At 36.7% G+C, this 70,917-nt stretch overlaps 10 protein-coding genes across 10 annotated transcripts; 8 read left to right on the top strand and 2 right to left on the bottom strand.

Moving 5' to 3' along the window:
- Positions 1-5,546: 5,546 nt before the first annotated feature.
- LOC126694864 (uncharacterized) lies at positions 5,547-6,240 on the top strand. Its single transcript, XM_050391382.1, has one exon. It carries the CDS (start codon positions 5,775-5,777, stop codon positions 6,042-6,044), a length of 270 nt encoding a protein of 89 aa, XP_050247339.1. The 5' UTR covers positions 5,547-5,774; the 3' UTR covers positions 6,045-6,240.
- A 10,831-nt stretch (positions 6,241-17,071) lies between these two features.
- Positions 17,072-17,635, top strand: LOC126694865 (uncharacterized). The gene has a single exon (XM_050391383.1). It carries the CDS (start codon positions 17,300-17,302, stop codon positions 17,567-17,569), a length of 270 nt encoding a protein of 89 aa, XP_050247340.1. The 5' UTR covers positions 17,072-17,299; the 3' UTR covers positions 17,570-17,635.
- A 17,039-nt stretch (positions 17,636-34,674) lies between these two features.
- On the top strand, positions 34,675-35,202 carry LOC126694861 (uncharacterized). The gene has a single exon (XM_050391380.1). It carries the CDS (start codon positions 34,867-34,869, stop codon positions 35,134-35,136), a length of 270 nt encoding a protein of 89 aa, XP_050247337.1. The 5' UTR covers positions 34,675-34,866; the 3' UTR covers positions 35,137-35,202.
- Positions 35,203-37,290: 2,088 nt separating this feature from the next.
- On the top strand, positions 37,291-40,597 carry LOC126694866 (uncharacterized). The gene is made up of 2 exons (XM_050391384.1): positions 37,291-37,852; positions 40,566-40,597. The coding sequence occupies exon 1, from the start codon at positions 37,550-37,552 to the stop codon at positions 37,817-37,819; it is 270 nt and encodes an 89-aa protein (XP_050247341.1). The 5' UTR covers positions 37,291-37,549; the 3' UTR covers positions 37,820-37,852; positions 40,566-40,597.
- On the top strand, positions 40,061-40,597 carry LOC126694867 (uncharacterized). Its single transcript, XM_050391386.1, has one exon. It carries the CDS (start codon positions 40,262-40,264, stop codon positions 40,529-40,531), a length of 270 nt encoding a protein of 89 aa, XP_050247343.1. The 5' UTR covers positions 40,061-40,261; the 3' UTR covers positions 40,532-40,597.
- Positions 40,598-40,915: 318 nt separating this feature from the next.
- Positions 40,916-41,734, bottom strand: LOC126695975 (uncharacterized). Its single transcript, XM_050392765.1, has 2 exons — positions 41,423-41,734; positions 40,916-41,317 (listed from the first exon to the last, which is right to left on the bottom strand). The coding sequence occupies exons 1-2, from the start codon at positions 41,732-41,734 to the stop codon at positions 40,916-40,918; spliced, it is 714 nt and encodes a 237-aa protein (XP_050248722.1).
- Positions 41,735-45,700: 3,966 nt separating this feature from the next.
- Positions 45,701-46,422, bottom strand: LOC126695976 (uncharacterized). The gene is made up of 2 exons (XM_050392766.1): positions 46,097-46,422; positions 45,701-45,977 (listed from the first exon to the last, which is right to left on the bottom strand). The coding sequence occupies exons 1-2, from the start codon at positions 46,420-46,422 to the stop codon at positions 45,701-45,703; spliced, it is 603 nt and encodes a 200-aa protein (XP_050248723.1).
- A 4,863-nt stretch (positions 46,423-51,285) lies between these two features.
- Positions 51,286-51,866, top strand: LOC126694862 (uncharacterized). Its single transcript, XM_050391381.1, has one exon. It carries the CDS (start codon positions 51,531-51,533, stop codon positions 51,798-51,800), a length of 270 nt encoding a protein of 89 aa, XP_050247338.1. The 5' UTR covers positions 51,286-51,530; the 3' UTR covers positions 51,801-51,866.
- Positions 51,867-59,853: 7,987 nt separating this feature from the next.
- Positions 59,854-61,273, top strand: LOC126694868 (uncharacterized). Its single transcript, XM_050391387.1, has one exon. It carries the CDS (start codon positions 60,939-60,941, stop codon positions 61,203-61,205), a length of 267 nt encoding a protein of 88 aa, XP_050247344.1. The 5' UTR covers positions 59,854-60,938; the 3' UTR covers positions 61,206-61,273.
- A 7,648-nt stretch (positions 61,274-68,921) lies between these two features.
- Positions 68,922-69,538, top strand: LOC126694869 (uncharacterized). Its single transcript, XM_050391388.1, has one exon. It carries the CDS (start codon positions 69,197-69,199, stop codon positions 69,464-69,466), a length of 270 nt encoding a protein of 89 aa, XP_050247345.1. The 5' UTR covers positions 68,922-69,196; the 3' UTR covers positions 69,467-69,538.
- The last annotated feature ends 1,379 nt before the right edge of the window (positions 69,539-70,917 follow it).

The raw sequence follows: 70,917 nt of genomic DNA on the forward strand, positions 1-70,917 counted from the left end.
TTTTTTATATAAAAAGAAATTTGAAAAATAAAAAAATACAAAAACAGTGTGTGTTCGTGTACATTGGTACTTGTGTACCTTGGATGGCCATTGAAACAAAGTTTTCAAAATTTTGTATCATTTGTAGTTTAGATGAGCATCTTTATGCATAACTAAGCAAGTGAGCTTTGTGGCTCATGTTTGTGATGAGTAAGATTAAGTAATTTCTTGTACTTAACACTCGTATCACTCTTTTTGACTGGAAGGACTAGAAAATCTTAAGAGAAAAGCAAAGATAACCATCTCACCACTGTTGCCCGCCAATCATGAAATGACATCTGTATGCTTCGGTATAGCAAAAGTGCAATGTCAAATGCTTAACATCATTGGGTATTTCTTTTCTATTTCTTATATGCCTATGCATAGATGGTTAAAAGAAAAAGATGCAATGAAAAATAAAAAGCAAAAAGAATGAAAATGCTTTATATATGATTGCAAGCGTATATTCAAGAAGATGTGGGAGTTATAGGATGTACCTCAAATGTGATAGTTTCCATCAAATAGTTATGATTGTGTGTGAGTTAAAGTGATTTTCTCATATCTCAAATCGTCATAACATATAGACACTGATGCAATCTTGTGATGTTTTTCACACATAACACTCAATATTCTTTGCTACCATTAATACATGTGCAGGTACAATGTGATTTGACCATCACAAGAAATACATGTGTTAATGTATGCTCACTAAACTGTCTTAACTTATTTTTGAAATATAAAATTGGTTAGACGTGTTTAGTGTGTGTGTGTGTGTGTTTTGGATCTATGTGCTTAACATTTTTGTTGTTGTTGAGAGATGATTTTGAGAGCTTAAAATGTGGTTTGGATCTTTGGTTGTGTAGCATACTTGATTGCATTCATGTTTGTGTTTTTCTCTTCTTGAAAAACTGTTTTTAAGAAATCTTGACAGTTGCTGGACACCTTTCGACAGCTGCTAGACACCTCTCGACAGTTGGGCTATCTATCAAGACCCTTCAGCTTTTTTTATCGCATTCTCGACAGCTTCTCGATAGCTACTTCGATCCATCAAGAAACTTTCTGGATGTTCGATAGCTCCTCGATAGCTACCTTCATTGAGATCCTTTAGCTGTGGACACCTTTCGACAGATTCTGGATAACTCTTCGACAGATAAAACACGCATTTTTAATTCTCGATACCTCTCAATCCATCAAGAAACTGAGATTTCCTATAAATAGGATCCATGCGATTTCTATCCCATTTCTCCTCGATCTCTCTCGATAGAAAAGTATCTCTCCTTCTCCCAAACACCCAAAACTCAATCTTTTCATCTTCCTCACTTCATTTTCGATCTCAAGATTCATGTTCTTCATCTGGTATGATGCTTTCTCCCTCTTTATCATGCATTTCATGATCTTTGACCTAACTTTTGGGTTTTTTGAAATTATTTGAGATTTTTTTTCAAAACTTTTGAGGTTTTGTTAAAGTTTTGGGATGGGTTTTTGTTTCAATGATTTAAAATCATCATGCATTGCATTTCATGAACATTTTAACTATATTTTCATCCATTATAGATGTGTGCTATATATGTTGAATTGTTGTGTGCTATTAGGTTTGGATTGGGCTGAGCCCACGATATTCTTTTTGGTTTGTATGTCACATGTTCATGCATACGTACCTTCATTTCTTCATATTCTTATATATTAATGTGTTTGGTGCTTTTCTGCGTGTCTCTCTTTCTTTCGGTTAGTTGTATCATGGCACCTAAATGGAAATCCACTCTGTCCCAGAACTCTCTTTGTTCTAGGGCATCTTCTTCTTCTGACCCTACACCTTCTCATGTACGGTTTCGTGATGATAAAGCCCGAAAGGACTTTTTGGAGAACTTTTGTCGACGAGGCATTCATTCGGAACGCCAAGTCATCTTATTGGATTTTTTCGATACTAAACTACCTACTGTCATTCACAGTAGGGGTTGGGGGTCACTATGTGACATCCTAGTCACTTGTCCCTCCGTAATCATATAGGAGTTTTACTTCAATATGCACGGAATCGATACTTTTGTACCTCATTTCTTCTCTCGCGTTTAAGGTACAAGTATAGTAGTTACTCCAGATATTGTATCTGAGATACTACACGTTCCTAGGGTAGCGCATCCTGACTACCTTAGTTGTGCTCGTCTACGAACTGTGTCCAAAGACAAATTGTTGCCTTTCTTTTGTGAGACACCTTCATCTTGGGGTGATCGTCAAAACACCCCTTGCTCGGGCTTTGCAAAAGGTTCGAGATTCCTAAACATGGTGATGACATTTATTCTTCATCCTTTGTCTCACTATAACTCCATTATAGAGCCTCGTGCTCGATTTTTGTTATCCTTCTTAGAGGATATCTCTATCGACTTCTCTTCTCACTTCATTCTATGTGGTAAGCTCATTTTTCCTTCGGCTATCACGCATATCCTCCGCCATTTTTTTGTCTCCTTTCCTGAGTCTTCTCATTTCATGGTGATGTGTGCATAAGTGTAGTTACAATTTAACGGAGCAAGGCACAACTCAGATTGAGGCGGCCTCGGACAGAAACGGTGACTCCTCTAGCTTCTACTGTTCCATCCATCTTTGCTCCTTCGTCTTCTACGGGTGTAGTGACACTTGAGGCCATCATGGCACAGCTTGTGCGCATGGATGCTTGCCTTGACACTCTTAGTGATGAGTTGTGTCAGGTAAACACCCATGTTAGTCGTATCGCACAATAACATGCTATCATGGGTGGTTTCACTGTTGCTTCTTCTTCATCTCCATTAGCTTTTGAGGATGAGAGTGACGATGGCTCCGGCAGTGATGATGCTGATGAGGACGATGGTGCTAGCTCGCCCAGTGATGATGAGATGTCTACTTGATGTACTTACCCTTTGTCACTCATGATAAAAAGGGGGAGTAGTTTTGATATGAGAGTAGTCATACATAGGGAGAGGGTTAGCATAGGAGAATTTTGTGATAGGGGGAGTGCTTATGAGGGATGTAGTGAGAATTTTTTGTATCTTTTCTTTTCTTTCTATTTTAGATACATTATCTCTTGTACATTAGTCTTATGACTATTTAGTGATAGCAAACATTGTACTTATCTTTGATATATATATTTGATGATGTTGTTATCTCATTTTGCCTATCTTTCCATGTGTTGTTTCTTTTATATCTTTATACACATGTTTCTTATTTAATGTATGCCATTTTATACTTCTGTTTCACACTAAGATGCTTTGATGAGTTTTGTTTAAAGTGTTTTAGAAATATAAGTTGTCAAAGTCTTCTTGCCATAAACTCTCTTTTTACAAAAATTTTCAAGAGTTTGTGTTAGGATAGATTTTATTGTATTCAACAAGTGAGTATGAGTTGAGTGATTTATGACTTCTCTCATATGTTCATTTGTTTGTTGTGGTTTTGTCACAAATTGCCAAAGGGGGAGATTGTTAGGACATGTGAATCATGTTAGGAACATATGTCAATATTTTATGTAATTAGCTAATCCTTTGACAAAACGTACTTTACTTGTAATTGAGTAGATTTAGGATGTGTTTAATAGTTCAAGAAACAAGGTTTCAAGTTCAAGTGTTAAAACCATGCAAGTCTGTTTAAGAAACAAGTGAAGATGTGCGGGATTTTAAATCTTGACAGCTATCTCGACGGCTAGTATTTATCGAGGTTCAAAAGCTGCTAAAGTCCGATGCTTGACAGCTAGCTTGATAGATAAGCTATCTATCGAGGTTTATGGAATTCAGTTTTTCAGAGCTGATTTTCAGCAAATCTGTATATATATGTTTGGGCTTTCTTTTCTCACAACCTTAAATATATATAAGGATTATTTTAAGGGCCGTCAAAGGTTACACGAGTGTGAAGTAAAGTTGTATTCATGCAAATTGTGACCGGAGACAAAATTTGCCCTAGTTCATCTTTCTCTTGAAGAAGCCGCTGTGTTTGTACGCCGTAGGATTTTGTAACCAAGGAACTTCATGATCTTTATCGTGTGATGAATTAAAGAACTTTGCAGCCAACATCTTTCTCAAGTTGGTAAGTAAGTTGCGTACTAAGATCTGTGCATCGAATTGGTTAGTCACGTACTAGGAGCCATGCATTGAAAAGGAGAGATTGTTACTATAGAACAAGTCCAATTGGATATTGGGATAAGGGTTCAACTATAGGTTGGTATAAGGTACTGAGATTCATTTACTTGTAACCGCTTGTTGTGATAATAATGAATTCTCGGGAGTGGTGACCTTAAAATCACTCGGTGGGGTTTTTGCCGTGTAAGTTTTCCCCATTCGTAAACAAATCACTGTGTCAATTTAATTTCCGCTGCATTTAGTTAATTTGTGATTTGTTTGTGCTACTACGCGTTTTGCATGTTAATTAACTTAATTAATTAACTTGACTAAATTAATTGATTAATTTATTATAAGGGGCCAATACATTCTTGGCCTCTCAAGTTTGTTTGGCCTGGATGTGTGGGTCGGTTTGGCAGATGGGTTGGACAGCCCTCCACCTAATAAGGGATAAAAACAGATATGGGTTGGATCAGGTTGATCCTTTTTTTTTTTTTTTTTTTTTTGGTCTAAGTTTGGTTTTTATTTTTTTTTAAATTTTCACACTTTCAAATCTTCCTTTTCTCTGATTTTCACTTTCTCATTTTTTTTCTCTTCACCCTCCTCAATTTTCCTCTTTCAATATATATAAAGTTATAAACATCAAGTTTTCAATTATTGGGGAAGCCTGATTCAATTTTTATTTATTATTTTAAAAATTTTAAAATCATTTTAATGATTTTTAAAAAAAAAATACTTATATATCTACAAAAGAAACTCTAAATCCTTTCTTTACCGTTGTGTGCCACTCTATAAAATGGAGCTCAAAATCCAAATCGGGCAAAGAAAATTAGTGGGCGTTGAGTGTAATTTTACGACATCTAAGTCTAACCTTCGTATTTGGTACACGATTCTATTATGAAATCTAAATAGAACTCTAGATTTTTTATTTTTATTTTTATTATTATTATCATTTTGAGATAATTCTAGAGACTAGAGGTCATATCTTGGCATGATAGTAAAGGTCATTCACCAAACATACAAGGATTTTGTGTACTGGGAACAACTTTTCTAAATTTTATACTTTAATACCTAGCTATTCTTTTCTCTATGTATTTTTATTTATTTATCAAAAGATTGAACTTTTTTTCTTTTTACTTGGGCTTAAAATTTTTCAATTACTCTAATCAAATAAAAATGCTTTTGAAAAGTATGCAGTTATGATTCTAATCCCCCATTAGCTCCTTTTATTACTTGACAAAAACAAAAGGCAAAACAAAGCTAGATGAAGCAGCCCCACCAACCTTTTCAGCGAAAAAAAAAGAAAAAAGCTTCAGAATAAAGCAAAGGCCTAGCAACACCACCAACCTTTTCTTTACACACATGTCTCTTTGATTGATTTCTTTATTAGTACTTCGGTATCTTTCTACAGTCCAAATTCAAATTCAAAGGCACAGCCTATGAGCTAAGCAAATGGTTTTGGGATCCAAATACCAGGGTTTTCTCCCAAACTGCTGGCAAAACTGCCTATAGTTTTGCACCCAATATCTTCTCATCTGCCACTATCTTCACACATTATATAATAAGATCCCTTTCCTTATATTGGGCACCATCAAAATTCCAAACCCAAAATCTATTTTCCATCTTCCGAACTCTCAAATTTCCATTTGTTTCATTTCCAATTTAGAGCAAGAAAGAAGTATGAGTGCAACAAGTAAAGCTTCTTGGATGGTGGCAGCAAGTATTGGTGCAGTTGAGGCTTTGAAAGACCAAGGTGTTTGCAGATGGAACTATCCTCTAAGGTCACTTCACCAGCATGCGAAGAACAATATCAGATCATACTATCAAGCCAAGAAACTCTCAGTTCAGTCTTCCTCGGCTATATCTAGTAAAGTGAACAACGAGAAGCTAAAGCAGAGTGAAGAGTCTTTGAGAAGAGTCATGTATTTGAGTTGTTGGGGTCCTAACTGATCCCCCCTACACTTCTTGTAAATATATGACCAAGTTTTGAATCAATATAAATTGCTTCATCCCAAATTTTTGTCTGTTATCCTTATCCCTACCAATTTCATTTTACTAATGGTCGATTTAGGACAGCAGTCGGAGCTTAGTATTCAACTTTTATAGTTATTTTTGCCAAGAATTGTTAATATTTGTATATTTGTGACATGTTCCTCTTTGTTTTTATTTTCGCTTTTTATGAGTATATTTGGGTCATAGAATGAATTGAATTTGGTCGGATGTGAGAGAGATTCAAAAGATTTTTATTTAGCCATTTTAAAGTATCTGTTAAAAGAAACGTGATAAAATCTTTCTTTGATTTCTACCGGTGAAAATAAATTGCAATCAAAAAATGTAAAGGGGGTTTTCTGTAGAGTTCTGGATGAGTTTTACAATGGCAAGAAGCAGATAATTATTTTATGAAAATAGCCACCTTGTCCGTCATCATTGTTTAGCAAAAAAGAAAGAAAGGACAAGGGTATCGCATTTGCTTTCTTGAAGGTTAGCACCTATTGAATGTTAGTAGACTTCAGAAAATTCACACATTTTCCGTTTTGAAAGAAAGGAGCTCATAAAAATTTGGGGCGAAAAGCAAGAATATAAAATTTTAATAATAAATTTTTGTATTACTTAAGGAAAAAAATTATTAAAAAAAAAATTTGGAGGGCCATCCTGTGGACGGAACCAGAATTTTGCCTTTGAGAAGGTCAAAACAAGAGCAACAAATTTTGATAATTCAATTAAGAAATAATTAAGATTCAAAAATAAATTAATTCATGAAATATAAATATAATATCTACTTAGTATTCACAAAATATAAACAAAAAAAATAAACAATTGTTTCTTAATACATTTCAACTCAATCATTTATAATATAATAAATTGGAATTGGAAGTTCTTTTAAATTCTCAAAATCATATTTGATTAACTTTGTATTAAAATTTTCAACAACTTCTCTTTTGATGTACTACAAAATCAACGAATCGTTAAAATATTATTGGAAAAGTTAGTTTTGATAATATTTATGAGTGAAAATGTTTGTTCCATATTTGCAATAGAAATTGTAAGAATAAATACTAACACAACCACTTTGAAAATATATTAATAGTTTATTGATTTTCAACTCCCAAGTAGCCATTGGCATGATTTAAAACGTATTTTAAAATTTTTTTTTGAAGTGCAAATGTACAACTACATATGCTTATAATGGTGAAGTTTCATTTTTAATACTAGTTTTTTTTTTTTTTTTTTTTCCATAATTTGTGAATTCTTGCAAATAAAACTTATTAACTGGTAAACAAATATTATCAATTCTTATAAGCTAAGATTCATGTACCTCTCGAAAATTCAAAGTTAAGAATAAGTCTATGTTTACTAAACAGGAGATTTAAATCTGGTAATTGAGAATTTACTACAACATAAAAATCTAATAAATAATAATACACAATTATAAAGTCATTTTACTCATTGGAGAAAAATAAGTGTTAAACAATCCTTTGAGTGGAGTTAGATAGCACATCAACACCCATACATCAAAATTCTAAACTTTTAATTTTTGGTCCTAAATAAGTAAATAACCAAATATCATATGAAATCATAGTTTTTATATATAAAGAAAAGTTTATATATATATAATATACACACACGCGCGCACACACATATAGTTCTATTAGTAAATATATATATATATATATTTTTTTTTTTTTTTGAAAGAGAGCAACGGATCATATATATGAGTTAGGTGGACACTTCAATTCTTTTGGTTTTTGAGGGACTAATTTCCAATTTGGGGGGGGGGGGGGGGGGAGTATGAATTTTCAATTGAAATCTCTATCAAACTACATTGTTGTACCAGTATTATTATCATTATAATTATTGTAGGGACAAGGGGCCCAAAAATATATATTGGGCCTTGGGCTTGGCCGAAGAGGCTCAATGGTCCTAGGACAGATCAACAGTAAGGAAGATGTAAGACTTTGAGCTTCACGAGCAAGCTATGATTGTGAAAGACGGGGGAAGTATGCCGAGGAGGAGCAACTCCTAAACTAACGAAGTGGAGGTTAGAAAGTGTGTTATGTCGTCCAAGGTGACATTCTAGGAAGTTTTATTGATGAGGATGCGCTTTGTGAACGTATAGGACAAATGGGAGCTGGGAAATATCTAAGGGAAAGCTCCTACCACCGCATTGAATGCTCTACATCTAACTCTTTGGTCGAATTAATGAAGAAGTGATACTTAGACAGTAGTTTTCAGCCTTACAGCTACTCCCTAGAGACTTTAGGAAGGGGTTGATGTGACAAGGATCAACACCAACAATCTAATCTACACGTGGATGGCAGAGATGAAGGCAAAGGGATAGTATAAAATAGGAAGAAGGCAATGAGAGTGGTGATCGAGAAATTGAGAGAAAAACACTGTAACAATCAAAAGTTGAACTTGTAATCAGACTTGAGAAGAAATATATAAGAACTGATATTCTCGGATTGTGTCGAGGATGATTTTCTTTAAGTTAAACCAACCTATCTTCATTTTCTAGTCATCTGGATCCACCTTGCTTGTTGTTTGACTCGTTAAAGCCTAGTCTTCCAACCCATTCTCTACAAATTCATTGTATTGGGCTTTTTGAGCCTAAGTTCATACCTCATTTGGGCTTGGGATCTAAATTGTGTCCTTACAATTGGCGCCATTTGTGGGAAATTCTGGTATTGTAGTGAGTCTAACATTTAACTATGGTAGATTCAAGTCTGAGTCAGGCAAAATCTATGGGGTCTCAGCGTCAAGATCACTTCCGTAATCTTGAATAAAGAAGGGACCGAGAGGGGAGTGTACATACTACCCATACTAGTAGGAGCCGGTCACGAGGTGGGAATCACCTCTCTCATGAAGAAAATGCTAGAAACATGCAACAGGAGATTTATCACTTGCAGAGGAAGTTGAGCTGCGAACGACGGAGGAGAACTCCTTCAAGTTCTATTTCTTCTTCTGGTGGAGAAGAAGATGGTAGCTACAGGCCCAGATTGAGGACTCCTCCTAGTGAGTCTTTCTCATGTGATGAGGATCACCACCATAGGCATAGGGGTAAAAGCCCATCCCATAAAGGTCTGGGAAACGACGCTATGAGTAGGGCATTGAACCAAATTTCCTCCTCGGGAGAAGGAAGAGCTGTTAGCATTTCTAAGGAGGAATATCGATGTGTTCGCATCGAATGCTTATTAGCCTCTTGGGGTGGATCTAAACTTCATTTGCCATCATTTGAATGTCAACCCAGCTGTCCTCCCTAAGAAGCAACCACTTCAACGCTTATCTAATGAGCATTCTGATGCTATTAGGAAGGAGGTGAACAAGCTTAAGCAGGTTGGGGCTATTAAGGAAGTCTTCTACCTTGAGTGGTTGGTCAATACAATAGTAGTAAAGAAGAAGAATAGGAAGTGGCGGGTGTGTGTGGATTTCATAGATCTGAATAAAGTTTTCCCTAAGGACCCTTTTCCCATGCCTCGGATAGACTAATTGGTGGATGCCATTATAAGCCATCCCCGGATGAGTTTCTTGGACGTCTTTCAATGGTACCGTCAGATACCTTTAGCTTTGGATGATCAAGAGAAGACAGCTTTTGTCACCCCTATTGGGAATTACCACTACAAGGTAATGCCCTTTGGTCTAAAAAATGTAGAGTCTACTTATCAGAGGATGATAACCAGGATGTTTGAGCCACAACTAGGAAAAAACATTGAGATTTATATAGATGATATGGTGGTTAAGAGTAAGTTGGAATTAGAGCATATTAATGATCTCCGAAATAGCTTTGAGATCTTGAAGAGACACAAGCTACAACTTAATGCTTCTAAGTGCTTTTTTGGTGTCAGATCAGGGAAGTTCTTCGGGTACATGGTTACACACTGCGGAATTGAAGTCAACCCTGACCAAATTAAAGTAATTAACAATTTACAACCACTTTGGAATCCCAAAGAGATCCAGAAGTTGACAGGGATGATTGCTGCTCTAAACCAATTCATTTCTCGATCAGCAAACAAGTGTAGACCTTTCTTCTAGTTGTTGAACAAGTGGAAGGGGTTTGAATGGACCAAAGAGTGTGTCTTGGCCTTCTAATAGTTGAAGGAATACCTATCTCGGCCACCCATTATGTCCAGACTTGAAGTGGATGAGGTTTTGTTTGCTTACATTGTTGTGGCTTCCAATGTGGTGAGCTTGGTGCTAGTACGAGTTGATGTGGTGTACAGAGGCCAGTTTATTATGTGAGTAAGTCACTACGCGTAAGCTACCCCATTACTTCCAATCACACACAGTTGTTGTCCTAACCCAACTTCCACTTAGATCTCTACCTCGAAGTGCTAATTACATAGGGAGGATTGCCAAGTAAGGTACGATCCTAGGGCTTTTGATATCAAGTACATGCCTCGCACCTCTGTCAAGGGTTAGGTCCTCACTGATCTAGTGGCCGAGTTTACTGAAACCCCATTTAAAGAAAAAGCTGATAAACAAAACATGGATGAAAAATCAGTTGGCGTGGTCTCCCGGCAAGAACCTTTACCCTAGAGAGTACATGTTGATGGTGCAATGAATCAAAGAGGATCTAGAATGGGGATAGTTGTTATTTCTCCCGAGAAGATCATTATTGAAAAATCATTGAGGTTGGGCTTCTCGGCCACCAATAATGAGGTCGAGTATGAGGCTCTATTGGTAGGGATGGCTATGGTTCAGAGAATGGGAGGAAAGGTAGTGGAGATGTTTTCAGACTCGAGATTGGTTGTAGGCTAGGTAGGGGGAGAATTGGAAGCCAGAGATCTCAGAATACAGAAATATTTGAACCAGGTTAGACACTTACAGTCAGGATTTGAGTCTTTTAATTTATCGCAAATCCCTAGAAGTAGAAATACATATGCTGACTCTTTTGCCATGCTTGCAACCTCCTCGGTACAAAGTTTACCTCAGGTGATCCTTGTAGAAAACTTCTATAAACCTAATGAAGTAGGGAGAAACGAGGTTCATATTCATCATATTAGGATGGGTCCTAGCTGGATGGATTCTATTGTACTATTTCTTAAGGAAGACATCTTGCCCGAGAGTAAATCCGACGCCGACAAGGTACGGAGAAAGGCTCCTCGGTTTTGGCTGTCAGAGGACCAAAAGTTGAACAAGAGATCTTTTTTTGGACCATATTTGCTTTGCATAAACCTTGAGGTAGTGGAGCTACTCCTAGAAGAGTTGCATGAATGGATTTGTGGAAGTTATACTGGAGGCAAGTCCTTATCTCACAGGGCCCTCACTTAGGGATATTGGTGGCCAAATATGTAGAGGGAAGCACAAGAATATGTGAAAAAATGTGACCAATTCTAGAGATTTTCCCCAAACATTCACCAACCAGGAGGTGCCCTTAATCCTCTGTCCAGCCCTTGGCCTTTTGCTCAATGGGGCTTGGATATTGTGGAGCCCTTCCCTAAGGTAGTAGGGAATAAGAGATGGTTGCTAGTCAGCACGAATTACTTCACCAAATGGGTAAACGCTGAACCACTAGCGAATATCAGAGATATGAATGCCAAGAGATTTATCTAGCAAAATATTCTCACTCGGTTTGGAATCTCTCATACACTCATCTCGGAAAATGGTCTTCAGTTTGATAGCAAAGCCTTTAGGAGGTATTGCTGTGACCTAGGCATAACAAATAGATATTCCACCCTGGCATATCCACAAGGGAATGGACAGGCCAAGGCTGACAATAAGGTCATAGTGAGTGGACTCAAAAAGAGGCTGGATGACGCAAAGGGAAAATGGGTAGAAGAGTTGCCACACGTCCTTGGACATATCGGACTACACCTTGTAGGTCCACTAAGGAGACCCCTTTTTCAATGACTTATGGGGCCGAGGCTGTGATCCCTTTGGAGACAGGATTTCCAACATTGAGAGCAAGCTCTTTTACTCCAGGCAGCAATGATAGGCTATTGGAGAAGAGTTTAGATTTAATTGAAGAGCGAAGAGAAAATGTCATGGTTCAGCTAGCGTATTATCAACACAATCTTAAGCAGGGGTACGACTCAAATGTAAGATCAAGGCCATTAGTGCCTAGAGATTTGGTTTTAAAAAAGGTTTTGGGCACGGCAAGGAACCCAACATGGGGAAAGTTGGGGCCCAACTGGGAAGGGCCATATGCGAATCGCATCACAGCAGTGGCTAGAATAGGGGCATATTATCTTGAAGATTTGGATGAAAAGGTTGTACCCCGCCCTTGGAATGTAAACAACCTGAGAAGGTATTATTATTAATGAAAGATTTCTTTTCCATGTTTTGGTTTATTACATCATGCATCATGCATCCTATTATTTTCTTAAGTATCAAACAGAATCTCGATCATGTCTGGCTCCTCGGACCACATACCTTGGGTAAATTGATATTTTAATTTATTTTCCTAAGTGTTAAACAGAACCTTAGTTATGTCTAGTCTCTCAAACTACATGCTTTGGGTAAATTAATACTTTAGTTTATTTCACTAAGTGTTAAACAGAACCTTAGTTATGCCTGGTCTCTTGGACCACATGCTTTGGGTAAATTAATACTTCAATTTATTTCATTAAGTGTTAAACAGAACCTTAGTTATGCATGGTCTTTCGGACCACATGCTTTGGGTAAATTAATACTTTAGTTTATTTCACTAAGTGTTAAACAGAACCTTAGTTATGCCTGGTCTCTCAGACCACATGCTTTGGGTAAATTAATATTTCATTTTTTTTTTCTAAGTGTTAAACAGAACTCTGGACGTGTCGGATTCCTTGGTTCACAAGCCTGGGGGGAAATTAACACTTGGAAAGCTCACCCTGGGTCGTGATTAAAGGATTCCAAGGGTAATGTAGTAAGAAATTCTTAAAATGAGATACCTCAGGCACCCTTTTTCCTACTAAGTATTTCACTTGCATCTAAGGACTTAACCACTCTTCTTATCATGCATACGGGTATAATTTGTTTCAGTTAATGGCAAATTATTATTACTAGCTTTTGTTATAGTGTGGGTATCTGCACTTAAAAAAATCACACCAACCATAGAGAAACATTGCAAGGAAAATAAAGATTTATGAAGCCAAAGTTGATATCTTTCCATTAAATAAGGAAAAGGAGGATACATTACAAACAGTGGCAAACTGCCACAACAAAAGAAAAGAGAAGAAGTACAAAAAAGAAAGGAAAAATCCTAAAACTATGCCTTAGCACGGGGTGGGTCGTCCTTGAGATCAGCATCCTTGGCTGTGGAGTTAGCATCTTTGGCCTTGGCAGCCGCATCCTTGGCCTTGGAGTCAGCGTCTTTGATCTTAGGGGCAACCTCTTTATCTTTGGCTTCTAGCAGGGTTTTGGCCTCCTTGCCCTTGTCCTTATCCACAGGCTGAGGACCCCATTGGCCAGCCTCCTTGCCCTCGACCACCTTAGCCTCCTTGCTGGGCCTTTTAGAGACTTCGTAAGGGGGAAGGGAAGCTTGAGTGGTGGAGGGCTGCTCTGAGGGGGGAAGAGTAAGAACAGCGGGAGGAGGGAGCGCTGCTGGAACCTCTCGGATGTCCTCTAGGAAGAAGGTGTTCTCAGCAAGCCTCCACTCAGAAGTAGCAGGGACTCTTGCTCAGTTGAACGCTTCTACCCACACATCTTTGCAGTAGTCTCTACATACTTCCGCAAGCTCATCTATCAGCCTCATCTCAGTCTCTTGCACACCCCACTTGTAGGATGCTTGTTCTGAAGTCTTAGAAGCTTCCTTGGCCGTTTGAGCTGCTTCTTTAGCCTTTTGTAGGTCTGCCCTTAGCTCCAAGACCAGCTGTTTTTGAGTGGCTAGCTCTATCTCAATGTGATGGAGCTTTTTGCGTTGGTCTTCAACCTTGGCATTTTTCAGGCCAGCCTTAACGCTCCTACGTGCCCTCTCTTCGGCTGTCAACTGGGTTGTAAGCTCTTGGTTTTTCTGTTTGGCAGCACCCAAGGCCTTATCAGCCTCGTCACGGAGATTGGCTTTAACCCTGGCTTCGTTCCACGCGTTCTTGACCCATTCCTCGGCCACGGAGACCTCCTGGATAGCCTGCATATAGGTAACAAAATAGTACATTAGGAAAAAAAAAAAAAAAAAAAGGAGAAAGAGAAGCTCACTGTTGGGAAATTTAGACCCCGATTGATAGAATTAACAAGTTTTAAACCCAAGTTGTTAATTAGATTTATTATGAATAAAACTTGTTAAAACAAACAAACATCAATATCATGTCAAAATCATACAGTGGAAAAATAAATAAGACAATATATGATGACCTAGGAAAACCAATGAAACAAACTAGTTTCACAGTAAAAAACCTGGGGGGAAACCTTCCTGAAAAGCAATCCACTATAGTAAAGAGAAATTTCAGATTTAGTACAAAACCTTTGTCCTTAGACTCTACAATCCCCATAGGTGAACTCACAGCAGAAACCTTCTATCGCTTCAGAACCTCTGAACTCTTCAATATATAAATGCCACCCTTTGTTGCACGAATCCTAGTACGTGACTAGCCAATTACGCGGATCCCAGTATACGACTTAATCACCAACTTGAAGAAGATTGTTGGCTGCAAAGATCTCCATGTGTAACCTTTTTAATTTTAATTTTTTTAAAATTAAACACTTAGTCTTAGATTGGTTATGACCAAATATTGGTGTTGTAGTTTAGTCCTTTTAAGTAATTTGCACCTGAAACAATAGTTTTAGACAAGCATTCTCCAAATACTCATTTGACAAAAATACCACCTTTTTCACGAGTTTGAACAAACACTTATATGTAATTTTTTTAAAAAAATGTTCTTCTACAAATAGACCCAAATAATAGAGATGATTTGATACAACCTTTTACTATCTCGAAATTAAAATTGACTGCTAGATTTTATAGTTTATACTGGGTTATTCTTTTCTCTAATTTTTTTCTTAATGAAACGTTGAAAATTATTTTAATTAGGATTATAGATTTTCAATTACAGTGATGGAATCAATTTGTTTTTTTACAAGCAATGCATCTATACATTCCAAGACCTCCCTTTATTACTTACAAAAATCAAAATATGGGTTTAGTCAAAGGGTGGTCTCATGAGCCTCTCCTACATTTTTGGTGTGCAACCTAATCTAAACCCTTTGAGTTTTTAAATCCCCAACCCTACATAACATGAAGTGATTGGGTTAAGTTGTGTCATTTTTAGTTGTGACAATTTTCTTATGCCTCTGGGTTCTAGTTATCTCAGCTGGTAAAGTTTTTGATGGTTGTATAAATGATATGAGGTTCAATCCCTGCCTACACCAAAAACTAATTGGTGTCTTGGTCTGATAATAAAGAGCTATTATCAGGAGCAGATGCTATAGGTTGAAACTCTCTAAAAAAAAAAAAAAATTCTTCTGCCTAATAAAACAGAAGGGAATAACTTTAATGAACAAATTTAAAGAGCATATAATTTTTAAAATATTAATAGAATGGATTGGGTCCATCACTTGGGTTAAAAATCTCGCCAACCTAAACTTGAGCCGAAAAGCACCTTTTAGTCCCTACATTTTCAGGCAATTCCCATTTTAGTTTCTACATTTTATTTTTATCATTTTGAGTCCCTATCCTGAAAAACGCTTCCTATTTTGATCCCTATCGTTACATCAGAAATGAAAAAAGTTGATGTGGCAAACGGTAGGAATAAATAATACTAAATTAATGTCCACGTGGCCTAAATTAATAATAAAAAAAAGTTTTTTGGCATTAAAAAATGCCACGTCAGCATCTAAATTAAAAAAAAATTAATTTACTAAATAAAAAAAAAATTAAAAACAGAATTAAAAACTAAAAATCATATGAATTGAGATCTAAGTGTGTCTTGAACAAAAACAACAAGAACACAAACCCAGAAGAAAAAAAAAAAAAAAAAAAAAAAAAAAAAAAAAAAAAAAAAAAAAAAACCAGATCCAAGATCTGGGTCTCTCCGCTAAGGCTTGTAGTAACGCCTCGTAGCCCTCGGCGTTGACGGAATCTTCAAGATTGCCAACGTACCGGTCTGATTCAGGGACTTCGAGGCGGAATTCGATGGAGGTGTCCTCCAGGCCCATGAGAATCTCGGCCCAATCCAAGATCCGGTTACGTCCACTCCGTGCCCGAGGCATAACGTCCTAGATTCGAAACTTGGTGTTGTTTGAATCTTCATCCTCTTCATCGTTATACCATCCATCAAGCTCAATCTTGAGGAAATCGTCGTCAGGCGAATGGTTGCGAGGAGGAGGCGGAGGCGCGTCTTCGTCACGCGCTGCCTGCGCCATCAAGCAGAGAACTTGAATGAATTGAGAGCCGAAGGTTGGATTTGGGTTTTTTATTTTTATTTTTTATTTTGGATTTATGTTCTTGTTGTTCTTGTTCAAGACATACTTAGATCTCAATTCATATAATTTTTAGTTTTTAATTCTGTTTTTAATTTTTTTATTTAGTTAAAATTAATAAATTAATTTTTTTTTAATTTAGATGCTGATGTGACATTTTTTAATGCCAAAAAAATATTTTTTATTATTAATTTAGGCCACATGGATATTAATTTAATATTATTTATTCTTGTCGTTTGTCACGTCAGCTTTTTCCGTTTATGATGTAACGGTAGGGACCAAAACGGGAAGTATTTTTCAGGATAGGAACTAAACGCGATAAAAATAAAATGTAAGAACTAAAATGAGAATCGCCTGAAAATGTAAGAATTAAAAGGTGCTTTTCGTCAAAGATTTACTATCAATTCAATTCATCAACCCTTGAAAAATTAACCCGAGTGTCGGTAGGATTTGATTACATCGAAATTTATCGAATCGGCGGGTTAAAACTTTTAACTTGAAAGCAGGCCCCTTCAAAAGTCTGCTTCATGATAAAACGAATAATAGCAACCCCACCTATCATTTCTTTATCCATTTGTCATACCCACTAGTGTCCGAATTGGCTCCATTATTGTTTTTGTCTGTTCTGAGTGGCCGAATGAGCTAAGCAAATGGTTTTGGAGTCCAAATACCAGGGTTTTCCCCCAAACTGCTGGCAAAACTGCCTATAGTTTTGCTCCCAAAACCTTCTCACCTGCCACTATCTTCACACATTATATAAGATCCATTTCCTTACATTGGGCACCATCAAAATTCGAAACCCAAAATCTATTTTACATCTTCCGAACTTCCAAATTCCCATTTATTTTAGATCCAATTTAGAGCAAGAAAGCAGTATGAGTGCAGCAAGTAAAGCTTCTTGGATGGTGGCAGCTAGTATTGGTGCAGTTGAGGCCTTGAAAGACCAAGGTGTTTGTAGATGGAACTATCCTCTAAGGTCACTTCACCAGCATGCGAAGAACAATATCAGATCATACTATCAAGCCAAGAAACTCTCAGCTCAGTCTTCCTCGGCTATATCTAGTAAAGTGAACAACGAGAAGCTAAAGCAGAGTGAAGAGTCTTTGAGAAAAGTCATGTATTTGAGTTGTTGGGGTCCTAACTGATCCCCCCTACACTTCTTGTAAATATATGGCCAAGTTTTGAATCAATATAAATTGCTTCATCCCAAATTTTTGTCTGTTATACTTATCCCAACCAATTTCATTTCACTAATGGTCGATTTAGGACAGCAGTCGGAGCTTTTAAGTATTCAACTTTTATAGTCATTTTTGCCGAGAATTGCTAATACCTGTATATTTGTGACATGTTCCTCTTTGTTTTTATCTTCGTTTTTTATGGGTATATTTGGGTTATAGAATGAATTGAATTTGGTCGGATTTGAACTGGATAAAGCTGAACTGATAGAGATTCAAATGATTTTTGTTTAGCCATTTTAATGTACCTGATAAAAGAAACGTGATAAAATCTTTCTTTGATTTCTACCGGTGAAAATAAATTGCAATCGAAAAATGTAAAGGGGGTTTTCTGTAGAGTTCTGGATGAGTTTCACAATGGCAAGAAGCAGATAATTATTTTATGAAAATAGCCACCTTGTCCGTCATCATTGTTTAGCAAAAAAGAAAGAAAGGACAAGGGTATCGCATTTGCTTTCTTGAAGGATAGCACCTATTGAATGTTAGTAGACTTTAGAAAATTCAACACATTTTCCGTTTTGAAAGAAAGGAGCTCATAAAAATTTGGGGCGAAAAGCAAGAATATAAAATTTTAATTATAATTTTTTGTATTACTTAAGGAAAAAAATTGGAGGGCCATCCTGTGGATGGAACCAGAATTTTGCCTTTGAGAAGGTCAAAACAAGAACAACAAATTTTGATAATTCAATTAAGAAATAATTAAGATTCAAAAACAAATTAATTCATGAAATATAAATATAGTATCTATTTAGCATTCACAAAATATAAACAAAAAAAATAAAACAATGGTTTCTTAATACATTTCAACTCAATCATTTATAATATAATAAATTGGAATTGGAAGTTCTTTTAAATTCTCAAAATCATATTTGATTAACTTTGTATTAAAATTTTCAACAACTTCTCTTTTGATGTACTACAAAATCAACGAATCGTTAAAATATTATTGCAAAAGTTAGTTTTGATAATATTTATGAGTGAAAATGTTTGTTCCATATTTGCAATAGAAATTGTAAGAATAAATACTAATGCAACCACTTTGAAAATATATTAATAATTTATTGATTTTCAATTCCCAAGTAGCCATTGGCATGATTTAAAAAGTATTTTAAATTTTTTTTTGAAGTGCAAATGTACAACTACATATGCTTATAATGGTGAAGTTTCATTTTCAATACTAGTTTTTTTTTTTTTTTTTTTTTCATAATTTGTGAATTCTTGCAAATAAAACTTATTAACTGGTAAACAAATATTATCAATTCTTATAAGATTCATGTACCTCTCAGAAATTCAAAGTTAAGAATAAGCCTATGTTTACTATACAGGAGATTTAAATCTGGTAATTGAGAATTTACTACAACATAAAAATCTAATAAATAATAATACACAATTATAAAGTCATTTTACTCATTGGAGAAAAATAAGTGTTAAACAATCCTTTGAGTGGAGTTAGATAGCACATCAACACCCATACATCAAAATTCTAAACTTTTAATTTTTGGTCCTAAATAAGTAAATAACCAAATATCAAATGAAATCATAGTTTTTATATATAAAGAAAAGTTTATATATATATACACACGCGCACACAGATATAGTTCTATTAGTAAAAATAGATTTTTTTTTTTTTTTCAAAAGAGAGCAACGGATCATATATATGAGTTAGGTGGACACTTCAATTCTTTTGGTTTTTGAGGGACTAATTTCCAATTTTGGGGGGGGGGGGGGAGGGGGAGAGTATGAATTTTCAATCGAAATCTCTATCAAACTACATTGTTGTACCAGTATTATTATTATTGTAGGGACAAGAGGCCCAAAAATACATGTTGGGCCTTGGGCTTAGCCGAAGAGGCTCAGTGGTCTGAGGACAGATCAACAGTAAGGAAGATTTAAGACTTTGAAATTCACGAGCAAGCTATGACTGTGAAAGACAGGGGAAGTATGTCAAGGAGGAGCAACTCCTCAACTAACAAAGTGGAGGTCATAAAGTGTGTTATGTCGTCCAAGGTGACATTCTAGGAAGTTTTTATTGATGAGGATGCGCTTTGTGAACGTATAGGACAAATGGGAGATGGGAAATATCTAAGGGAAAGCTTTTACCACCGCATTGAATGCTCTGCATCTAACTCTCTGGTCACATTAATGAAGAAGTGATACCTGGACAGTAGTTTTCAGCCTTACAGCTACTCCCTAGAGACTTTAGGAATGGGCTGACGTGACAAGGATCAACACCAACAATCTAATCTACACGTGGATGGCAGAGATGAAGGCAAAGGGATAGTATAAAATAGGAAGAAGGCAATGAGAGTGGTGATCGAGAAATTGAGAGAAAAACATTGTAGCAATCAAAAGTTGAACTTGTAATCAGACTTGAGAAGAAATATATAAGAACTGATATCCTCGGATTGTGCCGAGGACGATTTTCTTTAAGTTAAACCAACCTATCTTCATTTTCTGGTCATCTGGATCCACCTTGCTTGTTGTCTAACTCGTTAAAGCCCAGTCTTCCAACCCATTCTCTACAAATTTATTGTATTGGGCTCTTTGGGCCTAAGTTCATACCTCATTTGGGCTTGGGATCTAAATTGTGTCCTTGCAATTGGCGCTATCTGTGGGAAATTCTGGTGTTGTAGTGAGTCTAACATTTAACTATGGTAGATTCAGGTCTGAATCAGGCAAAATCTATGGGGTCTCAGCGTCAAGATCACTTCCGTAATCTTGAACAAAGAAGGGACCGAGAAGGGAGTGTACATACTACCCATACTAGTATGAGCCAGTCACGGGGTGGGAGCCACCTATCTCATGAAGAAAATGCTAGAAACATGCAACAGGAGATTGATCACTTGTAGAGGAAGTTGAGCCGCGAACGATGGAGGAGAACTCCTTCAAGTTCTATTTCTTCTTCTGGTGGAGAAGAAGATGGTAGCTACAGGCCCAGATCGAGGACTCCTTCCAGTGAGTCTTTCTCGTGTGATGAGGATCACCACCGTAGGCATAGGGGTAAAAGCCCATCCCATAAAGGTCAGGGAAACGACGCTATGAGTAGGGCATTGAACCAAATTTCCAGATCACCTTTCACACGCAGGATTGAAGCAGGAAAACTTCCTCGACGCTTCACTTAGCCAACATTTACCACGTACAATGGGCGTACAAACCCTGTGGAACATGTAAGCCACTTCAACTAAAGGATGACAGTGCACTCCAAGAATGAGACCTTGATGTATAAGGTATTCTCATCTAGCTTAGGGCCTGTGGCCATGAGGTGGTTTGAGGGCCTGTGGCCATGAGGTGGTTTGATGGCCTGAGTGCAGGTTTTATTGATTCTTTTAAGGAGCTCACCCGGACATTTGAATCTCATTTTATTACTTGTAGTAGGGTTCCTCGGCCCTTAGATTCCGTGTTGTCTATGTCCATACGAGAAGAAGAGACCTTGAAAAAGTACTCGGATAGATACTAGGAGATGTTTAACTAGATTGATGGGGAGTTTGATGATATGGCTATAAGGACCTTTAAGGTCGGCCTGCTCACCGAGCATGATTTGAGAAAGTCCTTGACTAAGAAGCCGGTAAGGAGTGTGCGTCGGCTAATGGATCGTATCGACAAATACAAAGGGTTGAGAAAGACCAACAGCAAGGAAAGGGAAAGGCTAAGGTTATCCCTCAGGACATGAGGGATTTCAGGTTGGACAGATACAATAATAGTAGGCCTCGAATGGATTTTGCTGGCAATCTGGGTCTACGGCTCCTTAGGTGGTAAAAATGGTATTCCGCGAGCCAGTATATCAAGTCTTAGAGAAGATCAAGAATGAGTTATACTTCAAATGACCAAACAAGATGCGAAGAGACCCCATGAGGCGCAACCAAAATCTTCATTGCCAGTACCATCAGGAACGAGGGCATACCACCGAGAACTGTAGAACTCTATGGAATCATCTGGAGCAACTAGTTAGAGATGGAAGGTTACAATAGTTTTTGTATCGACCCAATGGACAAGGAGACCAAGTAAGGTCAGGGGCTCAGGGGAATACTTCTTTAAGGCCCCCTTTGGGCACAATTAATGTCATCTTTGTTGCGCTTGGAGTACTGGTTCTCATCCTTCCAGGGTGATGTCTATAGCTCAGCTACCTGCCGAGGACTCTAATTATGAGCTGAAGAGGGTTAGAGTGGAGGTCCGACTAGCATTAAGCTTTTAGGACGAAGATAAGATTGGAACCATACAGCTACACGATGATACTTTAGTGGTCATCCTTAGGATATGAGGATATGATGTGAAGAGGGTGCTGGTCGACCAAGGTAGTGGCGTAGAGATTATGGACCCTGACTTGTACAAAGGGCTGAACTTGAAGCTTGAGGATTTGACAACCTATGATTCACCTTTGGTAAGCATTGATGGGAAAGTTGTCATCCCAAGGGGTCAGATTAGATTGCCCGTGCAAGTAGGTCTAGAGGTAGTAGAAGTAGACTTCATTGTGGTGGATACTTATTCCCCCTACACTGCCATTGTGGCAAGGACTTGGCTCCATGCCTTAGGGGTTGTCTCTTTAACTCTGTACTTGAAGGTGAAATACCCCTCGGGGGATCAAATTGAAGAGCTTGTAGGGAGTCAATCCATGACTGGGTAGTGCCTTGTGGCTGTAATTATGCATCAACTTGAAGCTTAGTCCTTGGCCTCTGCTGAGTGGGGCTCATAGTAATCAAGGGTTCCGGTCCTATCTATAGATGCGGTGTCGGAAGAGGCAAAGTGTGAGAGGTTGGACGAAATTGCTATAGATGGTGATCTGGAGAAATTTTTTCAGGTCGGAGCTTAGTTGCCTCCTCGGGAGAAGGAAGAACTTTTAGCATTTCTAAGGAGGAATATCGATGTGTTCGTATGGAATGCTGATTAGCCTCTTGGGGTGGATCTAAACTTCATTTGCCATCATTTGAATGTCAACCCAGCTGTCCTCCTTAAGAAGCAACCACCTCGATGCTCATCTAAGGAGCATTCTGATGCTGTTAGGAAGGAGGTGAACAAGTTTAAGCAGGCTGGGCTATTAAGGAAGTCTTCTACCCTAAGTGGTTGGTCAATACAATAGTAGTAAAGAAGAAGAATGGGAAGTGGCGGGTGTGTGTGGACTTTACAGATCTGAATAAAGCTTGCCCTAAGGACCCTTTTCCCATGCCTCGGATAGACTAGTTGGTGGATGCCACTATAAGCCATCCCCGGATGAGCTTCCTGGATGCCTTTCAAGGGTACCATCAGATACCTCTAGCTTTGGATGATCAGGAGAAGACAGCTTTTGTCACCCCTATTGGGAATTACCACTACAAGGTGATGCCTTTTGGTCTAAAAAATGTAGAGTCTACTTATCAGAGGATGATAACCAGGATATTTGAACCACAACTAGGAAAAAACATTGAGATTTATATATATGACATGGTGGTTAAGAGTAAGTTGGAATCAGAGCATATTAACGATCTCCGGAATATCTTTGAGATCTTGAGGAGACACAAGCTGTAACTTAATGCTTCTAAGTGCTTTTTTGGTGTCGGATTAGTGAAGTTCTTGGGGTACATGATTACACACTGCGGAATTGAAGTCAACCCTGACCAAATTAAAGTAATTAACAATTTACAACCACCTTGGAATCCCAAAGAGATCCAGAAGTTGACAGGGATGATTGCTGCTCTAAACCAATTCATTTCTCGATCAACAAACAAGTGTAGACCTTTTTTCTAGTTGTTGAACAAGTGGAAGGGGTTTGAATGGACCAAAGAGTGTGTCTTGGCCTTCCAATAGTTGAAGGAATACCTATCTCGGCCACGTATTATGTCCAGATTCGAAGTGGATGAGGTTTTGTTTGTTTACATTGTTGTGGCTTCCAGTGTGGTGAGCCTGGTGCTAGTTCTAGTTTGATGTGGTGTACGGAGGCCAGTTTATTACGTGAGTAAGTCACTACATGAGGCCGAGGTCCGTTACCTACCACTGGAGAAGGCCATTTTTGCAGTGGTGCATGCTACGCGTAAGCTACCCCATTACTTCCAATCACACACAGTTGTTGTCCTAACCCAACTTCCACTTAGATCTCTACTTCGAAGTGCTGATTACATAAGGAGGATTGCTAAGTGAGGTACGATCCTGGGGCTTTTGATATCAAGTACATGCCTCGTACCTCTGTCAAGGGTCAGGTCCTCACTGATCTGATGGCCGAGTTTACTGAAACCCCATTTAAAGAAAAAGCTGAGAAACAAAACATGGATGAAAAATTAGGTTGCATGGTCTCCCGACAAGAACCTTTACCCTAGAGAGTACACGTTGATGGTGCAGTGAATCAAAGAGGATCTGGAGTGGGGATAGTTGTTATTTCTTCTGAGAAGATCATTATTGAAAAATCATTGAGGTTGGGCTTCTTGGCCACCAATAATGAGGCCGAGTATGAGGCTCTATTGGTAGGGATGGCTATGGTTCAAAGAATGGGAGGAAAGGTAGTGGAGATGTTTTCAGACTCGAGATTGGTTGTAGGCTAGGTAGAGGGAGAATTGGAAGCCAGAGATCTCAGAATGCAGAAATATTTGAACCAAGTTAGACACTTACAGTTAGTATTTGAGTCTTTTAATTTATCGCAAATCCCTAGAAGTAGAAATACACATGCTGACTCTTTTTCCATGCTCGCAACCTCCTCGGCAAATTGTACCTCAAGTGAACCTTGTAGAAGACTTGTGTAAACCTAATGAAGTAGGGAGAAACGAGGTTCATATTCATTAGATTAGGATGGGTCCTAGCTGGATAGACTCTATTGTACTATTCCTTAAGGAAGACATCTTGCCCGAGAGTAAATCCGAGGCCGACAAGGTACGGAGAAAGGCTCCTCGGTTTTGGCTGTCAGAGGACCAAAAGTTGAACAGGAGATCTTTTTTTGGACCATATTTGCTTTGCATAAACCTTGAAGCAGTGGAGCTACTCCTAGAAGAGTTGCATGAATGGATTTGTGGAAGTTATACTAGAGGCAGGTCCTTATCTCACAGGGCCCTCACTTAGGGATATTGATGGCCAAATATGTAGAGGGAAGCATAAGAATATGCGAAGAAATGTGACCAATTCCAGAGATTTTCCCCAAACATTCACCAACCAGGAGGTGCCCTTAATCCTCTGTCTAGCCCTTGGCTTTTTGCTCAATGGGGTTTAAATATTGTGGGGCCCTTCCTTAAGGCAGTAGGGAATAAGAAATGGTTGCTGGTCGGCATGAATTACTTCACCAAATGGGTAAACGCTAAACCACTAGCGAATATCAGGGATATGGATGCCAAGAGATTGATCTAGCAAAATATTGTCACTTGGTTTGGAATTCCTTGTACACTCATCTCAGACAATGGTCTTCAATTTGATAGCAAAACTTTTAGGAGGCATTGCTGTGACCTGGGCATAACAAATAGATATTCCACCCTGGCATATCCACAAGGGAGTGGACAGGCCAAGGTTGTCAATAAGGTCATAGTGAGTGGACTCAAAAAGTGGCTGGATGACGCAAAGGAAAAATGGGTGGAAGAGTTGCCACACGTCCTTTGGACATATCGGACTACACCTTGTAGGTCCACTAGGGAGACCCCCTTTTTAATGACTTATGGGGCCGAGGCTGTGATTCCTTTGGAGACAGGATTTCCAACACTAAGAGCAAGCTCTTTTACTCCAGACAGCAATGATAGGCTATTGGAGAAGAGTTTAGATTTAATTGAAGAGTGAAGAGAAAATGCCATGGTTCAGCTAGTGTACTATCAACACAAGCTTAAGCAGAGGTACGACTCAAATGTAAGATCAAGGCCACTAGCACCTGGAGACTTGGTTTTAAAAAAGGTTTTGGGCACGACAAGGAACCCAGCATGGGGAAAGTTAGGGCCCAACTGGGAAGGGCCATATGCGAATCGCATCACATCAATGGCTAGAATCAGGGCATATTATCTTGAAGATTTGGATGAAAAGGTTGTACCCCATACTTTGAATGTAAATAACCTGAGAAGGTATTATTATTAATGAAAGTTTTCTTTACCATATTTTGGTTTATTACATCATGCATCATGCGTCCTATTATTTTCCTAAGTATCAAACAGAACCTCGATCATGCCTGGCTCCTTGGACCACATACCTTGGGTAAATTGATATTTTAATTTATTTTCTTAAGTGTTAAACAGAACCTTAGTTATGTCTAGTCTCTCAAACTACATGCTTTGGGTAAATTAATACTTTAGTTTATTTCACTAAAGGTTAAACAGAACCTTAGTTATGCTTGGTCTCTCAACCCATATGCTTTGGGTAAATTAATACTTCAGTTTATTTCACTAAGTGTTAAACAGAACCTTAACTATGCATGGTCTCTTGGACCACATGCTTTGGGTAAATTAATACTTCAGTTTATTTCACTAAGTGTTAAACAAAACCTTAGTTATGCCTGGTCTCTCGGATCACATGCTTTGGGTAAATTAATACTTCATTTTTTTTTTCTAAGTGTTAAACAGAACTATGGATGTGTCGGATTCCTCGGTTCACAAGCCTGGGGGGAAATTAACACTTGGAAAGCTCACCCTAGGTCCAGATTAAAGGATTCCAAGGGTAATGTAGTAAGAAATTCTTAAAATGAGATACCTCAGGCACCCTTTTTTCCTACTAAGTATTTCATTTGCATCTAAGGACTTAACCACTCTTCTTACCATGCATATGGGTATAATTTGTTTCAGTTAATGGCAAATTATTACTACTAGCTTTTGTTATAGTGTGGGTATCCGCACTTAAAAAAATCACACCAACCATAGAGAAACATTGCAAGGAAAATAAAGATTTATGAAGCCAAAGTTGATATCTTTCCATTAAATAAGGAAAAAGGAGGATACATTACAAACAGCGGCAAACTGCCACAACAAAAGAAAAGAGAAGAAGTACAAAAAAGAAAGGAAAAATCCTAAAACTATGCCTTAGCACGGGGTGGGTCGTCCTTGAGATCAGCATCCTTGGCTGTGGAGTTAGCATTTTTAGCCTTGGCAGCAGCATCCTTGGCCTTGGAGTCAGCGTCCTTGATCTCAGGGGCAACCTCTTTACCTTTGGCTTCTGGCAGGACTTTGGCCTCCTCGCCCTTGCCCTTATCCTTAGGCTAAGGACCCCACTGGCCAGCCTCCTTGCCCTCGGCCACCTCAGCCTCCTTGTTAGGCTTTTTAGAGACTTCGGAAGGGGGAAGGGAAGCTTGAGTGGTGGAGGGCTGCTCCGAAGGGGGAAAAGTAAGAATAGCGGGAGGAAGGAGCGCTGCTGAAACCTCTCGGATGTCCTCTAGGAAGAAGGTGTTCTCAGCAAGCCTCCACTCAGAAGTAGCAGGGACTTTTGCTCGGTTGAGTGCTTTTACCCACACCTCCTTGCAGTAGTCTCTACATACTTCCGCCAGCTCATCTGTTAGCCTTATCTCAGTCTCTTGCAACCCACGCTTGTAGGATGGTTGTTTCGAAGTCTCAGAAGCTTCCTTGGCCGTTTGAGCTACTTCCTTAGCCTTTTGCAGGTCTGCCTTTAGCTCCAAGACTAACTGTTTCTGAGTGGCCAGCTCTATCTCAATGTGATGGAGCTTTTTGCACTGGTCTTCAGCCTGGTCCTGGGCATTTTTCAAGCCAGCCTTAATGCTCTTACGTGCCTTCTCTTCGGTTGTCAACTGGGTTGAAAGCTCTTGGTTTTTCTGTTTGGCAGCACCCAGGGCCTTATCAGCCTTGTCACGGAGATTGGCTTCAACCCTAGCTTCGTTCCACACGTTCTTGACCCATTCCTCAGCCACGGAGACCTCCTGGATAACCTGCATATAGGCAACAAAGGAGTACGTTAGGAAAAAAAAAAAAAAAGGAGAAAGTGAAGCTTACTGTTGGGAAATTTAGACCCCGGTTGATAGAATTAACAAATTTTAAACCCAAGTTGTTAATTAGATTTATTATGAATAAAACTTGTTAAAACAAACAAACATCAATATCATGTCAAAATCATGCAGTAGAAAAATAAATAAGACAAGATATGATGATCTAGGAAAACCAATGAAGCAAACTAGTTTCACAATAAAAAACCTAGGGGGAAACCTTCCCGAAAAACAATCCACTATAGTAAAGAGAAGTTTCAAATCTAGTACAAAACCTTTGTCCCTAGACTCTACTGTGGAGGACATTTTTTTATGTAATTGGCATATCCTTTGACAAAACACACTTTACTTGTATTTGGGTAAATCTGAGTAGGTTCAAGATGATCATTACAAGTTGTTAAATTGAAGACATGAAGATTACTCAAGAACTGCTTAAGAAAAGTGCAATCTGCAGGTCTTGATACCTCCTCGACAGAAGCTCGATCTGTCGAGATTCATTAAAGCTCGACAGATGTCTCGATCTATCGAGCTTACGGGTTTTCAGATTATAGCCAGAAACGTTTTATTCTAAAAGGCTATTTGTTTATGGGTTTGTATAATCCTTATTGGACTAGGAAAACCCAAGGTTTATGTAAACCTATTTGGAATAGGAGAGCCCATTAAGCTCCTATTTAAAGGAGGTGGGAAAAAGAAAAACCTAACCCTGGAGAGTTTCATAAGGTTTTCTTTTTGAAACCCTAGCCTCCTCTTACAGAAGAAAGAGTTCTTACTGCGTTTCTTGTACGCCTTTGGGTTCTGTAACCAAGCAAAGTCTTTTGCACCAACATTGAAGATCTTATTGGTGTTTCTATGTGAAACTACTGCAAATCAACTACAATAATCAAAGGGTTGCTGTGGAGTTAGTCACGTATTGGGGTTCGTGCAAAGGAGTAAGCCGCATACTGGGATCCGCGCATTAAATTGGTTAGTCACATACTTGGAAGTTGTGCATCTGAAAGGGGAACTGTCATTACAGAACAAATCCAATTGGGTATTGGGGTAAGGGTTTAACTGTAGGTTGGTAAGGTATTTGGATTCCTTTACTTGTAACCATTTGTTGTGATAATAGTGGAGTTTCGGGAGTGGTGACCTGAAAATCACCCGATGGGGTTTTTGCCGTTAGGTTTTCCCCATTCGTAAACAAATCACCGTGTTATTTATTTTCCGCTGCATTATTAGTTTATTGGTGATTTGTTTGTGCTACCACGCGTTTGCATGATAAATTGATTAATTAATAACTTGACTAATTAATCAATTAATTTCTATCACAAGGAGTCATTCAGTTTATGGCCTATCATCTACAATCCCCGTAGATGAACTCACAGCAGAAATATTCTATTGCTTTAGAACCTCTAAACTCTTCAATATATGAACGCCACCCTTTGTTGCACGAATCCCAGTACGTGACTAACCAATTGCGCGGATCCCAGTATGCGACTTAATCACCAACTAGAAGCAGATTGTTGGCTGCAAAGTTCTTCACTTCATCAACAATAAAGATCAAGAAGCACTTGGTTACAAAACCCTAAGGCGCAAAGACGCAGTAGCTTCTTTCAGAGAGAATAAGGCATCGATCACCTTTTGCATTCGTTCTCCTTGTATTCTCACATGTGACGGCCTCCAAAATAAGCCTTATATTGGTCTAGGGTTGTGAGAAAATAAACCCTACACAAATACAAAAACTTGGGCCGAAAATCAAATCTAGAAATCTTAATTCCCATAACCTTGATCGATAGGGAGGTGTCGAGGATGTGTTGAGCTTTAAACTTCGACAGATACAGCTATCGAGAAGCTATCGAGGAGCTGTTGAAGAGACAAGATTTTTCTCGATCGATCCACTAGCTATCGAGTGGTGTTGAGATTGTGATAACAATCAACTGAAGAGCTCGATAGATAGCCTAGTTGTCGAGAGGTGTCGAGCAGCTGTCGAGCTATCTGTCCGCAGGTGTCGAGCTATCTATCCAGCTTTAGTGAACAACTTTTCTTCACTTGTTTCTTGGTCTAATCTTCATGGCTTTAATACTATACTTAAACAACATGTTTCTTGAAGTATTAAACACATCCTAGATCTACCCAAATGCAAGTAAAGTGTGTTTTGTCAAAAGATTAGCCAATTACATAAAATAGTAACATATGTTCCTAATAGGTGAATCACATATGTCCTAACACTCACCATGGCTAGGTCCCTCTTTAAGGACAAGAAGAGCTCTAGTTGCCTTATGCATTTTAAAGCATTCATGTCCTTGGGGAGTAGGAGAGGATGCTCTAGAGTTTCGGCCACGTGGTAGGAGTGGGCTCTCTGGAACTCCCTGATGGAGGAGTTCCAGGGCAGCGCTGTGCCATCCAACTCCAACTAGGGATTCCAAGATGGATGGCGCACGTCAGCCGAGTGCTTGGCCTCCTTACTTTCCATCGAAGAGGTCCGTCATCTGTCTTTGGCTACCTTTTATTGCTTGGGGTCCTTTGGTGGAACTACCTCCCCCTCTTCGGTCTTTTTTCCTTCCTCTTCTTCTTCAGGTTGGGGATGGCGAGCAGGCTGGTTATGGGGATAAGAGGGGGAGGGAGAAGAGAAGGGAGGGGCTGAGACTTTGGGGTATCCTTAGATGTTGACCCCTTCTTCCTCCCCACGAGGAGGTCCCTTAAGCCTTTTCTCTAGTTCAAGGCCATTTCTTCCTCCTCGTCTTCTGAACTATCGTCTATATGTGCAACTACAAGGCCGAGGGGGCATACAGCAGTAACTCTGTCTAGCTTGTCCTCAGAGTCCAAAACTTGAACCACCTGTTCTCCTTGCTCCTCTTTCTCATCCTCGAAATGAAATTGATCTATCTTAGCCTCAAGTGGCAGGTGAGAGGAGGTTGTTTCTTCTCTCGGAGTCGCTACCTCACAGGGAGAATGGTGGAGGGGTAGCTCAACGGGTGGTAGGTCTTCTCGAGCTAAGAAACCGGGCACTGAAACATCTATTCGAGCTAGCCTGGGATCACTGGCTTTTATGACGCGACCCACCTCCTGGAATTGATTCGACAGAGGCTCAAAACTGAGTATAAGATGGATGGCTCTCAGTTGTCTGTCCTCGCTTACGAACACCTCGGACCTCAACACTTTGTTAAGGCCAGCGAAGTTCACAAGATTGTGGCTAGGAGCTACATATCTTTAATCTATAAATACGTCCGAAAAAAAGTGACATGGTTAGTACAGCGAATACCTCCATTAGAAGTAAACAGAATATTAAAAATCAAAAAATGGTGGTGAAATCACAAAGCTAATGCCCATATATAAAGAAAGAAGGGAAACCTAAACCTAAGGCACCTCACCTGGCTCTCCCTCTAGGACTGGGTAGTGAAGACCGTTGTGCCAATCCCCTGAGGCTATTAGGAAATCATCCTTCGTACCCTTGTTGGATTTAGGGAGGCACGAAACAATCCTAATCACCGAGGATCTAGACTTAAGGTAGTATCCGAGATCTCCAAGCAAGTGGCACTCGTACATCCAGACGACGTCGTGCCAAGTGAGGTTTAGCCCCATGTGCTCGTTGCGAGCATCTACACAACCCAGAATCCTAAAGAGGTTAGGCGTACACTGATGGGGACACAACCTATGAGCAATTAGGTAGTCTTGGGTTACCCAACCCATAGGAAGTGTCATTCCTCCTTCTATGAAAGCTATCATAGGAATGACAACCTCCCTTTCGTTTCTATCTGTAACCACTCGATTTGGAGCATAATACAACAAGGCTACTCCTTATGGAATGTGGTACTTAGCCCTGAAGCCCTCTATACCGGCGGAAGAGTCTACAAGATGCTTAAATCTACCCATCTAGGCATGCTAAAGGGGTATGAAAGAAATTTTCAAGGAAAGGAAACAGAATAGAAGGCTGAGGAGAAAAGAACCTAAAGAAGAAGGAACTTACGAGAATAAACACGTGTGTTGATTCCTGAACTTCTTGAAGATTAAAATTTTTTTTTTAGAAAAGGACTTGGAAGATTTAGAAACTTGGGAAACCTTGAAAGTTTTGAGAGTTTGGAACTTTTGGAGAGCTTGAGAATTTGTAAAATGAGGAGAAATAACTCCCTCTTAGGCGCCTTATATAAAAGGTGGAATAGAGTGAGAGTTATCCTACCCAAAATTCGAGGATAAACACCAGCCATAGGATCTACATCTCACCGTAGGATGCAGGGAACAAAACGCCGCCTGGAGCATTTAATGAGACATCACGGATTTCAAAGCGTCAGGAACAATTACGAGACAAGCGAAGTGATACTATCATGTGTGGAAAGCAGAGAAACAAATGGATTTCATTCTCCAAAGTCAAAACCCCATTTTTCTCCTCGAATAGGAGGAAAAAACCGGAATTTTGAGGGGCTATTGTGGGGACAAAGGGCCCAAAAATATATGTTGGGCCTTGGGTATGGCTGAAGAGGCTCAGTGGTCCAAGGACAGATCAACAGTAGGGAAGATATAAGACTTTGAACTTCACGAGTAAGTTATGACTATAAAAGATGGGGTAAGTATGCCGAGGAGGAGCATCTCCTCAGCTAATGAAGTGGAGGTCAAAAGGTGTGTTATGTTGTCCAAGGTGACGTTCTAGAAAGTTTTATTGATGAGGATACGCTTTGTGAACGTATAGGACAAATAGGAGCTGGGAAATATCTAAGGGAAAGTTACTACCATCGTATTGAATGCTCTGTAACTAACTTTCTGGCCGCATTAATGAGGAAGTGATACCTGAACAGTAGTTTTTAGCCTTACAACTACTACTCAGAGACTTCAGGATGGGGCTGACGTGATAGGGATCAACACCAACAATTTAATCTATACGTGGAGGGCAAAGATGAAGACAAATGGATAATATAAAATAGGAAGAAGGCAATGAGAGTTGCGATCGAGAAATTGAGAGAAAAACACTGTAGCAATCAAAAGTTGAACTTGTAATCAAACTTGAGAAGAAATAAATAAGAACTGATATCCTCGGATTGTGCTGAGGATGATGTTCTTTAAGTTAAACCAGCCTATCTTCATTTTCTGGTCATCTGGATCCACCTTGCTTGTTGTCTAACTCGTTAAAGCCCAGTCTTCCAACCCACTCTCTACAAATTCATTGTATTGGGCTCTTTGGACCTAATTGCATAGTTTCTTTGGGTTTGAGAGCCAAATTGTGTCATGAGTCCCCTTACCACAATATTATTCACTTTTTTAGCAATATATTAGGCCACATATTTTAGCTTCAACATTAAACTTTCATAAGCACAAAAAAAAAGAAAAAAAAAACTTAAAACTGGATCTGGGGACAAAAAAAGGCCAACATACTGGACAAAAGCCCATGTGCACTTGCACATGGGCATCTTGTTCAATAAACAAATCAGACTCCCCCTCCCCCTTAACAGTTTTCTCCCCATTTTGGGGGGAAAACTTTTTGGTGAGCTCGGTGAGTAAACACCCAAGCTCCACCCTTTCTTTTCCCTCTCTCCTTCCCAACCAAACACCCTCCAAAAAGGGTTTTTTTTTTTTTTTTCATCCTCCCTAAAATCCCTCTACCAAACACACCCTTAGTGTTCTTGTTGTACCTTTGCCTCTATTTCACCTCTACTTCTCCTTATATTTATATTACATCATTGTCGTCATGCACTTGTTCTTTGATCTCTCTTTGCCTTACTCAACCAAGAACTTGCTCATGCCTGAATGGCTCAAGCTCAGTTACTAATTGATGCCTTTAACCACAACTTCTTCATCTTTTATCTTTTCTCCAATCTCCACCATCCAACCAAATGAAGCATTGACTATTCTTTCTTTTAGGCCGTGTTTGGTTTGACAGAAAATATTTTCCAACTATAAAATAATTGTCAAATACTTACTTCTCAAGGCGTGGTGTCTTCACTCTCCATGTGTAACCTTTTTAATTTTAATTTTTTAAAAATTAAACACTTAGTCTTAGATTGGTTATGACCAAATATTGGTGTTGTAGTTTAGTCCTTTTAAGTAATTTGCACCTGAAACAATAGTTTTAGACAAGCATTCTCCAAATACTCATTTGACAAAAATACCACATTTCTCATGAGTTTGAACAAACACTTATATGTAATTAAAAAAAAAAAATGTTCTTCTACAAATAGACCCAATGAATAGAGATGATTTGATACAACCTTTTACTATCTCAAAATTAAAATTGACTGCTAGATTTTATAGTTTATACTGGGTTATTCTTTTCACTATTTTTTTTCTTAATGAAACGTTGAAAATTATTTTAATTAGGATTTTAGATTTTCAATTACAGTGATGGAATCAATTTATTTTTTACAAGCAATGCATCTATACATTCCAAGACCTCCCTTTATTACTTACAAAAATCAAAATATGGGTTTAATCAAAGGGTGGTCTCATAAGCCTCTCCTACATTATTGGCGTGCATTGATCATATGGGGATTGGGTTTAAGGTACTTTTCAACCTAATCTAAACCCTTTGAGTTTTTAAATCCCCAACCCTACATAACATGAAGTGATTGGGTTAAGTTGTGTCATTTTTAGTTGTGACAATTTTCTTATGTCTCTGGGTTCTAGTTAGCTCAACTAATAAAGGATTTTATGGTTGTATAAGTGATATGGGGTTTAATCCCCACCTACACCAAAAACTAATTGGTGTCTTGCTCTGATAATAAAAAGTTATTATCAGGAACGGACACCATAGGTTGAAACTCTAAAAAAAAAAAAAAAATTTCTTATGCCTAATAAAACAGAAGGAAATAAATTTAATGAACAAATTTAAAAAGCATATAATTTTTAAAATATTAATAGAATGGATTGGGTCCATCACTTGGTTAAAAATCTCGCCAACCTAAACTTGAGCTTCAAAAGATTTACTATCAATTCAATTCATCAACCCTTGAAAAATTAACCCGAGTGTCGGTAGGATTTGATTACATCGAAATTTATCGAGTCGGCGGGTTGAAAGCAGGCCCCTTCAAAAGTCTGCTTCATAATAAAACGAATAATAGCAACCCCACATATTAATTCTTTATCCATTTGTCATCCCCACTAGTGTCCGAATTGGCTCCATTATTGTTTTTGTCTGTTCTGAGTGGCCGTATGAGCTAAGCAAATGGTTTTGGAGTCCAAATACCAGGGTTTTCCCCCAAACTGCTGGCAAAACTGCCTATAGTTTTGCTTCCAAAACCTTCTCACCTGCCACTATCTTCACACATTATATAAGATCCATTTCCTTACATTGGGCACCATCAAAATTCGAAAGCCAAAATCTATTTTACATCTTCCGAACTTCCAAATTCCCAATTATTTCAGATCCAATTTAGAGCAAGAAAGCAGTATGAGTGCAACAAGTAAAGCTTCTTGGATGGTGGCAGCTAGTATTGGTGCAGTTGAGGCCTTGAAAGACCAAGGTGTTTGTAGATGGAACTATCCTCTAAGGTCACTTCACCAGCATGCGAAAAACAATATCAGATCATACTATCAAGCCAAGAAACTCTCAGCTCAGTCTTCCTCGGCTATATCTAGTAAAGTGAACAACGAGAAGCTAAAGCAGAGTGAAGAGTCTTTGAGAAAAGTCATGTATTTGAGTTGTTGGGGTCCTAACTGATCCCCCCTACACTTCTTGTAAATATATGGCCAAGTTTTGAATCAATATAAATTGCTTCATCCCAAATTTTTGTCTGTTATACTTATCCCAACCAATTTCATTTCACTAATGGTCGATTTAGGACAGCAGTCGGAGCTTTTAAGTATTCAACTTTTATAGTCATTTTTGCCGAGAATCGCTGATACTTGTATATTTGTGACATGTTCCTCTTTGTTTTTATCTTAGTTTTTTATGGGTATATTTGGGTTATAGAATGAATTGAATTTGGTCGGATTTGAACAGGATAAAGCTGAACTGAGAGAGATTCAAATGATTTTTGTTTAGCCATTTTAAAGTACCTGATAAAAGAAACGTGATAAAATCTTTCTTTGATTTCTACCGGTGAAAATAAATTGCAATCAGAAAATGTAAAGGGGGGTTTCTGTAGAGTTTTGGATGAGTTCTACAATGACAAGAAGCAGATAAGCATTTTATGAAAATTGCCACCTTGTCTGTCACCAGTAAGGACGGAGCCAGAATTTGTTGCGTATTAATACGAGGTCAAGGGTATTGTATTTGATTTCTTGAATATTAGTAGAATTTAGAAAATTCAACACATTTTCCGTTTTGAAAGAAAGAAGCTCAAAAAATTTTGGGGGCCAGAGGCGAGAATATAAATTTTATTTTTTAATTTTTTTTATTACTTAAGGAAAAAAAATCAAAAAGAGGGGGGCATCCTATGGATGGAACCAGAATTTTGTCTTTCAGAGGGTCAAAACAAGAACAGAGTTTTTTATAATTCAAGTAAGAAATAATTAAGCTTATCAAAAAAAGAGTAAGAAATACTTAAGATTCAAAACCGAATTAATACATGAAATATAAATACAGTATCTATTTAGTATTAATAAAATATAAACAAAATAAAAACACGAATAGTTGTTTCTTAATACTTTGCAACTTCTCTTTTGATGTATAAAATCAACAAGTTTGTCAAAACATTGTTTTCCATTTTATTGAAAAAGTTAGTTTTGATAATATTTTTGAGTGAAAATGTTCATTCCATATTTGCAATAGAAATTGGAAGAATAAGAACTAGTGCGACCACTTTGAAAATATATTAATAGTTTATTGATTCTTGATTCCGGAGTAGCCATTGGCATGATTTAAAAAGCATTTAACAGTTACTTTTTGAAGTGCAGATGTCCAACTACATGTGCTCATAATGGTGAAGTTTCATTTTCAATACTAGTTTTTTTTCTTCATAATTTTTGAATTCTTACATATATAAATTTCAACTGGCAAACAAATATTATCAATTCTAATAGAATTCATGTGATTTTCGAGAATTCAAAATTAAGAATAAGCAATTTTCTCTCAAAGTTAGGAATAAGCAATTCTATTATATGTTTATTAAACTGATGATTTAAATCTTGTAATTGAAAATTTACTATAGCATATAAAAATCTAATAAATAATAATACACAATTATAAAATTATCTTACTCATTGGAGAAAAACAAGTACCAAACAATCATTTTAGAGTTGAGGGGAGGGGAGGGGGGGGGGGGGGGGGAGAATTTTTAATCCAAAAGTCTTTATCACACTACATTGTTGTATAAATATTATTATTATAATACTATTATTAGTCACAAATCCATGCGATGTGTGAGAATATATAATTATTTTGTAATATACTATAACTCATAATTTATTATGTAAAATTTATTGAAGATAATATGTTCACCTCAAAAATTGAACTATTTCTTAAAATATTTTCCTACTGTCTATTTTTACAAATATATCATTTTATTATTTTGAGTTTATATTTTTTATTTTTTTGGAAAGCCAAACTATTGTCTGGAGCAACCTTAGCCCGACTTATTCTTAACCCCTTTTAAATGACCCACTTTTAGACCCGAACCCCATTAGCCCGACTTATTCTTAACCCCTTTTAAATGACCCACTTTTAGACCCGAACCCCATTGGCCCGACCGACCTGACCTGCCTATTTTGCCACGTCCCAGACCTCCTTTTATTACTTGACAAAGACAAAAGGAAAAACAGGGCTAGCAACCCCACCAACCTTTTATTTATCCATTAGTCATACCCTCATGTCTCTTTAATTGATTTCTTTATTAGTGCTTCTGTCTCTTTCTAGTGTCCAAAACTCCAAATTCAAAGGCACAGCCTATGAGCAAAGCAAATGGTTTTGGTGTCCAAATACCAGGGTTTTCTCCCAAACTGCTGGCAAAACTACCTATAGTTTTGCACCCAAAATCTTCTCACCAGCCACTATCTTCACACATTATATAAGATCCCTTCCCTTACATTGAGCACCATCAAAATTCAAAATTCAAAACCCAAAATCTATTTTTCATAATCCGTACTTCCAAATTTCCATTTGTTTCAGTTCCAATTTAGAGCAAGAAAGAAGTATGAGTGCAACAAGTAAAGCTTCTTGGATGGTGGCAGCTAGTATTGGTGCAGTTGAGGCCTTGAAAGACCAAGGTGTTTGTAGATGGAACTATCCTCTAAGGTCACTTCACCAGCATGCGAAGAACAATATCAGATCATACTATCAAGCCAAGAAACTCGCAGCTCAGTCTTCCTCGGCTATATCTAGTAAAGTGAACAACGAGAAGCTAAAGCAGAGTGAAGAGTCTTTGAGAAAAGTCATGTATTTGAGTTGTTGGGGTCCTAACTGATCCCCCCTACACTTCTTGTAAATATGTGGCCAAGTTTGAAAGAATATAAATTGCTTCATCCCATATTTTTGTCGGTTATCCTTATCCCTATCAATTTCATTTTACTAATGGTCGATTTAAGACAGCAGTAGGAGCTTTTCAGTATTCAACTGGTATAGTCATTTTTGGCTATAATTGCTAATATTTGTATATTCGTGACATGTTCCTCTTTGTTTTTTAACTTCGTTTTTATAGGCATGTTTGGGTTATAGAATGAATTGAATTTGGTCGATTTTTTTTTTTTTTTTTAATGTTATATTTGGTCGAATTTGAACAGGATAAAGCAGAACTGAGAAATATTTAAATGATTTTTATTTACCCCTTTTATAGTATCTGTTTCAGGAAACGTGATTAAAATCTTTCTTTGCAGTACAATTTCCCTTTCTACCGGAGAAAATAAATTGCAATCCGAAAATGTAAAGGTATTTTTTTTTGGGGTAGATTTTGGATGAATTCTACAATGACAAGAAGTGGATAATAGGCATTTTAAGAGAATTGTCACCCGGCCTTGTCCGTCAACGGCAAGGATGGAGCCAGAATTTGTTTCTTGGAGGGTTAGATATTAATAAAAGGGTATTGCATTTGTTTTCTTGAGGGTTAGAACCTATTGAATATTAGTATAATTTAGAAAATTCAACACATATATAATGCAGCTTGATAATTAATAATTAATAATATATAATAATAACACTATCATAAATAAATTTATCATGCGCAATATGCAGTTCCGCGACTAGTTATTATAAAAGAAGTGCTTTTACAAATAGTTAACTCAAATAGACTCAAGCATTAGAGATATTTGACACAACCTTTTACTATCACAACATTAAAATTGACCTCTAGATTTTATAGTTTACACTAGGTTTCACTAATTTTTTTCCTAGCAAAATGTTGAACATTTTTTATAATCAGGATTAAAAATTTTCAAATACAAATGATGGAATCAATTTGCTTTTTTAAAAGCCATGCATCTATATGTTCCAAGACCTCCCTTTAATACTAACAAAAATGCAAAAACATGGCCTTAATCAAAGGGTGGTCTCATAATATAGCCTCTCCTATATTATGGGCGTGCATTGATCATATGGGCATTGGGTTTATGGTACTTTTCAACCTAATTCAAACTCTTTGAGTTTGTAAATCCCCAACCCTACACAACATGTAGTGATCGGGTTAGGTTGTGTGATTTTTAACTGTGACAATTTTCTTAGACCTAATAAAACAGAAGGGTGGTTTTCATTCAGCTACTAACTTCAAAATACTAAAGTAAATCAAAACTACAAATTTAAACAACCCTAAAGTAAAGTACAATATATTTAGGGTAAAATACTATTTTGGTCTTTAAATTTTACTAAAAGTTTATTTTTCATTTCTAAACTTTGAAAAGTTCTCTTGCCATCCTTAAACTTTGTAAACAGTTTTTTTTTCAATAGTTTAGAGACAAAAATAGGGATGAAAAAGAAATGAAAAGATTTTTTCAATAGTTTAGAGATAAAAAAAAAAAAAAAAAAAATTTTAAAGTTTAACGAAGAAAGTAAAATATTTTCAATAGTTTAGAAATGAAAAACAAACTTTCTATTGTTAAGAGAAAAAAAACTTGTTAAAGTTTAAGAATGATAAATGAACTTTTAGTAAAGTTAAAAACCAAAATAGTATTTTACCCATAAATTTAAAAAGCATATAATATTTAAAGGATAAAATTTAGGTACAGTACTTTAGGTGCTATTTCTTAGGTTCCCCTCTTAGGATTTAACTATGTCGTTACTTAACTAAAAAATACACTTCCATCCCATGAGAAAAAATCTACATAATAAAATTTTAAGAGAGGAACTTAAGGAACTGTACCTAAGTCATGCCCGTATTTAAATTATTAATAGTATGGTTTGGACCCTTTTAGATTACTTTGGCTAAAATTCTGCCAACCTAAACTCAAGCTTCAAAAGATTTACTCCCAATTCTACTCAACCCATGAAAAATTAACCCGAGTGTAGGTTGGATTCGATTAGATCGAACTGGTGGGTTAAAGGTTAAAAGTAAAACTTGAAAGCAAGCCCCTTGAAGTCTGCTTCATATAGCAACCCCACCTATCATTTCTTTATCCATTAGTCATACCCACTTGTCTTAGTTGGTTCTTTCTCTATTATTTTGTCTGTTCTGAGTGACCGTATGAGCTGAGCAAATGGTTTTGGAGTCCAAATACCGAGGTTTTCTCCCAAACTGCTGGCAAAACTGCCTATAGTTTTGCTCCCAAAATCTTCTCACCGGCCATATCTTCACACATTATATAAGATCCATTTCCTTACATTGGGCACCATCAAAATTCGAAACCCAAAGTCTATTTTACATCTTCCGAACTTCCAAATTCCCATTTATTTCAGATCCAATTTAGAGCAAGAAAGCAATATGAGTGCAACAAGTAAAGCTTCTTGGATGGTGGCAGCTAGTATTGGTGCAGTTGAGGCCTTGAAAGACCAAGGTGTTTGCAGATGGAACTATCCTCTAAGGTCACTTCACCAGCATGCGAAGAACAATATCAGATCATACTATCAAGCCAAGAAACTCGCAGCTCAGTCTTCCTCGGCTATATCTAGTAAAGTGAACAACGAGAAGCTAAAGCAGAGTGAAGAGTCTTTGAGAAAAGTAATGTATTTGAGTTGTTGGGGTCCTAACTGATCCCCCCTACACTTCTTGTAAATATGTGGCCAAGTTTTGAATGAATATAAATTGCTTCATCCCAAATTTTTGTCTGTTATCCTTATCCCTACCAATTTCATTTTACTAATGGTCGATTTAAGACAGCAGTCGGAGCTTTCCAGTATTCAACTTTTGTAGTCATTTTTGGCTATAATTGCTAATATTTGTATATGCGTGACATGTTCCTCTTTTTTCTTTTATCTTTTTTTGAAACTGAAAATTTCATTAATCAAAGACAGAATAGGTACAGAGCAGAAAACACCACAAGACAATAGCAGGACACAGCACCAACAGAGGCCACAGACAGCAAAGCCAAAAGAAAAGGAAAGAATGACATACATAAAACATTAGATCCCATCTAGCCTACACAAACTTGCTAGATTCAGGGACCTCATCAAACCACTTACATTCCTCTCCTGATCTTTTGGCCTGTTGAGCTAGCTCATGGGCTATTTTGTTGCTATTCCTGCAAATGTATCTAGCTTCTGCATAAATAAAACCATTCATTCCTTCCAAAATGCCATGGATTATATGGCCTGCAACTCCCCACACATCTTTGCTGCATATTGCTTGAACAGTTTGCATTGAATCTCCTTCCAAGATGATTTGATTTAATCCCAACTCCCTAGCGAGAACAATGCCCAGCTCCATAGCAATTGCCTCAGTCTCTTCCACTGCAAATCTACCCGAAAGGGGCTTACTCAAAGCTGCAACAACTTGATTATTCCAATCTCTAATTATGACTCCAATTCCAGAGTTCCCTTCCTTAGTTGGTATTGCCCCATCCACATTTATAAGATAAACATCTTTAGGAGGAGGTTTCTAGGCCCTATCCTTTGTCCCTTTTTGCTCTATTATTTGAATATTTGCCTCCTTGAAGTCTTCTATCAAACGGATAGCCGATCCCCAGACAAGTTCAGCAACAGCACCACCATTCTCATTCACCACCTGGTTCCTATTATACCAAATTGACCAGGCCACCCCAAAAAATTTCTCCAGGTCACTTTGAGTTCCCTGGTTCATTAAGATGAGAGCCAAATCAGTAACATCCAGACTGCAATCAAGAATTCTGATAGGGCAGTCAATCCATTTAGCCCACACTGCCTTAGCAGAAACACATTTTATAATGGCATGCTCAACTGCTTCAGGATCTTTTTTACAAATGGGGCACGTCACATCCATTTGGATTCCTTTTTTGAACAAATTGGTCAATGTGGGAATTGCATTCATACATAATCTCCAAGCAAATATTCTAATTTTTCCCGGAATATTCAAGTGCCACATCCTCTTGCATAGCGGAGCACACACATCACCCAGAGAAGATTCACCATGGTCTTCTTTTTCTAGGATCCTTTTAGTCACGTAATAAGCACTTTTCACTGAAAGGGACCCTTTCTTATTACCCACCTAGATTATAGAGTCCTCGGGAAGATGATAACTAATAGGGATGTTAAGTATAGTTTCCACCTCAAAAGGCAGGAAAATATTTTCCAGTCTATCCCTCCTCCATCGTTTTGTGTCTGTAAGTGCAGATACCATAGGAAAATCTCCAAAATCTTTTAGTGGGGAAACAACCTTGTATGTTGAAAGAGTTGGCAGCCACTTGTCATCCCAGATATGAATCAACTTCCCGTTTCCAACTCTCCACCTTGTACCTTGTCTCAATACTTCTAGACTTTGATGTATGCTTCTCCAAGCATAGGATGGGTTGCTTCCTATTTTTGCACTTAGGACATCACTGTTAGGGAAGTACTTTGCTTTGTACAAACGAGCCATCAGTGAGCATGGATCTACTAACATTCGCCACCCTTGTTTTGCCAACATCGCCAAGTTGAAAGCATGAAGATCTCTAAAACCCATACCACCCTCCCATTTTGATTTACACATCTTAGACCATCCAACCCATGCAATCTTAGACTCTTGCTGCCTTTGTCCCCACAAAAAATTTCTCATCATTCTTTCAATGTCTTCACATAACCCTTTTGGAAGCAAAAAACATCCCATTGTATATGTTGGTTTTGCCTAGGCTACTGCTTTTATCAGAATCTTCCTTCCACCTATAAATAGCATTTTTTCTTTCCATCCCATTAGCTTCTTCCCCACCCTCTCCTTTACTTCATTGAAAATTTGTTTATTTGATCTACCAATTAAGGATGGAAGCCCCAGGTATTTTTTTGGATGGGCATCAAGCATTGGGCCAAGAATTTCCTTCACTTCACTTCTTGTTCCTTCATCTGCATCTTGACTGAAAAAGACAGATGACTTGTCTATGTTTATCTTCTGACCCGACGCCTCTTCATACCTCTGAAGGATGTTTACAAGCTCCCTACTTTCCATTCCTGATGCTTTGTAGTACAAAATGCTGTCATCAGCAAACAGCAAATGGGTTATTCTTGGGCTGCCTCTGCATATTGAGATTCCAGATAGCTTTTTGTTCCTAGCTGCCTCCATTATCAATCCTGTAAAACCTTCAGAACAAAGGAGTAATAAGTATGGAGAGATGGGGTCTCCTTGTCGCAAACCCCTTGTAGGGGTTATACATCCATGAGCCTCCCCATTGATAAGTACAGCATAAGAGACAGTAGATATACACTTCATAATTAGATTAATCCATTTATCATCAAAGCCCATTTTCTTCATTATTTTTTCTAAAAAACCCCACTCAACCCGATCATAAGCTTTGCTCATGTCGAGTTTTACTGTCATATAATTGTCCTTCCACCCCTTTCTTTTCTTTAAATAGTGCATAATTTCAAAAACTATAAGAACATTATCAGTTATAAGTCTGCCATAAACAAATGCACTTTGATTTTCAGAAACAATGGTGGATAGAATAGGTTTAAGCCTATTAGCAAGAACCTTGGATATTATCTTATATGAAACATTGCATAGGCTAATGGGTAAAAAATCACTCATTCTAGTTGGGTTTTTTATTTTGGGGATGAGGGCTATATTCATTTTATTCAAATCTGCCATTGGTGCATTTGAATTAAGAATATTAAGGATTATTTCAGACACATCATCACCAATTATATCCCAATATTTTTTATAAAAGATAGCAAGCAAGCATACTGTCGGGACCTGGGGCTTTTGTCGGATGCATATTGTGGATAGCTTGGAAAATTTCCTCCTTGTGGAATTCTTTTGTAAGGTGCGCATTCATTTCTTCAGTGATTTTCCCTAGTATCAGTTTTGCCACCTCATTATCTCTAGTTGGGGATGAAGTTGTGAATAACTCCCTGAAATAGTCAATATCTACATTAGCAATGTCCCCCGTTCCTTCACATCATTTTCCTTCTTTGTCCCATAGCCCATTAATTTCATTCTTCTTCTTGCCCTAGGATGCTTTGTGGTGGAAGAATTGGGTATTCCTATCCCCTTTTTGATACCACTGAACCCTTGATCTTTGATGCCATTTTGTTTCTTCCACGTCGAAGAGCTCATTAATTTCCTTGCTAATCCTGTCAATTTCTTCCCTATTGTTCCCATCCAGATCAGCCTGGATCATAGCTTGAAGGCTCTTTCTTTTTTCTTGAATTTTTCGTGGAATATGGCCTAGATCAAAACTATTCCATCTTGCTAATCTAGTTGCACAGTCTTTTAAACCTTCTACTAGCCCACTTGAAGATTGCAGCCCAAAACGGTTCTTCCATACCTCTTGAATGATTTCTCTACATTTTTCATATCTGATCCAAGCTGCCTCAAAATGGAATTGTCTCTTTCCACGGTTGGGTGAGGCTTGTTTGTCAGTTAGTAAGAGAGCACAGTGGTCCGAAGTTGATTCCACTATGTGGAATACCTTTGAAGTACAATATAGCTCCATCCAATTAGCTGTAGCCAACACCTTATCCAATCTAAGACGAATTCTCTCTCCATCAGATCTTTGATTGCACCAAGTGAAACTAGGTCCCACATACCCCATATCTTGAAAACCATATTCATTAATTACATTTCTGAAGCTCTCCATATGGTTTTGAGATCTTTCTGTTCCTCCACATTTCTCAGTTGCTGATAGGATTTCATTATAATCTCCCATACACATCCATGGCATCTGGTATTGAGAATTCAACATTCTAAGGAGATTCCAGGACTTTCTTCTTAAGTTTGTATTAGGATTCCCATAAAACCCCGTAAGTCTCCATTTGAGGTCCAAGGAATGATCAGTTACAATCGCATCAATATGGAATCTCGAAAAGCTTTTAATTTCAACCTCCATATCTCTGATCCATAACAGGGCAATTCCACCACTTTTACCTTCACTAGGGACAACTAAACCACTTGGGAAACCAATCCTTTCTTTTACTTTTGTCATCCTTCTAACACCTGCTTTTGTCTCCATAAGGAAGACAATTTTGGGATTCTATTGTTGCACTAAATCGTGTAACACTCGAACTATCCGGGGATTCCCAATTCCCCGGCAGTTCCAGCTTAAGGATTTCATGGCTTTCAACGGTGCTGCCTAGCAGCCACCGGCGTTAAGTTAAGAGAAATTAACTCACCTACATGTGCCCTCTTCTACATGCCTTCCTCCTTTTCTTCCTCTGCCCAGATACTACGCTTTATCCCCACTGTACTATCATTGAATTCCATTATTGTTTCATTGCTTACTGTCTGACCCCGGGCTAGCTTCTTCCACCTTTCTTTTTTACCTTGGGCTTTTTCTATCTCTTTATTATTGCTCTGTTCTCCAACTGGATCTTTTTGGGCTTTTATTGGGCTAGTTACTTCCTCAGTTTCTGCAGTTTTTATGTACTCTTGGCCCACTGATGGTTCCCAAATATTACTGCTCATTGACTGCTCTTGGTCAATACTTCCGTTTGGCCCAGAGATTTGTTTACCTGCTTTTTCTTTTCCTAGGCCCACCCTTCCTACTTTTATTTCTCCAGTTTGGCTATTTTGAATTTGAATTTGAAATAAAGAATTTGACAAATCACTATCACTATCTAACATACTAGCAAAGCTTCTACTGACCTTTTGCTTCTCGAGATTCCTGCTTGTCTCCTGGCTCCTCCTTACTGCATCTTGTTCTCCCTTTCCTGCCCTCTCCGATGATGCATTTTGTCCCATTGCCGCCAGATTTTGAATTATGCTTTGTGTTACCATTGTCTTCGTTTGATCCTTCTTTTGACTGCCCATCTTACTTCCTCCCTAAGCTCTCAACCAATCATCATACTGAGGAAGTTCTTCCGTTTGCCTTTCCAAGCACGTACAACGCCGATCATCATGTCCCATTACTCCACAGAGAAAACAAAATACAGGGAGTCTCTCATAGCTGAAATAGACTTGAAATTTCTCCCCTTCCGGGCTAGCCATAACACCGCACTGCCTTAGTGGCTTATCCAGCGGGATGTTCACACGGATCCTCATGAATTTCGCTTGATTTGAAGACCCTAATTTCGAATCCGTAGCCATAAAAATTCCGATGCTATTGCCAATGTCCTTCCAATTTTTTTTGACATCATATTGAATGGCAAGCCCCAAATTTGTAGCCAAAATGGGGAATGGGTAAAGGACATGTTATTTGCTGTCATCCCCTTTTCCCACCTTTTGAGAAGCAAGAGATTGTTCTCAAAATTCCATGGACCATTAGTCTCAACCCATCTCATCTGATATTCGCTTGAAAATTTGAACTGGTAAGTATCATTCCCTACATCCACAATCCTCAAATCTGACCTTGTTTTCCATGCCGATCGCAGCATGCTCTTCAAAGCTCTCTGATTTTGCTTTCTGTCCAACAGTAATCTTCCTACCAAACTCAATTTGCACTCTTCGATCAGCTCCCTTCTGCCTTCCCCTGATACCACAATCTTTGTTTCTTCTTCTTTTGTTAGCTTCATGTGCTTGAGTTCTTCAATTAGATCTTCCTCCATGGCCGATTGACTTCCTAGGACGATTACCTTCAGTTGAGATTAGAAAAGAGAAGCTAACATTTGCCAGAGAAAGGATATCTACTATCTAGGTAGAGAGAGTGCTCGAGAAATTTCGAGAGAAAAGACTCCTACTTGGGAGAGAGCGTTTAGTTTTTTAGAGTATTCTTCTTTTGTGACATGTTCCTCTTTGATTCTTATCTTCTTTTATATAGGCATGTTTGGGTTATAGAATGAATTGAATTTGGAGGATTTTTATTATTATTTTTTGATGTTATATTTGGCCGAATTTGAACAGGATAAAGCAGAACTAAGAAATATTCAAATGATTTTTATTTATCAGGGGCACTAGGATTGGTGGTGTTAAAAAGTTATATTGGTAGAGCCAAATTTATATTTTTTTTTGGCTTCATAGCTACTGTACACAGCTAAAATTAGTTGTGCACGGCAGCTCATATGCAAATAATAAAATAAAATAAAATATTAAATTGTTGTGTTTTACTTTTTAATTAAAAAATCCTTTTTAGTTGTGTTTACGTTGCTTTTTAATGAATTTTTTTTATATTATTTTAATCAAATAGTTAAAAATATAGATTTATTGATGTTGGATGAATTGTAAAGTAAGAAGGTAAAATTGATAAAGTAACTTTTTGTGAAGCCATATTGCTAAATTTATGGCTCTACCAATATGAATGTTCTTAGAGTAATTGTTTCAAGGAACATGATTAAAATCTTTCTTTGAAGTGCAATTTCCCTTTCTATTGGAGAAAATAAGTTACAATTAGAAAATGTAAAGGGGGGTTTCGGTTAGATGTGGCAAATGGGCGGGTCGGGTTGCGGATAAATGGGTTGTAGGTTAAAATGAGTTATTTTATGCGGGTTAGAAAATGCGTTGGGTCAATTGGATTGACTCGTATTTTTCACATGATTTTTTTTATAAGAAAACAATATGTATTTGCCATTTGGAAAGGCACGCAGCAAATTACTTAATGTAAAATGCATTACTTTGAATTTCTCACTTAATACTTGTTCAATAATTTTAAAATTATACCAATCCCAACATTACTAACCAAAACAAAATAGCACAAAGGATAAGTAAAACAAATACACAAGTTTCATTTCTACACAATGTCAACATCCCAAAACATTAAAAAAAAAAATTATAAATGTCTTATTGGATAACTAATTTGACAAGGAATAAAAATATATATGAAATTTATGATCTGGAAAACTAATTTTATAATCTATTATCAATTGTGGTTGACACCCTCTTTCAATTTGAGAATATACATTAAAGTTTGTTTACTTATTTATACATTGTCTCTTTTATGAATATCATGTCATTGTTAAGCAACACACACTCTTGAAAATATCATAATTTATTTTGAAAAACCATTTATTTTGGACATGAATTGTTAAAAAAATAGACCTAAGCATTCATAATTTATGTTAATTTCATTGATACGTTGGCCTCACTCTTTTCACAATTATGAATGTTTCTCATACATGTCTATAATTTTAAATATATGTTTTTAACTCTATTGTGACCAAATTATCTTGGCATGTACTTTGTTATTTGATATTTAAAAATCTTTACTCATTACAAAATGTCTCAACCATTCATCTTTCAATTCATTTGCATGCAATTATGTAAAGGTCTCAATTGTTTCCTTAAAACTCACAATTAAACCAATATTGTCTTAATTTTATTATATTTTTTTTCCAATTTTTTTTAAAATGGTTCAGGTCGGGTCGAGTTGGACCGGGCCAAGAAATTCTGACTTGTTTTGCTATGTCTAGTTTGGTAGAGTTTTGGATGAGTTCTACAATGACAAGAAGCAGATAAGCATTTTATGAAAATTGCTACCTTGTTCGTCAACCGTAAGGACGGAGCCAGAATTTGTTGCTTAGGAGGGTTAGATATTAATACAAGGGTATTGCATTTGCTTTCTTGAAGGTTAGAACCTATTGAATATTAGTATAATTTAGAAAATTCAACACATTTTCCGTTTTGAAAGAAAGGAGCTCGTAAAATTTGGGGGCCAAAGGCCAGAACATAAAACTTTTAATTTTTTCTACTTAAGGAAAAAAAATCATTTAAAAAAAGTGGGGTGGGGGCCGGGGGGGGGGGGGGGGGGGCATTTTAGGATGGAACTAGAAATTTATCTTTAAGAAATACATTAAAATTCAAGACGAAATTATCTATTTAGTATTGACGAAATATAAAAAAAATAAAAACATAAATAATTGTTTCTTAAGAAATTTCTTACTGATCATTATTTCTGATATATTAAATTGAAACTGGAAATTCTTTTAAATTCTCAAAATCATATATGATTAACTTTGTACTAAAATTTGCAATAGCTTCTTATTTGATATACAAAATCAACCAGTTCTTGAAAATATCGTCTTCCATTTTATTGAAAATTTTGGTTTTGATAATATTCATTAGTGAAATGTTTGTTCCATATTTGTAATAGAAATTGGAAGAGTGAGTACTAGTACAACCACTTTGAAAATATATTGATAATTTATTGATTTTCAATTTCATAACAGCCATTGGCAATGGCATGAATAAAAAGTATTTAACAAATATTTTTTGAAGTGCAAATGTTGAATTACATGGTGAAGTTTCATTTTCAACACTAGTTTTTTTTTTTTTTTTTTTTTTTTTTTTTTTTTTTTTTTAATAATTTGTGAATTCTTGCAAATAAAAGTTGTTAACTGTAAAAAAAATATTATCAACTCTACTAAGATTCATGTGCCTTTTGAGAATTCAAAGTTGAGTTAAGAATAAGCAATTTCACTAATATGTTTACTAAACTGATGATTTAAATCTTGTAATTGAGAATTTACTATAATAATACAAAATTATAAAATCATCTTACTCATGGGAGAAAAACAAGTACCAAACAATTCTTTTTTTTTTTCCCTCTTAATTGTGTAGTCAAAATTCTCAAATACTTTACAAGGAGGTTTGGTGTCTTCACCCTCCCTGTATAGCCTTTTTAATTTTAATTATTTAAAATCAATACTTAGTCTTTTTTTGAGACAAACGATAGAAAATCAATATTTAGTCTTAGATTGGTTACGACCTAATATTGGTGTTGTAAGTCCTTTTTGGTAATTTGCACCTGAAAGAATGGTTTTAGACAAGCATTCTCCAAATACTCATTTGACAAAAATACCACATTTTCATGAGTTTAAAGTTTAAATAAACAATTATATGTAATATTAAAAATCACATTTCCAAAAATGCAAAATGCAAAATGTAACATTGCTTTTATTATTATTATTATTATTATTATTATTATTATTATTATTATTATAAAAGATGTGCTTTTACAAATAGTTAACTTAAATAGACCCAAGGAATAGAGATATTTGACACAAGCTTTTACTATCACAACATTAAAATTGACCTCTAGATTTTATAGTTTATACTAGGTTTCACTAACTTTTTTCCTAGCAAAATGTTGAACATTTTTTATAATAAGGATTAAAAATTTTCAATTACAATGATGGAATCAATTTGTTTTTTTAAAAGCCATGCATCTATATGTTCCAAGACCTCCCTTTATTACTAACAAAAAAGCAAAGCATGGCCTTAATTAAAGGGTGGTCTCATAATATATCCTCTCTTACATTATGGGTGTGCATTGATCCTATGGGCATTGGATTAATGGTACTTTTCAACCTAATCGAAACTCTTTGAGTTTGTAAATCCCCAACCCTACACAACATGTAGTGATCAGGTTAGGTTGTGTGATTTTTAATTGTGATATTTTTCTTAGGCCTAATAAATGTCCGTTTGGGAACAACTTATTTAGCTGAAATTGAAAACTTTTTGCTAAAAGTATTGTGAATAAAGGTAAAAATTAGCTGAAATATTTCAGTAGGACCCATGAATCATACCAAAAAATGCAGTGGAACCTATGAATAGTAGCAAAAATATGTTTGAAAAAATAATCAATGCAAAGGCACACTAAAATAGAAGAGTGGCTTTCATTCAACTACTAATTTCAAAATACCAAAGTAAATGAAAACTACAAATTTAAACAACCCTAAAGTAAAGTACAACAAATTTAGGGTAAAATAATATTTTGGTCTTTAAATTTTACCAAAAATTTGTTTTTCATTCCTAAATTTTGAAAAGTTCTATTGTCATCCTTAAACTTTGTAAACAGTTTTTTTCAATAGTTTAGAGACAAAAGTAGGGATGAAAAAAAAATATATATTTTTTCAATATTTTAGGGATGAATTTATTTTATTTTATTTTTTTAAGTTTAAGGACGAAAGTAAATTATTTTCAATAGTTTAGAAATGAAAACAAACTTTTCTATTGTTAAGGAAAAAAAAAATTTGTTAAAGTTTAGGGACGACAAATGAATTTTAGTAAAGTTAAGGAACTAAAATAATATTTTACCCATAAATTTAAAAAGCATATAATATTTAAACTATTAATAATATGGTTTGGGTCCCTTCAGATTACTTTGGATAAAATTCTGCCAACCTAAACTCAAGCTTCAAAAGATTTAAGGTTAATTATAAATTACACCCTTAAAATTTTGGGTTGATTAGATTTTACACCCTAAACTTTAAACTTTAAGGTTGTAATTTACAATTTATTCAAAGATTTACTACCAATTCAACTCAACCCATGAAAAATTAACCCGACTGTAGGTTGGATTCGATTAGATCGAATAGGTGGGTTAAAGGTTAAAAGTAAAACTTGAAAGCAAGCCCCTTGAGTCTGCTTCATAATAAAACAAATAATAGTAACCCCACCTATCATTTCTTTATCCATTTAGTCATACCCACTTGTCTAAGTTGGTTCCTTTTCTCTATTATTTTGTCTATTCTGAGTGACCGTATGAGCTGAGCAAATGGTTTTGGAGTCCAAATACCAGGGTTTTCTCCCAAACTGCTGGCAAAACTGCCTATAGTTTTGCTCCCAAAATCTTCTCACCGGCCACCATCTTCACACATTATATAAGATCCATTTCCTTACATTGGGCAGCATCAGAATTCGAAATCCAAAGTCTATTTTACATCTTCCGAACTTCCAAATTCCCATTTATTTCAGATCCAATTTAGAGCAAGAAAGCAGTATGAGTGCAACAAGTAAAGCTTCGTGGATGGTGGCAGCTAGTATTGGTGCAGTTGAGGCCTTGAAAGACCAAGGTGTTTGCAGATGGAACTATCCTCTAAGGTCACTTCACCAGCATGCGAAGAACAATATCAGATCATACTATCAAGCCAAGAAACTCTCAGCTCAGTCTTCCTCGGCTATATCTAGTAAAGTGAACAACGAGAAGCTAAAGCAGAGTGAAGAGTCTTTGAGAAAAGTCATGTATTTGAGTTGTTGGGGTCCTAACTGATCCCCCCTACACTTCTTGTAAATATATGGCCAAGTTTTGAATCAATATAAATTGCTTCATCCCAAATTTTTGTCCGTTATCCTTATCCCTACTAATTTCATTTCAATTTTGTACACCAGTTGGAACTTTTGTAGTATTAAACTTTTGTGGTAATTTTTGCCAAGAATTGCTATAATTTTTGTATTTGTGACATGTTCCTCTCTGTGTTTTTAAATTGAAGTTTGGGTTATAGAATGAATTGAATTGGGTCGAATTTGAACAGGATAAAGCTGAACTGAGAAAGATTCAAATGATTTTTATTTAGCCATTTTAAAGTATCTGTTTCATGAAACGTGATTAAAATATTTCTTTGATTTTTTGTCCAAAAAATATCTTTCTTTGATTTCTACCGGTGAAAATAAATTGCAATCAGAAAATGTGAAGGGAGGTTTCTGTAGAGTTTTGGATGAGTTCTACAATGACAGGAAACAGATAAGCATTAATTTTATGAAAATTGCCACCTTGTGCGTCATCAGTAAGGAGCCAGAATTTGTTGCTGGGGTGGGTTTATCTATTAGTACATGGGTATTTTGTATTTGCCTTCTTCAAGATTAGAACCTATTGAATATTAAAAGAATTTAGAGAATTCAACAGATTTTTTTTAAAGAAAGGAGGTCATAAAATTTTGGGGCCAAAGGCAGAGTATAAAATTTTTATGGCGTAAATGCACTTTTAGTCCATATATTTTGACTTTTTTTTTTTCATTTTGGTCCTTAGATTTTCATTTTACCATTTTTAGTCTCTAAACCAATTAACGCGTGATCTTTAAGTCCTTACCATCATCCAACTAACAGAAAATACTGACATGATTGACAGTATAGTAAAATAATAATTAAAAAATCTATTTTAGCATTAAAAAATTGCCACATCAACATCTAAATTAAAAAAAATTAATTTATTAATTTTAGCTAAATGAAAAAAATTAAAAAAAAAAAAAAAAAAAACTCGGGAAGAACATGATGAAAACAAGAACTCCAACCCAGATCAAAGAACTCAAGAACACAAACCTAAACACAGAATTTTCTTTCCTGACCCGTGACTGCCCTCAAATCACTACCACAAATCCACCGGAATCTGCCACAACACCATCAACTATCCACTACAATTCCAAAACAATAAACCCATCCACTACCCACACAAACCCATCGGAGTAAACTACCCACCCAAATCTGATTAAAAAAAAAATAAAACTCAACTAGTCCAAGCGCCATTCCTCTTTGATCTGAGAACGAAACCCATCACCAAACTCCAATCTGTGAACGAATCCCACCGCCAAACTTCGATTTGTGCCATCACCGAAACCCACCACCAAAGTCCAATCTCAGCCACTGAAACCCACCACCAAACTTCAATCCAGCCACCGACCAATCATGCAACCCATCACCGACCGACCCAAACTCTGATCTGTGCCATCACCAAAACTCCACCATAGACGCCGATCACCACAAACCCACACCCTCCACCACGCCGATCCACAAACTCAGACCTCCACCATGCCGATCCCCACAAACCCACGCCCTCCACCTCACCACGACAAGTCGGCAACACCATATGCACAAAAACCCACAAAAAAAAAAAAAAAAAAAAAAAAGCCAAAGAGAGAGACCCATTGATTTGAGAGTGGAGCTTGAGGCATATGGGTTTGGGTTTGGGTTTGAGCAAAATCAAGAGATAAAGAGAGTTCAAGAAGGCTAAGCACCAAGATAGAGGGAGAAAGAAGAAAAAGAAGAAGAAAGAAAGAAGAAAAGGAAAGAATGGAGGCGGAGAAACTGAGAGACCGATCTGGGGAAGAAAAAGAAAAAGAAAGAAGAAAACAAAAATGAAAAAGAAACCCACAAGCACCGTTGAGTTGAGACAGGAGAGTTTCAGAGAGTTGTGATCTGGGATTGTGGTGTTTTGATTTGTATTGGGCTTGATTTTTTGTTTTTAATTTTTTTCATTTAGTTAAAATTAATAAATTAATTTTTTTTAATTTAAATTCTGACGTGGCAATTTTTTAATGCTAAAATAGATTTTTTTTAATTATTATTTTATTGTGCTGTCAGTCACGTCAGCATTTTCTGTTAGTTGGGTGATGGTAAGAACTTAAATGTCACGCGTTAATTGGTTTAAGGACTAAAAGTGGTAAAATGAAAATGTAGGGACCAAAATGGAAAAAACTCAAAATGTAGGGACTAAAAGTGCATTTATGCCTATTTTTATTTTTATTCTTTTAATTGAGGAAGGAATTATTTTTTTAAAAAAATTGGGGGCCATCCTATTGATGGAATTAGAAAATTTTCTTTTAAGCGGGTCAAAACAAGAACAAAAATTATTTATTAAGATTCAAAACTAAATTAATACATAAAAAATAAAGATAATATCATATATCTATTTAGTATTAATAAAATATAAACAAAATAAAAATGCGAATAATTGTTTCTTAATACATTTTAAATTTGAATAATTCTGATATATTAAATTGGAATTGGAAGACCTTTTAAATTCTCAAAATCATATTTGATTAACCTTGTACTAAATTTTGCAATTTCTCTTTTGATGTACAGAATCAATGAGTTTGTTAAAATATTGTCTTTCATTTTGTTGAAAAAGTTAGTTTTGATAATATTCATTGTTGAGTTAAAAAAGATTGACCCTGGTTAATTAATTTAACTATTTAAGTTGATTAATTAGGTCAAATTACATGCAAATCGTGGAGGTATCAACAAATCACGAAATAATTAATATGCAGTGAAAAATAAATAACTCAGTGATTTGTTGATAAATGGAGAAAACCACTTGCAAAGCAAAAACCCCACCTGGTGAATTTAAGGTCACCATTTCCAATAATCCACTAATCAATAATCAAGCTAGAACTGTCCACAGGTCGGGTCGGGTCGGTTTTGGACCCAACTCAAACTCGACATGTCGACGTCGGGTGGAGGTCGAAGGAACCCGAAATTGACAGCCAGAAAAATTGGTCGAGTCGATTTCAGATGAGGGTGAGCGTCGTTCAGGCCAAATGGGTCGCCAGAATTAAGAAAGCATCAAAATCTGAAGGAAAAAAAAAGCGTGTTGAAATCTGGGAAAACTCACCGGAATCTGGAAAAATTCATCGAGTTTTGGAAATATTCGCCGGATTTTGCATTTTCTCGCTGGATTCTACATTTTTTTCACTGAAAATTGCTGGGATTTGGTCAGATCTCCTCGAATCTAAGCTCGATCTTATCAAATCCTATCGAGTTCTCGCCAGATCTCCTCAAATTTAAGCTTGATCTTGCTGGAGTTGGCTGGATTTGTATATAACATCGGTCGGGTCGGGGGGCTCGGGTTTTGGAGAAGTAAACCTGCCACTCGACCCGCCGGCGTTGGGTCTTGGGCGCAGAAACCCGTTACCGACCCACAGGTGCGTCGGTTCGGGCTAAAATCGGGTGAAGATCAGGCGGTTTGGTCGGTCCAGCAAGTGTGGGTCGGGTCTGGACACCCCTAAATCAAGTGGTTACAAGTATGAGGAATTTTACCATTACCTTGACTAGGGTTGTGCATCCAACCCACCACAATCGACTCGACCCAACCTAACTCGCTGGATTGGGTCGGTTATTAGGGGTGAATGGGTTGGGTTGGGTTATGATTTTTTTTTTAATAGTGGGCTAGGTTAGGTTTGGATCATAACAATCACAACCCGCCTAACCCGACCCAACTCACCTATATATTTAAATTTTAAATTATTTATATTTAATATATATATATATATATATAACTATATTGTATAATTAATAATTTTTTTATTTAATTTTTTCCCTTATTCAACTCTTCCTATATAAAACTCAATTACTTCGCAATCTCTAACAATCTTATTTCTCTCTCTACTGCCTCCCATTCCCACTCTCTCACTCCACTCTTATTTGTTTATAACTGAGTTGAGATACTAGTTCATGTATATTTTGTTTATCAACTTAGTTGGATATATTTTGTTTATAACTAAGTTAGAATACTAGTTTATGTATATTTTGTTTATCAACTCAGATGCAAATGAGATATATTTTTTTACTCAATTAATAATAATAGTAATAATAATAAAAATTGTCCAACCCATGGGTTCAACCCAACCCAACTCGATCCATGTGGGTTAGGTTAGGTTAGGTTGAACCCCTGTGATGGTTTGGATTTTTTTTTTAACCCACCATGGTGGGTTAGGTCAAAAAATTCCCTTAACCTAACCCAACCCGACCCGACCCATGCATACCCCTAACCCTGGCCTATCCCAAAGTATCAATCTACAGTTGAATGTTTGCTTGAATACCCAATTGAACTTGATTATGTAACAGATGTCTTTGCTTTGCACAAATCTCCAATCTGTGACTAACTCCCTTGCATGGATCCTCGTACGTGACTGACTCCCGCAACTTGATTGATTATTGTTGGCTGCAAAGTTTTGTACTTCATAAACGATGAAGACCAAGAAGCACTTGGTTACAAAACCCCAAGGCATACAAATGCTGTAACTTCACACAGAGTATATGAGTTCTAGGTCATTGTTTCCTTACTTGATGACTTTTAAAATAAGTCTTATATATGACTAGGGTTGTAGAGAGAGAAACCCTAATCATTTAAGTCATCATGGGCTGAATTTTAGATCTGAGAATTATGAAATCATAATTCTTGATAAATGAGCTTGTGTTGAGCTTCTTCATTAATCTTCGATAGCAGTTAGTGTCAAGCTTTAATGAAACCATAGTTTTAAAAACTGGAACAGACAAAGAATCGGAAAAAGGGACTGATTATCGATTTTATGGTCTGACCGGGGTCAAATCGATGGTCAAATTGATGATGTCATAATTAATATAATTTAAATATTTAAATAATTTTTTTTATGAATTTTGAATTTTAATAACTTATTTTAAGAAAATATAGAATATAATTTTTTTTTCTTTTTTTGCATACTTCCTTTTTTTTTTTTTTCTAGTCAGTAATTATTGACAAAAAGGGAATAATCTACTATTAAGGTTTCATATATTTATTTTTATAAATAATAGTCTAACTTTAACTATTTATCTATTAAAATAGAAATTAAAAAAAACCCCCCAAAGTCAGGTGACTAGATAACTCACTAACTTACCATTTATTATGACCAATCCACTTTCCCACCATCTCACTCCTAGCCACACACCTATAACCTTCTTTAATGATTTTTTTTTACTGTCAGGAACTTTTATTTTTTCAATTCTCAGTGTTTTGACCTCTAGTACCTCCATCCATCCCCCCCCCCCTCTCTCTCTCTCTCTCTCTCTCTCTCTCTCTCTCTCTCTCTCTCTCTTTGTGGAAGTTAGATCTCCATCAGATCCTCTCATTTTGTCTCACTGAAGAGTTGTGGATACCTCATACTAGTCCAAGACGTTGGTTTCAACACCAAGCATGAGCATTCAATAATTTTCTCACTCTTTCAAGCCTAGCAGATCTGAGAAAAAAGAAGATATTTTTAGTAAAAAATCTGTCCTTACCCACTTAGACCGGTTGATCTAAGAAAAAATAAGATTTTTCTGCAAAATAAAACTCCATTTCAGATCTCTTTCATCAATTTTACAAAATCGATTCAACCATTCCGATTTCCAGTTTTCCCAGTTGAACTGATGGTTACCGGTTAAATCCGATTTTTCTTACATTTTCAGTTTTTAAGCATAACCAAACCGGATTACTGTTCTATTCTCAGTTGAATTGGTCGATCTAGTCCCTTTTTTAAAACTATGAATGAAACACATTTTTTTCACTTATTTCTTGGATCAAACTTTATGTCTTTAATGATACCACTTGATATGTTTGAACAATAGATTTCTTGATATGTTAAATTCAACTTAGATCTACCAAATTACAAGTAAAGTGCGTTTTGTCAAAGAATTTGCCAAATACATTGAAAATATGACCCTAACATTCATAAGTGAAAATGTTCTTTCCATATTTGCAATAGAAATTGGGAGAGTAGGTACTAATACAACCACTTTGAAAATATATTAATAATTTATTGATTTTTGATTCACTAGTAGCTATTGGCATGATTTAAAAAGTACTTAATTTTTTTTTTTTTTTTTGAATTGCAGATGTCGAACTACACTATGCTCATAATGGTGAAGTTTTATTTTCAACTCTAGTTTTTTTTCATAATTTATGAACTCTTGCAAATAAAACTTGTTAACTGACAAAAAAAAAAAAAAAAAAAAATCAATTCTAATAAGATTCATGTGCCTCTCTAGAATTCAAAGTTAAGAATAAGCAATTAAGCAATTCTACCACATGTTTACTAAACCATTGATTTAAATATTTTAATTGAGAATTTACTACAACATAAAAAAATATAATAAATAATATTACACAATTATAAAGTCATGTTACTCATATAGGAGAAAAACAAGTACTAAACCATCCTTTGGATGGAGTTAGGTAGCACATCAACACCTGGGGGGGGGGGGGGGGGGGGATCTAAGAATAGCACCTCTATTGGGTTGCATCTAAGGAGCATACGAGCCCAACAGATAGGCCTTAGGATGGGAGATATGAAGAGGGGCTTGGACAAGGGCCCATAACAGCCTGAGGAAGTGCCTCAAATGTGGACCTCCTAAGGTGAACGAGAGGGACCCGCCCTTGGCTGGCAGCATTAGGGATGGCAATTTCTACCCGACCCACGAGTGCCCGGCCCGGTTTGACCCTAATGGACCAGGTTGTACCTGGTCCGATTAAAAATAGGGTCGGGTTTGGGTTTAAAAAAAAACCCGAAGCGGGCCCGAGTCGGGTCTTGGTTTTACAAAAACCCGGCCCAAACCCGGACCCGATTAAATATATATATATATATAGTTACTAAAATATCCTCTTATATATATATTGTTAAAACCCTAAAATACCTTACCCTCACAATCTCTTCAGACTTCAGCCGCTTCTCATCTCTTTCTCTTCAACTCACTCTCCTCTCCCACTCTCACTCACTCTCCTCTCATGTCTTATGTCGTCAGCCACCAACTGTCAGCCATACCTCTCTCATGCTCTCAGCCTCTCGGTCTCACTTTCTTTGCCGAAGAAGACGAATACGAAAATCTAAGATTCTTGTCGTAAAGCCTCTGTGATCTCACCCACGAAGACGAAGACGAAAACGAAGAGTCGAAGACGAAGATGAACAACCACAGTGATTTATAGCAATGGTTTTTGATGTTCTTCTTCCATTTTTTCTTTATTTGATTATTGGGTTTAGGGATTTAGATTTTGTTGTTAAGATTTGATGTTCCTTGCATGTACTTGTTTTAGATTTTGATTTCAAATGCATTTGGTTTCTGTGAATAGTTTGATTTCAAATGTATTTGGTTTCTGTGAATAAGAAATTTGAATGGTTATGGTGGATTTGATTTGAGATTCATTTGGATTTGTTGTTTGTGCTGCACTGCTGTGATTTTTTTCTTAGGAAAACAATTTTTTTTAATTGATTGGGCCACTGTTAGGGGCTGAAGATTGGGCCCTAAAGTGGCCTGACTGGGCGGGTTTGGGCCCTGGTAAAAATATCCGTTTAATAAACGGGCCGGGTCCAAGCCATAGGCCCTAGCCCGCGGGTTGGGTATGGGTATGGAAAAACCTGGCCTGAACCCAACCCATTGCCATTCCTAGGCAGCATGAACTGAGGGAAGCAACAGTAGCCAATATGGGTGGAGAGAGGGTGGGAAACTTCCTAAGTACCCATCACCTTTGCATTGCAGAATGCCTTGCACCCATAATATCATCTGTATTAACGGTTGAATGACACTTAAATAATGTCAAGACAGCCAGTAGTTCACTGAGCACTTCCTCCAATGATGGGATGAGACAAATATCTAAAGAAGATCAACTACTCTTAATAAAAAGGAAACCATTAAAAAAGGAGGGGGGATCCCAGTGAATAGGGAACAAATCCCTCTATCGCACTACCTCGTTGTACCGGTATTATTATTTTACTATTAGGTTAACTAGGCTCTATAAATGAGCCCCATTTCCACAATATTATTCACTCTCTTAGCAATATATTAGGTCATATGTTTTAGCTTAGCTTCAACATTTAACTTTTATGAGAGTTTAGAAATAAAGGATGTTATATCATTTTCCTCTTAGTGTTCTTGCCTTACCTTCGCCTTTGTTTCACCTCGACTTCACCTTATGTTTATGTTGCATTGTCGTCGTCGTCTCTCTCTCTCTCTCTCTCTCTGTACCTTAACCGACAACTTGCTCATGCTACAACCTGTGCATGCCTCAATGGCTCAACCGCTCAAGCTAAGCTGCTGACACCTTGAACCACAATTTCTTATTCTTCTTCTATCTTTTCTCTAATCTCCAACATCCAACCAAGTGAAGTACTGACTCTTTCTTTCTTTTGGGTTGTGTTTGGTTTGACGGAAAATATTTTTCGATTGTAAATTCATTTTAGGCCAAACTATTTTTCTAAAAAGAAAATATTTTCAAGTTTTTGTTCCTGTTTTTCTTAAACTAAGCGTCCACACCTCTCGGATTGGCTGGGCTTTAGCACACAAGCATCGGATGAGTCTAGTGTCCTTGTAATAGTTTTTTCCATCCCCTGTTCTGTCTATGTTGGAACAGAGTAATACTTTTTGTTTGTATACTGTTTGGTTATATCAATACAATTCCTATCTTTTATCTCAAAAAACTCTACCCATGAAAAATTAACCCAAGTGTGGGTTGGATTCGATTAGATCGAAATTTATCGAATTGGTGGGATAAGGTTAAAACTTGAAAGCAAGCCCCTTTAAGCCTTCTTCATAATAAAACAAATAATAGCAACCCCACCTATTATTTCTTTATCCATTAGTCCCACTTGTGTCTTAGTTGGTTCCTACTCTATTATTTTGTCACTTCTGAGTGACTATGAGCTAAGCAAATGGTTTTGGAGTCCAAATACCAGGGCTTTCTCCGAAACTGCTGGCAAAACAATCTTAGTTTTGCACTCCATTTCATCTCCCCACTCACTTCACACGTTATATAAGATCCCATCCTCACATCGGACACCACAAAACACAACCAAAAATCTCTTTTACATCTTCCTAACATTTCAATTTCAATTTGTTTCAGTTCCAATTTAAAGCAAGAAAGAAAAGAATGTGTGCAACAAACAGAGCTTCTTTGATAGTGGCAGCAAGTATTGGTGCGGTGGAGGCCTTGAAAGACCAAGGGATTTGCCGATGGAATTATCCTCTAAGGTCACTTCAACAGCATGCCAAGAACAATATCAGATCATACTATCAGGCCAAGAAACTTGCAGTTCAGTCTTCTTCGGCTATATCTAGTAAAGTGAATCATGAGAAGCTCAAGCAGTCTGAAGAGTCTTTGAGAAAAGTCATGTACTTGAGTTGTTGGGGTCCTTAGATCCCCCCTACACTTCTTGTAAATATATTGCCAATTTTGAATGATAATATAAATTAGTTCATCCCAAATTGTTCTCTTTCATCCCTACCAATTTCATTTTACTCATGGTTGATTTTGGACACCAGTATGAGTATTTTTAGTATTCATATAAATTTTATTTAGAAATTTAGAATATCAGTTTCTAGAAGATCTCTTGTACGTGTTCAAAATGTTTCTTTGAAGTGCAATTTCCTTGCCTGTAACCGTGGGGGAAATGTGTAAGCAAGAAACGTTGAAGGGGATTTTGTGAAGCTATGGAAGGATTGTTAAAAGATATTATGAGCCAAAAGGTGGGACTGTTCCCTCTTGGGTCATACTATTTATTGTGATTAATATAATTTAAAAGATAGTTTATAGTTTATAAATTTGACTATATATATATTATGATCAATAGTCTTTGAATTTTTTATTTTATTTTATTACTTTTTGGTGGAGATATGGCTTGGTCTTTATGAAAAATGTTTTTAGCTACACCACTATAGGGCTGTGTATGGGTTAAATTTGGTTGGGTTTGTAGTACTTTTCAACCCATCCTTGCCACCTTGGGTTGGAAAATCCCCAATCTAGCTCTAACCATCATAGTTTCAAAACCAATTCAAAAAATGTTTCCAAATTTTCTCTCCTTTTGCTAGGAGCGTTTCCTCTCACTGAAGGTGAGATTATCTCTACTGCCTAGTAGTTTTCTTTACCCCACCATGATGAGACTTCCATATGGTTAGGTTTGGGGTTCCGCACTGTTTACTTTGTTTATTCTGTCATTTCTTACTTGTAATGTCCACTGTTAATTCACGGTTAATTTCTGCTAGTTATCTTTCCACTGTAAATTGCTCCTAGTTTTCTTGCTCTTGTCCATTGTTAATTCCTTCTAATTTTCTTGTTTATCTTTTCACTGTGAATTCCCTCTTCTTGTCTCGTTCTTTTGTTTCTCTAGTTATTCTTTTCTTTGTTACCGCCCTTTATTGTTCTTCACAATCTTGTGTCTTTTCTAAGTCCATCATGGACTCGGATTTCGTTGAACGTCTACAAATGTTTAATTTGACGGAGGAAGAAGGTGAGGCTATTACTGTCCATTCAGATCATCGTGAGAATTCTTGAGGAATGGTCTCTCATTCTCATTGGTCGTTTCAACACAGCAAAACCCATCAACCTTCAGGCGGCAAAAAATCTTTTAAGGGGTGTATTGAAATTTGGTCAACACTTGAAGATTACTGATGTGGGAGAGGGGCTTATTCAGTTCAAATTCTCTTTGGAAAGCCAACTAGTATGGGTTATGAATAATGGTCCATGGAGTTTTGATAACCACCTCTTACTACTCCGGCGATGGGAAAAGGGGGTGATGGCTTTCTCTGTTAATTTCTTACACATTCCTATATGGGTGCAAGTATGGGGACTTCCTTTCGATCTTATAAATGAAGAGACGGGTAAAGATATCGGTAGTGGAATTGGTCGAGTTGTTGCTGTTGACTGCAAGGCCATAACATTTGACCAAGCCTGTTTCCTCCGAATCCAGGTTGAGATGCCTTTGGATAAACCAATCCAGAGAGGTGCACTAGTCATTAGTCCAGAGGGGGATCGAGTATGGGTTGCCTTTCGGTATGAACGCCTTTTGGGGCTCTACTTCAATTGTGGACTTTTAGGACATGAATCAAAGGCTTGCATGAAGGAAAAGATCAGGGATGGTAGAGATAGTCCGTATGGTGATTGGCTAAGAGCAGGTTATCGTAAACCGAATGTTAATAATAATAGAAACAGACCACCTAGCCCACTAAGGAGAAACATGGAGGAGAATGATGGCAACCAATATACCAATTCGTCGCCACAACCACCTCATAATTCAGAACCAGGGACCTCACAAGATAACACTGATGACCATGCAACGGTTATAGAGAATATTGAACAACATGTTACTGCTTTCACGTGTATGTGCAAGATTGAAGCCCAATTTCCTAATCCATCGGATGGTAGTTTTTTAAACCGTGATACCATGGATTTAAATTGTGAAAGTGGGATAGAGAAGGACCCCGAAATTATTGGAGATAGCCTGATTAGTGTACCTATCTTGTATGAGAAGCAGAGTTTGGATGAAAATATGCCTCCTGCTAGTGAAGCCCTTGATGAGTTGGAATTAAACTCCCTGTCACGTGATAAACAACAACAAGGTAAGCCACAAATACATAAGTGGAGAAAAATTAAAAATCCTAAGGTTACATCTAAGGTAGAAACGAAGCATGCTACCAGTGGGGTGGGAAATAAGCGTAGAAAAAATTTGGAACCCAATGAAGACAAGAAACGTGCAAAGGTTTGGAATGATTCTTCAACATGCACAACGGCGGAGGCTGAGATTCAGCTCCACTAAGCACAATGAATATCTTAAGCTAAAACTGTCGGGGGCTTGAGAACCTCTGTGCAGTCACTGTTCTCTCATTTAGTGAGGGAAAAAGCTCACAAAATTTTGTTTCTCATGGAAACAAAACAAATAGTAGATGAGATGAGAAGAATTCAAGCTAAACTACAGTATCAATTGATGCTTGCAGTCCCATGTATTCGGAGAGCCAGTGGTTTAGCCATGTTATGGAAGCAAGAAGTTGATCTACATGTTCAGACATATTCCCTCAATCATATTGATGCACATGTTATGATTGATCCGAATTCACCATGGAGAATTACTAGCTTTTATGGCAAACTGGAGGAACATCGTAACATGAATCTTGGGGATATTTAAGAAATCTGCATTGTAGAAGTTCATTACCATGGCTACATATTGGTGATTATAATGAGATTTTAACCTCTGCTGAGAAACAAGGGAGAATACCAAAGCCAAACCGATTAATGGAGAAATCCAGGACTGTTTTATTGCATTGTGGCTTAGTTGATCTTGGCTTCTATGGGAATATATTCACATGGAGGAATGGATGTCCAGGAGAAGCTTTTGTTCAAGGGAGGCTAGATATAGCATGTGCTATAATCGAATGGAAGGCTTTGTTTCCACACAACAAGGTTATGCACCTTTAAGCATCATATTCTGACCATGACTCAATAATGCTCACAACCAGTGTTGATACACAACGGACACGCAGGAAAATATACCCAAGAGATTTGAAGAAAAGTGGGCAACGCATCCAGAATGCGAGGGAATTATTCATGAAGCTTGGAATGGTGCAATAACCACAGGTAGCCCAATGTACAGATTATTTGAAAAAATTAAAAAGTGTTGTGTGTCTTTGGTGGGATGGAGTAGACAATTGGGAAACTCGAAGATAAAGATAGAAGAGAAAAAATTGGAGTTAGAGAATCTTACATTGATGAATAATGCAGATAATCTTGAAGTGATCCAAAAAGTGAAGGATGAGATAAATGCTTTATTATTACAGGAGGAATTATTTTGGAGGTAGAGATCTAGATCAATTTGTTTACCTACAAGGAATAAGAACACAAAGTATTTTCATCAACCAAACACTACTTCAACCATATACACTTGATAAGGTAAAGCGAGCTCTTTTTCACATGCACCCATCCAAATCACCCGGGCCAAATGGTATGTCTCCATTCTTTTTCCAAAAATATTAGCACATTGTAGGCAATGATGTAATTGATGCAATGTTGTCTATTTTGAATTCAGGTCATATGCTCCATAAGATGAATTACACTAATACCCAAGAAGGATGATCCAAAAAATGTCTTTGACTATCGACCTATCAGTTTAGGCAATGTTGTATCTAGAATTGTCTCAAAAGTCTTAGCCAATCGGCTAAAACTTATCTTGCCCAATGTAAAATCAGACTCACAAAGTGCTTTTGTTCCTAACTGGTTAATAACTGATAATATTACTATAGCATTTGAAGTATTACACAGGATGAGGAATAAAAGAAAAGGGAAGATGGGTAGATGGAAATTAAACTGGATATCAGAAAGGTGTATGATCGGGTTGAATGGGAATTCTTAAGACATATTATGCTTTAATTGGGTATTGATGCTCAATGGGTGCAATTAGCAATGGAAACAGTGACTACTACTTCTTATTCTGTGATTGTTAATGGAGAGCCTAAGGGATTTGTTACCCCTTCTAGGGGTATAAGGCAAGGAGATCCACTATCCCCATACTTGTTCCTTTTATGTGCAAAAGGACTCTCATCTTTGATTCAGAAGGCAGTGGCATCATAGAGCATTCATGGAATTTTATCATGTACAAATAGCTTTTTGCAGATGATAGCTTTATTTTTTTGTCAAGCTACTATGGAAGAATGTCATCATCTAATGCATTTTCTTGAGTGCTATGAGATGGCATTAGGCTAAGCTATTAATAGACAGAAGGCTTCTATCTTTTTTAGCAAAAACACAAGATTGGAGGTAAAACAGGATATACAAGCTTTGTTGGGTGAAAGAATTATGGAGGAATGTGAAAATATCTTGGTTTGCCAATGGTTGGGGGAAAATCAAAGGTAAATACTTTTAAAGATCTACGGGAAAAAATTACTAATAGAGTACTGGGGTGGAAGGAGAAATATATTTTTAAAGCGGGGTGAGAGATCCTAATCAAAACGGTAGCTCAAGCCATTCCTACCTACTTTATGGGTATTTTTAAAATCCCAAGGGCTTTATGTGATACCATTAATTCTATAGTGGTTAAATATTGGTGGGGTCAATCAAATGATGAAAAGAAAATTCATTAGATCAATTGGAAAAAACTTTGTACTAGAAAGGATAGAGGTGGTATGGGGTTTAGAGATATACAAGCTATTAATATGGCTATGTTAGCCAAACAAGCTGGGAGGTTGATTCCTAATACTCATTCTCTATTCTATCGAGTATATAAATCAAGATATTTTCCAAATTGTTCCTTTATGGATGCAGAGGTTGGCAGCAATCCTTCATATGTGTGGAGAAGTCTTCTAGGAGCTAGAGATCTAATTAAGGAAGGTTCAAAGTGGCAGGTTGGGGATGGAACATATATTAATGTTTCAACTCATAAATGGTTGACACATAAACTAATTTTTTTGGGAGAAGTTCAGCCTAATTTTTTGGTGAAGGACTTGATTCATTATGCCACTGGACAATGGGATAGGGACAAGGTGTTTGATCTTTTTGCTCATAAGACACGCATGGAAATTCTACAGCTGCCACTGTCAAGGCTGTCCTCACGAGATAAACTAGTTTGGAAGGAAAATAGGTCTCAAAGCTTCTCTATTAAAACAACATATCAGGTTGCACTTCGTATGGGGCAGCAGCAACGAGTTAAGCATTCTGGTTTAATGGCAGAATGTAAAATTTGGGGGAAGTTGTGGAGCTTAAATGTACCGCCTAAAGTAAGAATGTTTGTATGGAAGGCATGTTCAAATGTTTTGCCGACTCAGGATAATCTGTATCGCTGGAAGATTAACATTGATCCAAGATGTGAATTCTCTTGCCAACACTTGGAGTCCGCTACCCACTTGCTTTGGGAATGTCCTGTTGCACAAAATGTATGGGCCCTTTGCAGAGGAAAGCTTCAAAATGTTCAAATGATGCTCAAGATATATTCATGCTTTTTAGGTGGTTGATGGACAAACTTTCTAAACAGGAGTTGGAACGATGGACGGTGACAGCTTGGGCAATTTGGAATGCTCGAAATAAATATAATTTTGAACATATCCAAATTCAACCCAAGTCCATTCTTGATGGAGCACTTGGTTTTTTGCAGGAGTATCAACATTTGGTAGCTGCTCAATCAAGCAATTGAATGTGATTTGATAGTTTTTGCTTATCTGATGTGTTTCTACATAGTGTTATTTTTCTGCTTAATTATTTGTTTCTGCAAAAACTATTTTGTTTTTCTGCATATTTGTTGCTTCTGCAGTGTAGGTCCTGTAATGTTGTAATAGTTGTTTGACTCCTCTGCTTGTTTTATAGGTTTCTATGTATTGTTTTTGAATTCTGCAGAAGTTGTTTTTGCATAATTCTACATTATTGTTCTGCTGTTAGCAGAGGGTCAAATACCCCTGTTTGTCTATGTAATGTTCTGATGTAATGGTGTGGTCTATGCAGAAATAGTTTGTTGACCTGCATAATTGTTTTGCGATTAGCAGAGGGTCAAAGGTCAAGGTTCCCCTGTTTTGTTTGTAGGGTTCTTATGTACTCTTTGCATATTTTTTCAAATAAAATTTCTATCTTTGTCTCAAAAAAAAAAACAAAAAAAAAAACAAACAAACAAACTCAATCCAACCTGTAATGATTAACTTGATTAGGGTCTTGGGTTTGTGCAATTTTATCAAGCAAAATTTAAATTGAGCTTTCATTCAAGTATTTAGACCAAGGAAGTCAATTCCGTACCGTACTGGTCAGTGCACCGATACAGGTACACCTCTTGTTTCGTACCCAAAAAAATATCGGCCGTATCGGCGAAATCCGGCTGTTTCGGCCAATAAAGATGTTTTGGACTGGTACAAACAAGAAGAAAAAAGAAAAAGAAAAGGAAGAAGAAGATGAGAAAAAGTGAGAAAGGGAGAGAAAGAGGTAGAGCAAGTGAAGGCTGAAGCTGTGAGAGAGAAATAATTTATTGCTTTACTCTGTGTTTGAAAAACTGGGGAAGACGAAGTGTAGTAGAGACTGAAAAGTGAGAAAAAGGAGATAGAGATTGAGAAGCATACGTTGAGACTGAAAAATGAGAAGAATGAGTTGAAGACAGAGAAGCATATGTTGGGAAGAAGAAAAGCTAATTAAAAACTAGAAGAAATTATCACTTACCAGGTTTAGATTGCTTGGGAAATGTGACAGTGGGTATGAGTTGTCTCTTTATTTGTTTTAATTATTTTCAAATTTAAAAGACAAGTCTTTTCTCATCATTTGTTTAAATTATTTTTAAACTTAAGAAGCCAGGTCTAAGACTTGACTTGAAGGGCTAGTGATTAGTGACGTGCTCACTGCTCACTAAGATTTTATATCTAATGAGTTGTGAACTTCAGATATTCTTTATATATTATCTTGAAGGACTTATTTACATGAAAGTATTATATAAAATAGCCGTAAACCCGAAATGGTACACCGTTATTGATCGGTATCTGAAATATATCGTACCGCTAGCTCAACCGGTACAATTTCCGGTACGGTATTGATTTCCTTGATTTAGACCTAGGTTTACAAATTTACATAGTTTACATAGATGGTTGCAATTTCAGCAGTTTATCTCAAACAACAAAATGAATCAAACAAACAAATTTAATCTAGGTTTCAAAATCCTAAAAAAAAAAATTTTTAAAAATTGCTTCAAAAAAATTCTTAAAAAATTAAGCTAACACTTTTAAAATACCTATAATTTTCAAACTATTAATAACATGGGTTGGTTGGGTTGGGACGCATAGGTTAAAAATTTGTCAATTAGAACTCGAACTAAGACGAGGTTTTTTTAAAAAAAAAAAAAAAAAAGAAAAGACCAACTCATGAAAGACCAATTCACTGTATCGGGTCGGATTGGATTGAAAAAAAAATTAGATTCGTCACAATAATTTTCACACCCTTGAGTAAATTTGCCACTCTCCTTACTTTGGACCCACCATGACTCAAAGAAATAAGATAAGATATGATTTTTTTGGTGTGCATACTATTAGACCCACTGGGGATGCGCATTAAACAAATGCTATCAACCCCACCTATCTTTTCTTTATCCATTTAGTCACGCTCACACGTCTATAATTTGGTTTCTTATTGGTTCTGTCTCTTCTGAATGTCCTCGTATGGGTTAAGCAAATGTAAATGGTTTTGGAAGACACAAGGGTTTTCTGCCAAACTGTTAGCAAAATGGCCTCTAGTTTTGCATTCCATTTCTTCTCACTTGCTAGTTGCCACTATCTTCACACTTTATATATAGGGCCCCTTCCTTACCTTGGACACCATCAAAGCCCAAAATCTCTTTTACATCTGTCAAATCCAACTTCCCAATTCCCATTTGTTTCAGTTCCAACTTAAAGTAAGAAAGAACTATGTGTGCATCAAGCAGAGCTTCTTGGGTAGTGGCAGCAAGCATTGGTGCAGTGGAGGCATTGAAAGACCAAGGAATTTGCCGGTGGAACTATCCTCTAAGGTCACATCAACAGAATGCCAAGAACAATATCAGATCCTACTATGAAGCCATGAAACTCTCAGCTCAGTCTTCTTCGGCTATATCTAGTAAAGTGACAAACGACAAGCTGAAGCAATCTGAAGAGTCTTTGAGAAAAGTGATGTACCTGAGTTGTTGGGGTCCTAACTGATCCCCTACACTTCTTGTAAATATATTGCCAATTTTGAATTAATATAAGTGGCTCATCGTATGTTTTAATACTCTTTTATAATATCCACTTCAAGAAGATTTCATGTCTTTAAAAAGTTTGCAATTTCCCTTTCTACTGAGAAAAGAAGGTATAAACAGGAAATGTAGGGAGGGTTTCGGTAGAGCAGTGAATGAGTTTCACAATGACAAGCAGATAGGCATTTCATGAGAATTGTCACATTTTATTTGTGAATTAGTCGCTGACCCGTGCGTTGCACGTGGTAATTTTTATAGTAAAATGAAATGCTTTGCTAAAATAGTCCTCATATTATTGATAGGGTGTTCATGTTATCCACCGGTTATTTCAAATCATCTTTTACTACTTAAGCTGCATTATATATGTATAAACAATATATTGTAGGATTCATGATGATAGAAGTTATTGTCTTGGAATTAGATGTGGAAAGGATACAACTATAATTGGCCTTGTAGTTAGTCCGGAGCTGATCAACCGTCTTCCCAAGTTAGTAAAATTTAATTAACTTAAAATTAGATAGAAAGGATTTTATAAATTTGAAGTTAGTGTCATGCTAGGTGAAAACTTTAGAGGACTGTAATTAAGCTGTTGCAAGTCTTTTTAAATAAATATTAATAATAGAAAAAGATCTATTCGTTTAAAGATAGAGATTAGTATTATAAATAGGATGAGGAAATTTTATAAACAGGTGTCCATATCATAACCTCTCCATTCCAGACTTACAATTTTAATTTTATGAATCTTTACTCCTCCTTCAGTAAGCACAATTATTTTCCAATTAAATCTCCTTTCAAATAGTGTTTCTCATTATTGGTACATTTTGTAGTTGGAAAAGAGATATGCAAGTCTAATCTTTAGTTCCTATTGCAAAGTTACATGCTACTTATAATTTGTTTCTAAATATTTGGTGATTGATCTATTTAATGAGGCATGTTATATAAACTAATTCATTAAAAAAATATCAAATGTTTCTTGAAAATTTAATTGGTTGAAAACACAATCGGTGCTATTTAACAAATTTCCACTTTGAATTCATTAGATTTATTAAAATGCAAAACCCCATTTAAGTCTAACAGGTATTTGCTAAACTATCTAGCCATGCAACTATAAAAGTTGATAGTGTATATATTGTGTGCGGGAGTGTGGATATGCATACACAAAACACACAAAATTAAAATACAAATTCCGTGTTCCTACTTCTCTATAAAATCTAAAAGGGAATAAAAACCAAAATCAAAGTTGAATAAAAATTGTATCTGAAAGCATAATATAAAAGACGTTTCAATATCTGGCCTACTTTACAATTTTCTTTTTCAATAAGTAGCCTAATTTACATAGATGACAGCTTAGCAACTAAGAGAAGACTTCCATTGAAACTTCTATGGCACCATCAAACCCCAAACTTGTCCACATGC

The sequence above is a fragment of the Quercus robur genome, chromosome 8, assembly GCF_932294415.1.
Source record: "Quercus robur chromosome 8, dhQueRobu3.1, whole genome shotgun sequence".
NCBI classification, from domain to species: Eukaryota; Viridiplantae; Streptophyta; class Magnoliopsida; order Fagales; family Fagaceae; genus Quercus; species Quercus robur.

What these genes read in the sequence shown, in the direction of transcription:
- LOC126694864 (XM_050391382.1), top strand. Translation starts at nt 5,775, where the DNA reads ATGAGTGCAACAAGTAAAGCTTCTTGGATGGTGGCAGCAAGTATTGGT.
- LOC126694865 (XM_050391383.1), top strand. Translation starts at nt 17,300, where the DNA reads ATGAGTGCAGCAAGTAAAGCTTCTTGGATGGTGGCAGCTAGTATTGGT.
- LOC126694861 (XM_050391380.1), top strand. Translation starts at nt 34,867, where the DNA reads ATGAGTGCAACAAGTAAAGCTTCTTGGATGGTGGCAGCTAGTATTGGT.
- LOC126694866 (XM_050391384.1), top strand. Translation starts at nt 37,550, where the DNA reads ATGAGTGCAACAAGTAAAGCTTCTTGGATGGTGGCAGCTAGTATTGGT.
- LOC126694867 (XM_050391386.1), top strand. Translation starts at nt 40,262, where the DNA reads ATGAGTGCAACAAGTAAAGCTTCTTGGATGGTGGCAGCTAGTATTGGT.
- LOC126695975 (XM_050392765.1), bottom strand. Translation starts at nt 41,734, where the DNA reads ATGGATGTGACGTGCCCCATTTGTAAAAAAGATCCTGAAGCAGTTGAG. An exon ending in TGATAGAAGACTTCAAGGAG is followed by an intron (nt 41,318 to 41,422) that starts GCAAATATTCAA and finishes ATACCAACTAAG; the next exon opens with GAAGGGAACTCTGGAATTGG.
- LOC126695976 (XM_050392766.1), bottom strand. Translation starts at nt 46,422, where the DNA reads ATGGAGGAAGATCTAATTGAAGAACTCAAGCACATGAAGCTAACAAAA. An exon ending in AATCTCTTGCTTCTCAAAAG is followed by an intron (nt 45,978 to 46,096) that starts GTGGGAAAAGGG and finishes CATTGGCAATAG; the next exon opens with CATCGGAATTTTTATGGCTA.
- LOC126694862 (XM_050391381.1), top strand. Translation starts at nt 51,531, where the DNA reads ATGAGTGCAACAAGTAAAGCTTCGTGGATGGTGGCAGCTAGTATTGGT.
- LOC126694868 (XM_050391387.1), top strand. Translation starts at nt 60,939, where the DNA reads ATGTGTGCAACAAACAGAGCTTCTTTGATAGTGGCAGCAAGTATTGGT.
- LOC126694869 (XM_050391388.1), top strand. Translation starts at nt 69,197, where the DNA reads ATGTGTGCATCAAGCAGAGCTTCTTGGGTAGTGGCAGCAAGCATTGGT.